The sequence below is a fragment of the Globicephala melas genome, chromosome 19 (genome assembly GCF_963455315.2).
Source record: "Globicephala melas chromosome 19, mGloMel1.2, whole genome shotgun sequence".
Lineage (NCBI taxonomy): Eukaryota > Metazoa > Chordata > Mammalia > Artiodactyla > Delphinidae > Globicephala > Globicephala melas.
In genome coordinates, this window is record NC_083332.1 from 46,052,427 (window position 1) to 46,124,515 (window position 72,089).

Genomic DNA, 72,089 nt, shown 5'->3' on the forward strand with positions numbered 1-72,089 from the left:
AAATAGTCTTTGCAGATGTAATTAGTTAGGGTGTGATCATATTGAATTAGGGAGACCCTAAATCCAATTACTGGTATCCTTATAAGAAGGCCATTTGTAGACACACGGGAGGAAGGGTCCATGACAATAGAGGCGGAAATTAGAGTGATGCAGCTACAAGCCAAGGAACCCCAAGTATTGCAGCAACCACCAGAAGCTAGGAGAGAGGCATAAAACATATTTTCCCTTAGAGCCTTCTGAAGGAATCAACCCTGTTGACAACTTGATTTTTGACTTCTGTCCTCTAGAATTGTGAGAATAGAGTTCTGTTATTTTGAGGCACCTAGTTTGTGGTAACTTGTTAGAGCAACTTATATGCAACTAATACATCCTCCCTTCCCGCATCTGCTTATTATACTCATTCATCATATTTCCTGAAGATGCATGGTGATTCTCAGGATTCTGGGACTTTTCCTCTGTCTGGAATGTGCCTTATCCTAACCTTTTCCTGCTTCTCTCACACCATCTGTTTGTAGGCCCTGCTCAAATTTACTGCCTCAGAATCCTTTCCTCCTTGCCCTTCCACTTCATCTATGCCCAGTCCACCCTTTGCATCCCGTTGTTGTATTTTCTCTTCCCCAGATGTTGTACATAGTTTGTTCTGTGTCTGCATCCCTATTAACTCATATACTTCTTGGGAGTTGGGGCTGTTTTATCTTTATATTTCTGCTACTTGGGATGTGATGGGCACTTAATTGCTAACATTAAATATTCAATTAATGAGAGTTTCTCTTTTTTTTTGATGTTGTTTGTTTCTATCTCTTAAAACCCAAGCCTATTTATTTCATTCTTTTTGGAAGATGTGTATAAAAATGAATGCTACTTTGGATATAAAAACAGGCAATTTTGAGATCAAAAGTTAAGTCTTCCTGGCCTTGCTGTTAGTAACTGCTACTTAAAATTCGTTTAATTTAGAACTTAATTTTATGAAGTTAAATGGTGGAGTAAAAGGAATAAACCAATAAATAACTGTCTTGAAATTCTGGAGATGACTTCATTGAAGGCTCTTTAGAGTAAGGTCACTGACAGCAAATCAGAGAAATATTGAGGTGAGTTCACCGTATTAAAGACCTGAAAAGTTTTTATGCCCAGAATCATTCTTCATGCCGTTTCCTGCCATAAGATGTGGGAAATGGGTTATGTGGAAAATTTGTGGGAAGAGGTAGAAAACTTTTTATAATCCATAATCAGTTGAGGGTGATAATAAGACAGCTGTCATTTAAAGACTGAGAAAGGGTTTTACTCTAAGGAAAGGAATAGAATTACAAAGGGGAAGACCAAGCATTTCAAGGACTCCATCTATTTTATTATCTTGTGTTTTTAGAACTATCTTCTGGCATCACAGCATTGACCACTAGTTATGGTAATCAATTTAATATTCACGAGAGGGAGGGAAAACCCTGACTTCAACAGGTTCTTAAACCATAAATCAAATCCCAGTGAGGTGATGCATGTGAAAAGACTGATTGTGGTTGTGTTCTTAAGTATCAGTCCTATGCAGGGAAAGAAAAAAATTACCAAAGTGGCTTTGGTAGTAAATTTAGGTTTCCTGAAAGTGAGATATAGTTGCAAGATGGCTTTCTATGGGCTCTGTCAGAAAAAGTTTTTTTTTTTTTTAACAAAGCATTCTTTTAGCTGTAGATAAGAAAGGATCCACCCCTCTGCCAGAGGTGTTCTGGCTGTTTTCACTGGCTCGGTTCTTATTTGCAGTGCCTACCCACTGAGTCTAGGCTTGTCCTGCAGAGAGAATGTTTCAGGAATTGCAGTTCTCCCTTTTACTTTTGAGGATGATGCTCACTTCCAGTGTTGTCCAAAACTCCTAGTGCACACACCCCAATAAAAATCTGTTAAGGGAGGAACGACAATTTGATGAGCTGCTTCTGACAGTCTGAGGCCCCAGAGAAATACAGTTGATGGTTGGTGGGTTTAGACTCTTTTATTTATCCATTGCCCAAAACTTAAAAAAAATTTTTTTATATGATTCTGTGGGTTGAGTGAGTGGGCTTAGCTGGGTGTTTTTTCTTCCTCAGATGATGTCAACTCTGTCAGTTCTTTGCATTCAGTTGGCATCTTGGCTGGGCTAGAAGTTCCAAGGAAACATCGCTCGAATGCCTTATGCTTTGCTGCTTCTCCACATGTCCTTTTCATGTGGCTAGCTAGGGTCTTCTTACAGCATGGTAGTCTCAGGTTAGTCAGACTTCTTATCAGCCATCACCCAGAGCTTAGAGTCTAGGACTGAATCTAGAACAGTGTCACTTCTACCCAAGTTATAAGGCCAACCCAAATTCAGAAGGGAAGTAGACTCCACTTCTCAATGGGAAGAGTGACTTGCTTTTATAGGAAGGGAAAGAAGTGATAGCAGCCATTTTCGAAGACTAACACAGCCTCATTACTTAAATGAGCACTATTTAATTTTGTAATTTAGTTTTTCTCATACAAATTCAGCTCCCTTTATGTCAGCAATCTTACATTCATTTGCCAATTCCGGTCAGCATTTTCTGGCCCTTTAGGAAAAATGGTTCTAATTATTTTATTATTAAAAAAAATTTTTTTATTGGAGTCTAGTTGATAGTTCTCTTAGTTTCAGGTGTACCAAAGTGAATCAGTTATACATATACATATATATCAACTCTTTTTTAGATTCTTTTCCCATATAGGTCATTATGAAGTACTGTGTAGAGTTCCCTGTGCTATACAGTAGGTCCGTATTAGTTATCTATTTTATGTATAGTAGTGTGTATATGTCAATTCCAATCTTCCAATTTATCCCTCTCCCCTTCCCTCCTGGTAACCATAGATTGTTTTCTACATCTGTGACTCTATTTCTGTTTTGTAGATAAGTTCATTTGTACCATTTTTTTTTGATTACACACATAAGTGATATCATATGGTATTCGTCTTTCTCTGTCTGACTTACTTCACTCACTATGACAATCTCTAGGTCCATCCATTGCTGCAAATGGAATTATTTTGTTCTTTTGTTCTTTTTTATGGCTGAGTAATATTCCATTGTATATATGTACCACATCTTTATCCATTCCTCTGTTGATGGACATTTAGGTTGCTTCCATGTCTTGACTATTGTAAGTAGTGCTTCTGTGAACATTGGGGTGCATGTATCTTTTTGAAATATGATTTTCTCCAGGTATATGCCCAGGAGTGGGGTTGCTGGATCATATGGTAGCTCTATGTTTAGTTTTTTAAGGAACCTCTATACTGTTCTGCATAGTGGCTCTACCAATTTACAAAATGGTACAAAAATGATCTTCTCATTTTTTTATTGGGTTGTTTTTTTTGATATTGAGCCACATGAGCTGTTTGTATATTTTGGAGATTAATCCCTTGTTGGTCGCATTGTTTGCAAATATTTTCTCCCATTCTGTGGGTTGTCTATTTGTTTTGTTTATGGTTTCCTTTGCTATGCAAAAGCTTTTAAGTTTAATTAGGTCCCGTTTGTTTATTTTTGTTCTTATTTTCATTACTTTAGGAGGTGGATCAAAAAAGATTGCTGTGATTCATGTCAGAGAGTGTTCTGCCTATGGTTTCCTCTAAGAGTTTTACAGTATCTGGCCTTAGATTTAGGTCTTTAATCCATTTTGAGTTTATTTTTGTGTGTCGTGTTAGGGAGTGTTCTAATTTCATTATTTTACATGAGCTGTCCAGTTTTCCCAACCCCACTTATTAAAGAGGCTGTCTTTTCTCCACTGTATATTCTTGCCTTCTTTGTCATAGATTAGTTGACTATAGGTGCATGGTATCTCTGGACTTTCTATTCTGTTCCATTGGTCTACATCTCTGTTTTTGTGCCAGTACCATACTGTTTTGATTACTGTAGCTTTGTAGTATAGTCTGAAATTGGGGAGCCTGATTGCTGCAGCTCCATTTTTCTTAAGATTGCTTTGGCTATTCAGGGTCTTTTGTGTTTCCATACAAATTGTAAAATTTTTTGTTCTAATTCTGTGAAAAATGTCATTGGTAATTTGATAGGGATTGCATTGAATCTGTAGATTGCTTTGGGTAGTATAGTCATTTTGATAATAATGATTCTTCCAATCCAAGAACATAGTGTATCTCTCCATCTCTTTGTCTCATCTTTGATTTCTTTCATTACTATCTGATAGTTTTCTGAGGACAGGTCTTTTGCCTCCTCAGCTAGGTTTATTCCTAGGTATTTTATTCATCTTGATGTAATAGTAAATGGGATTGTTTTCCTTAATTTCTCTAATTTTTCGTTGTTAGTGTATAGGAATGCAAGAGATTTCTGTGTATTTTGTATCTTGCAACTTTACCAAATTCATTGATTAGCTCTAGTAATTTCCTGGTAGCATCTTCAGAATTTTCTATGTATAGTATCATGTCATCTGCAAACAGTGACAGTTTCACTTCTTTTTCAATTTGGATTCCTTTTATTTCTTTTTCTTCTCTGATTGCCATGGCTAGGACTTGCAAAACTATGTTGAATAAAAGTGGTGAGATTGGACCTGATTTTTTTTAATAATTGGTATTGTTTAGTTAGGCCTTACTAAGTGCTCAGCCGTGACGTCTGTTCTTTATGTATATGAGCAAGTCCTTATTAACAACCCTGTGAGGAAGATATTATTCAATTTTATTGATTAAAAAAACTGAGATGTTGAGCAAGCAAGAGGCTTGACCAAATTCTCACAATTTATAAACTTGTAGAGCCAGGTTTGAAAACTGGAGGGTTCCAGCTTCAAAGCTGGTGCTTTTGCAATGAAACATGATAGTTTTTTTAGGTCCATTTTGAAACTTCTATTTGAAACTTCTGTCAAAGCCAGCTGCACCAAACTTGTTGATTTCCCTTAATTCTGCTCACAGAATTTCCCTGAAATAGATATTTCTGTTCTCTGCATGCAGAGCAGGGCAAAGGTCTATGAAGTGTTTCCGTTAATGGAAACTTCCCACCTTTCTGATTTATGCCTTCTTTAAAAGCAAAAACATTTTCTGGGGCTTCTGCAGTTCTTCAAACCACCCCTAGAATCCTTCCCATGTTCACGTACTACCCACCTGAGCAGTATGGAAGACATTTCCACATCCCCAGGTCTTAACTATTTTCTTGTCCAATATTAGCATATCTTAATTATATTTTCATTGCTGAAGTCTTAGACTGTGGCTGTCCAGAATACAGAGAATTTTTCAGTAGGTTAAACAAATGTAAGTTTGGCTTTTACTGTTTTGAGTGTTAGATTCTTGTCATGTTCTCTTGTGAGCTTTATAGTCTTTTAAATTCTCTACTACATTCCTTTAGGCCATTAGTACTTTCTCAGCCTTTCTGTATTTCACTTTGATGTTAATATTTTATGTTTCTGATCATGTATTTACTGTTCACCATCATTAAAAATAGTTAAATTGCTCAGTTGCAGGCTTTGGATTTTTATTATAATTCTTTAATTCCCTGAAACCTGTTTCTGTGATAAAAATGACAAATATATGCAGAAACTGGTCAGATTTGGATGTTTAAATATTGTAATTCTCTTACAATAATTTAGTTATTTTTCAGAGAGTACCATGATGTAGAAGTAGAAAAGATCATAAAAAGGCCATTAAAAGTTTGACTTCCAACTGTTATAGCATGAGTAAAAGAGTTGGGCAGTAATGATGACAGCATGTTCTTGTTTCACTGCCTGGGTGAAGATTTTAATTCAAGATTGAAATTGGTACTGTATCTTAGACCTAAAATACTGGATGATGAAATTATTTTGTCTGATATTAATATAGCCACTCCTACTTTAAATTTATGTTAGTACAGAATATCTTTTTCATTCTTTTTACTTTTTACTTGTTTTTCTTAATTTGCAGCAGTGTAGAGTTTGGTGCTATCCCTTTTTTCTCCTAATCTAATTATCTCTGCTTTTTAGTTGTGTTTTAAAGACCATTTACATTTAATATGGTTATTGGTATAATTGTATTGAACTGACCATCTTGCTTTTGTTTTCTGTATGTCCCTTCTGTTCTATGTTCCCTTTATACTCCTTTTCTTTCTCAGTCTTTCAGATTAATATTTTTATGATTCCATATTGTCTTCTTTGTCTTATTAATTATAACTTATTTTACTGGTTGCTTTGGTGTTTATATTATACATCTTTGACATATCATAGTCAATCTTTGCTATTGTACACTTACTGTATAAGAGACTGGCAATAGTATACTTTCATTTCTCTTTTCTCTCCTGGCCTTTAAACTATTGTCATACATTTCATTTTTATGTATGTTGAAATCCCTGCAATACCTTGTTATTATTTTTGCTTTAAACAGTTAGTTATCTTTTAAAGAGATAAATTAAAGTTTTTTAAAAAAAGTCTTTATATTTACATTTCTAGATTCTATTTCCAGTGCTCTTCCTTCTTTGTGTACCTCCAGCTTTTCATCTGGTATAATTTTCATTCTGTTTGAGGCACTTACTTTACTATTTCTTATAGTGCAGGTCTGTTGGTGATTATTTCTTTCAGTTTTTTATGTTTGGATAAGGTCTTTGTTTCACCTTCATTTTTCTATCTATTTTCACTGTCTCCCCCTTGCCTCCCCCTCCCTGTCCCCCACTACCCTAGTCAGCACTTCAAAGATGTTGCACTGTTTTCTAGCTTAGCTTGCTTCTGATGAGAAACCTGTTGTTTCTCATCCTTTGTACATAATGTGTCTCTTTTTCTGCCCCCCTGACTACTTTTCACATTTTCCTCTTTATCCCCAATTTTAAGCAATTTGCTTATGATGTGTTTTAGTTTTCTTCATTTTTCATAATTATGGTTGGGGTTCACGCAGCTTCTTGGGATTTTCCCCACAAGGAGTTTATTTTGGCCGACCTAGGGATGGGGAGGGCCCTGTATCTAAAAGAAGGTGTTGGGCCTCTTGATGGTGAAGCATGATTGAAGCTGGTGATGTAGGACTCAGTGGAGCGGCAGAAACTTGATCTTGGAGTTGTGGAACTGCTTGACTATTGGCAGGTGGCACCTGCTGGCTGTGATCTGCTTCACCATCATGATCTGGATTGAGTGGGCCCAGGTGCTGTGCTGGGCACCTGTGTCATGATAGCATTCAGTGGCAGTGCCTGTGATGGTCAGGTCCCGGTACACCTGGTACACGTGGGCGCTCTGTCAGAGTTGTGATGCAACCAGATGCTGAAGTTCTTCACCTGCAGGAGGATTTCTTGAACACCTGCCCACAGTAGATTATTTCCCCTGAAGACTTCATCTTCTTCAGCTGAGACACAAAGTATCAGCACAGCATGATAAGGTACAAAGATTTTTATGTGGTAGAGGGGTGGTGAGTGGCATTTGGGAGTGGGTGGGAGGCCCCCACCACCACCACACCACCTCATGCTCTTGTAGTGTGCATGAAGCCTTCGTGACACTCTCCAGGCTGGCCACCACCCACAAAAGGGCTTATAGTTTTTTCAAATTTGGAAAAATTTTAGGCATTATTTTTTCAAATATTTTTTGCTCCCCATCCTTTAAGGAATGACAGTTATATTTGATCATTTGAGGTTGTCTCATGGTTCACTGCTGCTTTGTTCATTTTTTCCTTGTGGGTTTTTTTTTTCTTGGTCCTCTCTGTTTCATTTTGGATGGTTTGTTGCTATGCCTTGTAGTTTATTAATCTTTGCTTCCACTTTGTCTAATCTCCTGTTAATACCATACACCATATTTGCATCTCATGCATTATAGTTTTCATCTCTAGAAGTTCAATACGTGTCTCTTTTAACACCTTCCAGGTCTCCATTTAACGTGTTCAATCTTTCCCCTGATTATTGTCAGTTTTTGACTTTTATAGTTTGAAGCTATTTTGTGTTAGGAGCATACAAGTTAATACTTTGTGCATGCATATGCACATATGTATGTCCAAGTATGTATGTTTGTGTGTATACATACACATGCATGTATATCTATATACACACATATGTGTGTGTATATATATATATATATATATAAAATCTGTGGAATTTTCCTTTTAAAGCTTTTTGCTTTAATTTGTACTTTGATACTAAAATTACAAAAAATCACTAAAATTACTGTTTTCTTCTGGTTAGTATTAGCTTGGCCAGTCTTTTCCTGTATTCTATTTTCAATCTTTCAAGGTCTGTTTTTTAGGTATATCTCTTGTAAGCACTATAGAAATGAAATTAATTTTGTTTATTCTTGTTATCAGTCTTTGAATTAGAAGTATTCATCTGTTTATGGAATTTTACTCTCAGTCATCACAAGGAATCAGACAGAGAGTTATAAAAATAGCTAAAGTGGGAGAAGCATAGATGTTGAGAACTCTTACAATAGTCTTGGTCATAGGTCCCAATTTTAATGGTTTCTGACTTTCTTTCTTGAATAGAGGCTGGAATTCAAGCAACTCCCATCAAATTATCTTTATTCTTGGCATATAGACCTGAAGATGCTAGTGGAGAAAAATTATCTTACTTTCCTAAGGTTTTCATGCTTTCTCAGCCTCCTGTCTCATATGAGAATGGATCTTTTAAAGCGTTATGAACAGTATTATTTTGTATTTGAAAGTTAATTTTAAACAATGTCAGTATGTAGAAAAACTATTTCTTAGTGTATAGATTTTCTAATTGTCTCCATTTTCTTTAGTTTATGAAGTTGCTTCTTTTGGTCATTCCTTTTTAGTTGGTCATACACTAAGTTTACTTGATCAGTGTTGGGGTGAATTTTTTATTCTAATAGACTATATACTGTTCAGGGTCATTTATAATGAATACAAGGTAACATGCCTATTATATAAAAATAAAATAATTGTTTTTGTGAAATGAATTGGAAGATGTGACATAATTAGACAGTGGGCATTTGTATTCTATTATCGCTTTAGAGCTGCAAAAAAATGGAGGTAGTTTATTTCATCTTGGTAATGCTCCTTCTTTCTGGTCCAACAATTTATCAGAAATGTTAATCCAGCAAGCCGTAAGTGGGGTGGGGGAGGGGAGGGGGAGAGAGGGGATTTAAAATTAGCCTGGAAATATTGCACAACTCATTAAAAATGTAATCATGCATAAAATGAGATCAATGAAAATTTATCTAAAAGTGCAAGGAAAAGGCATTTTCTAGTATGATACTGGATTTAATAGACTGGATTTTAATTTAGTCAGTTTGCTACAAAAAAATCCCTCCAGGCTAAATAAAACAGTTTTCCCTCCCAGTTATTGTACAGACAGCTAATTTTCAGACCCTTTCCTTCTGATATTCAGTCTTATCTCTTGCTGGGTACGGGTTTCACTATATTGCAGAATTTGTTTTCTTTACATTTTCCATTACTGCTTTCATTTGCATGATAAATGATTAGAAGTAGAAACAGGAAAAGAAGCTATGCAGACATTTCTTTATTAATTTTGTGTAAATTAGAATAACTTTTTTATTCATCCTCCTCCCTCCCCATTTAACAACCAGTGTATCTGAATTATTTTAATATTTTATTGTAGAGCTAGAGAAATGGGTTGCAGTTTTTTTCTTACACTTTCTTCATGTAACATTTTATTTCATTCTTATGTTTGTAGTTTACATTTTGGTTCCTGTCTTGTGCAGTTAATGATATTGATGAATTTTTCTCTTAAAAGATACCCTGTGTTTAAGGCTGAGTCTAAGGTACAGGTGTTTAAAATGCGTTGACATTGATGAAACTGAGTGCTTTGAAGATTTATTTTGCAGACAATATCATCACAATTCTTAAGCAATAAATAGGGTTTGTAAAATTGGGCTTTATTTATGTCTTCTGCCCCTTCTATCTTAGCTGCTTTTCTAGTCTGATAATTTAGAATGTGAAATGATGTAATTAACTAAACCCATTAATGAAAACTTTCTGATGTTTTCCTTTCCCCTGAAGTTGTAAATGAAAAGAAGCTAGCTTTATTAATAACTTCTCTGGGCAAAATTTGCCTGAGCAAAACTTAGTATGTAAGCTGAATGAATGGTTCCAGCAAAATTTGTCTGTAACAGAAGAATTTTATGATTATTTTATGATAATTCACATAGCTAACTTTTCTTTTTCTATTACACAGATTTTATGTAAATACTTTCCTGTTCAAAAAAATTCAAACATTACTGTTTGTTTATTCTTCCCATCCTTCTCTCTTACCTAAAACTAACGCACTAGTCCTCAGCTATTCTTCCTGACATTTTTCTCTGTAAAATAGACCTGTACCTGTAGAAATACATTAGTTTTAATTTTTGTTAAATTATTCTAACATGAATTGTGTCACAATATTTTAATTTTTCTGCTTTAAAAATTTTACTAAACATTATATCTTGGAAAATTTTCCATTTCAATACGTATAACTATATTCTGTTGAAGTATTGAATAATATTCTATAACGTGGAGCTAGGAAGATCTGGAAAGAACCTAAGTATCCATCTTTAAGGGAGTGTTAACTGCGACAAACAACGATGCAATAAAAACCTTTGTGCATACCTCTGTGCATGGTGGAAATGTTTTCTGGGGGAAGATGACAAGAAGTAGGAGAGCAGGGTCATGGAACGCCCCTAAATTTTCCTCTGAGTGCTGTTTACCTAAATCCTATGCGTTTAACAATTGTCTGATTGTCGTTCATTTCTAAGTAGTTTTTGAGTTATATATTGATTTTTCTCTTAAACATGAGTTACTGTCTAGGGGAAAGTTTCTGTGTCCATGTAGATTTTTTGGGCTATCTTCTTGATGATGATCTAAGTTTATTTCATTGTGATCATTCAGTATAGCTTTGTATGATTTCTGCTTTACAGGAGCCAATGAGATTTTTCTTCATGACCTAATATGTGGTCAGTTTTCTTTTGTGAGTGTCCCTGACTAAGGAGAATGTTCTTTGTTGTGTTCAACGTTCTACTTTATACCTATTAGGTCAAACTCATTAATTATATTATTCAAATACTCAATGTTCTTACTTTTTGTTCATCTATTTTATATGCTGGTTCCTGAAAGCTGTGTTGTTAGATATGCCCAAAAATTCATGTGTTACATTTTCTTGGCAAATACCTCTTTTTGTCCTTTTAGTGCATTTGTCTAAAATGGTTTCTTTTTTCCTAATACTGAGAATTGCTTAGTGTATCTTATACTTTTATCTTCACTCTTTCTGTATTGTCTTATTTTAGATACATCTTTTAAATATAGTCTGTGGGTTTTCTACTGGAGTATTTAAGTTTCTTTTCTTAATAGACAGCGATCCTTCACCCAGATTATAATTACCAGTGTTTTGGACTTATTTATGTTTTCTATTTGTTTTTCTACGATACAGTGCCTTATTTGTTTCTCCCTCTTTCTGCCTATCTTTGGTTGATCAGATTATTCTATTCCATTTTTTTCACTCCGCTTGTGGTTTGTAAGTTATATGTTCCACTTCTTTTTTTCTAGTCATTACACTTAAAATTTTAACATAGATAGTGATTGTATATCTTTCTGCCATTGTATGGGCTATCCCTACCCTGTCTCTAAATAATGTGAAAACCTTGATGTAGTTTTGCTTTTGTCACTTTCCACTTTCTCCAACGCTTCTCAAGTCTTGAGTTCCAAACTGTTAACATTTTTTGTTTGTTTGAAATCAACGTTTATTTAAATTTAATTAGTTTTGCTGGTTCTTTTGTTCACCCTTGCTTTTTATATCCAGTCTCTCTCTGATATTTTTTTTTTCTGGAGTACATTTTTGAGAAATTCTTGTTAGAGTGAGTTTGTGTATGGTAAATAGAATCCTTGCATGTTTGAAAGTATCGTTATTTTGAAAAATAATTATACCTTCAGTAGACTTTTAGGTTCAAGTCTCGGCCAGCGTCTGGCATATGGTAGGCACTCTGCATGTTTTTTATGTGGAGAGCCTGCATAGAACTAGATTAGAGGAAGATGGGGTTCTTAACCCAAATGGTCCTGGGTACCCAGCTATATTGATTCTTGATTAGTCTTCTCTGGAACAGTCTGTCTAAGGACAGATGAAGTGGAACCCCTAGAGCTGCTCTCAAATCAAGGGATCTTTTGTGGCACACATATAGGCAGTGCTCATAATGGAAGGAGAACTTTTCTGGAGTCTTTTAGGATTTCTTTCTTATCTTTGACATTCCGAAAATTTCCCACAATTATGTGTGTGTGTATTGATTATCACCCTCACCCATTCCTCTCTGTTCTTCTTTTACTCCTATTAGCAAATGTAGAATTTTTAAAATTTAGTTTAATTTTTTTAAATGTTATTGCAGTATAGTTGATTTATAATATCATGTTAGTTTCAGGTGTACAGCACAGTGATTTAGAATTTCTGAATCTATCCTTCAAATCTCTTTTTTTTTCCTTCCTGAACTTATATAGCTTTTGTGCTGTGTTTTGAGACAACTCTTTGGTTATATTTTCCCGTTGACTATTTTAGTTTACAGCTTTGTCTGCTTTTCTTTTTAGATCATGTATTGAGGTTTTAATTTCAATGATTTTTAAAAAGACTTTATTTTTTAAAAGAGCAGTTTTAGGTTCATAGCAAAATTGAGAGACGGGTATAGAGGTTCCTCATATATCCCCTACTGCCCCCCCACCCCCACCCTGCCACTGCCCCAGCCCTCTGCCCCCAGCCCCCTGCATAACCTCTCCATTATCAACATCACTCACCAGAATGGTACCTTTGTTACAACTGATGAACCTACATTGACATATCATAATCATTCAAAGTTAATAGTTTACCTTAGGGTTCATTCTTGGTGTTGTACATTCTGTGGGACTGGGCAAATGTAAAATGACATGTGTCCATCATTATAGTATCATACTATATTTTCACTGCCCTAAAAATCCTCTGTGTTCCACCTACCCACCCCCTCACTCTTTACCTCTGGCAACCACTAATCTTGTTATCACCATAGTTTTGTCTTTTCTAGAATGTCAGTCATATAATTGGAATCATAGAGTATATTTCCTTTTCATTTAGTACCTTTTATTTAGTACCATGAATTTAAGATTTCCCCCCGTCTTTTTGTGGCTTCATAGCTCATTTCTTTCTAGCACTGAATATTTCTTTGTCTGGATATACCACAGTTTATCTGTTAACCTACTGAAGGTCATCTTGCTTGCTTCCTAGTTTTGGCAGTTATGAATAAAGCTGCTCTGAACATCTGTGAGCAGGTTTTTCTGTGGACTTGTTTTCAGCTCCTTTGGGTAAATAACAAGGAGTACGATTGCTGGATTATATGGTGACAATATGCTTAGTTTTGTAAGAAACAGCCAAATTATCTTACAAAGTGGCTGTACCATTTTGCATTCCCATCAGCAATGAATGAGAATTCTTGTTACTCCACATCCTTGTTAACATTTGGTGTTGTCAGTGTTCTGGATTTTGGCCATACTAAGAGGCATGTAGTGGTATCTTGTTGTTTTAATTTGCATTTCCCTGATGATGTACAATGTGGAATATCTTTTCATATGCTTATTTTCCATCTGTATTTTTTCTTGGGTGAGGTGTCTGTTAAGGTTTTCTGTCTATTTTTAAACTGGGTTGTTTTCTTCTGTTAACTTTTAAGAGTTTTTATATTTTGAATAACAGGTCTTTTTTAGTGTCTCTTTTCCAAGTATTTTCTCCCAGTCTGTGGCTTGTTTTCTCATTTTATTGATATTGTCTTTGGCAGAGCAGAAGTTTTTAACTTTAATGAAGTCCAGCTTATTAATTAGTTTTTTCATGGATCTTATCTTTGTTCTATCTGAAAAGTCATTGCCATACTTAAAGTCATCTAGGTTTTCTCCTACTTTATCTTCTAGTAGTTTTATAATTTTGCATTTTACTTTTAGGTCTATGATCCATTTTGAGTTAGTTTCTGTGGCGGATATAAGGTCTGTGTCTAATTCATTTTTTTGCATGTGGATGTCCACTTGTTCCAGCACCATTCATTGAAGAGATTATCTTTGCTCCTCCATTGTATTGCCTTTGCTCTTTGGTCAAAGATCAGTTGACTATATTTGTGTGGATTTTGGGTGGCTCTATATTCTATTCTCTTGATCTATTTGTCTCAGTGACAATTGTTCTGTTTACTGTATCTCTAATTTGTTTTTTCTCGTAGATGCCTACTCTTTTTTTTATGGATGCAATGTTTTATCATTTATATATGTTATATATATTTACTGTTGACATATTTATTTATAACTACATATATATTTATAATAGCTTTATTGAGATATAATTCACATACCAAAAAATCCACCCTTTTAAAATGTACAATTTAGTAATTTTCAGTATATTTACCAAGCTGTGCAACCATTATCACTATCTAGTTGCAGGACCTTTTCATTACTTAAAAGGTAACCCTGTACCCATTGTCAGTGATTCCTCATTTTACCCTCCTCACAGCTTCTCACAATCTCTACTCTACTTTCTGTCTCTATAGATTTGACTACTGGGGACCATAAATGGGATCATAGAATATGTGGCCTTTGTGGCTGGCTTCTTTCACTTGGCATAATATTATCAAGGCTCATCCGTGTTGCAGCATGTATCAGAACTTTTTATTATCCCTTTTTATTGATGAATAGTATTCTATTGTACGGATATACCACATTTTGTTTATCCATTAATCAGTTGATGGACATGGGGTGATTATGGATAATGTTGCTATGAACATTTGTGTATAAGTGTTTGTGTGAACATATGTTTTCAGTTCTCTTGGGTATACCTCGGAGTGGAATTGCAGGATCACATGATACCTTTATGTTTAACGTCTTGAGAAACTGCCAAACTGTTTTACAGAGTACCCGCACAACTTTGCTATCCCACCAGCAATCAATTTAAGAGGGTTTCAGTTTCTCTATGTGTTAATTCTTCCTCTATTGGATACTTCTCTTCTGTGGTGTTGGTTTTCCTAAAATGTTTAGTGATTCTTGGTTGTATGTTCTTCTTTATATTGGAGATTCCCTGGTGGTTGTTTTATACAATTAAGTTTTGAGTGGTTTATTATTCAGCAATAGATGACCACAGCATTTACATGCTCTTAAATCACAATTAACCAGAATGCTCAGAAAATGGAAATGGATCTTCCTAATCAACAAAACAAAAACAACCACTGCAAAACCAAAACCCCCAAAAAACCTCCGAAATAACCACCACCACCACCAACCCCCAAGCCACCACCAAACCCACTTTGCTTAAATTCTTATGGTTAAGATTCTTTAAAAAAACTTTTACAAAAATACATGAACTTATGTTCTTGGTTTAGAAAGTGCATAACGTAATATAATACTGGATTCTTGGGGATTTCAAACATCAAAATATTACTTTTAGATCTATGTGTATAGGTGGTGCAGGCTTTTGCGATTTTTTATTTTTTTTAAAGTTGCCTTGCTGAATGGGCTGTGTGATCTCCCAGCAGTTCTTTGAGCATTTTGAGTCCCTCCTATGTCTGAGCATCCTTCATGCTGATCTCTTTGCCTACAATAGTCCTGGCCACTTTTCATGTCTTGATTCCAGGGGCCCTCCTTTGATATAGAACAAGAGTCAGTGCTAAGAGTTCAGGGGACAGGTCTAGGCTTCAGCGAAAGGGGCTATGGAGAACGATTCATGGAGTCTGGGACTGAAATAGGCATTCTGGAGACAAGGCATTGCTCAGTGTGGAACATGGCTGTGCAAAGGCAGAAGGCCAATTGAATCACCTGGACAAACATGGCTGAAGATTGTAGACTATGGATATACTTGGGACTGAGAATGACATACCAGCCCAGGGGGATCAAGATTAGGAAAACAAAGTGAATTACAAACATGAGGTACTGTAGAGCTGGACCTAAGAGATGAATCCTGAATGGGCTATAGCTGACTCACTGGATTTGTCTTCTATAAGCATAAGAAGGAAGTGATGCCCTACTAGGCCTGCTGGGATGACAATGCCCAATCAAAGCTACCAGAAAATTAAAAAAAAAAAAAAAAAAGCTACCAGAAAATAGAAAGGCATGGTAACTTTGTTATTCCTCCAACAGTATTCACACACTGCTTTTTAGTAATGATATTGAAATCCTCCAATAATTTGAGAATTCACTTTCCAGGATCAGTGGTACTTCAAGTTTTCATTGCCCTTAGAAATGTGTTCTTTAGCTAATTTATAGATAATAGCTTTCACTGTACTTTAAATGATAGATTATGTGCCTAGACTGTGAGAATGTAATAAATGTTTCCTAGGTGTTTCAAAGTTTCATCAAATAGTCACTAAATAATTATAATAGGTGGTAGTCAAAGAGTAATGTGGTTTCTAAATTACATGGGTCCCACTGGTTTTAATAAATGTAGAAGTACTAACTAAATTTTTACTAAGTGATGCATAAGGTTGTATTGTAAAATATTTCGTAAAACTAAGATGATTAGCAAACTGTTAAAAACTAGGCTTTGGTGAACCATCTGGGCCCATTGAATTCGACACACTATTTCAAACTTGAGCTGTTCCTACAAATCACCTTTAATGCCCCTCCTTGGTAATAGCCCTCCCTTCAAAATCTTATTGTGCATCTTAATGACATAATTTATACATTTTGAACCATCTTTTTCTGGTAAGCATTACTTCCAGTCTTCCCATATAGCAGAAATCTCAGGATTTCATCATTTCAATCTTGTCACACAGCTTTTCCATTTCACATTCTGTAAGGTGGTTCCAAGATGGGTCCTGGAAAATTGGTGTGCAAGTAAACAATTTCCTGCTCCGGAGACCTAAATTTCTATTCTGCTCTGAACCACAGGATAGACACAATAGCTCACATTCGTTTCATGGAAGCTTGATCGTATATCTTTTTTTTTTTTTTTTCTTTTTGCGGTACGCGGGCCTCTCACTGTTGTTGCGGAGCACAGGCTCCAGACGCGCAGGCTCAGCGGTCATGGCTCGCGGGCCCAGCCGCTCCGCGGCATGTGGAATCTTCCCGGACCGGGGCACGAACCCGTGTCCCCTGCATCGGCAGGCGGACTCTCAACCACTGTGCCACCAGGGAAGCCCCTGGTGGTTGTCTTTTAATGTCTCATTAGAAATATTCTACAACACATGCTTCCATATGGCTCAACTCTCAGAATCTGAGTGCCTCAGGTCTCGAATATAGGAAAAATAGGAATCACACCTTTCAATATTGCTTATGACCATCAGCATTTGACCTAAGAGTTGGCAAAGTGCTTTAGAATTTTTTGAGAACAGGCTTTTCATAATAAATGTGTGGTGTCATTATTGTCATCTCTTGATCTATTTAATGTTACTGTGAACATCAGTGCAGATTGTGTCCACTGCTTTCCCCATGTGTTCTTTACATTATCTCCTTGAACATTCCTCTGAATGGGCTACACAGGATTTGCCTTCATGGCACTGTGTACTGATTTACATTTCTCTATCAGTCCATCTTTCTCCAGATGGATTGTGATCTCACCGCTTGTTAAGATCTCCAGATACAGGTTGCTTTTACAGTTAGATTTACTACTAATTACTAAAGTGTAACGTTCTTGTTTCCTAGGAGAATGGAAAAACAAATTTTGCCAAATCATGCAATTATGTAAAGACAAAGCATACATGGTCTAGTGGGGGAAGGCTTTTTTTGTTCATACATGGGACAGTGTATTTATATGTATACATAATTTGGATACCTATTAGAAAATTGTATTTAATCTTAAGTATTTTTCTACATTATATCTATTTATCAGTGGAGTCCCATATATGATGTATCACAAAGATGACATGCTGGTGACCTACTAAAAATGAAAATGAAGGATGGGGAGAGGGACAGAAGAACCTGTTTTTTAAAAAACATATTGCTGAAGTTTTCTTCTGCTGCAGAGATAGGAATATAGACACTCCTATGTAGTTGCTTCTAGAGTAATTCTATAAACACATTTCCTTTTAGTTGAAAAGGATTCACACTGGCTCTCTAAGAGTTTAAGTGTGTGTCTGTTCTACAGACACACTCAGTAGATTTTCATGGAATTTTTGTGATTGAAGAATGTTATATTAACACTGTAGTATAAAATGGGATATTAGACTTTTTTTCCTTGCAAGCAACAGAAAACACAACTTAAACTCCCTTAAGCAAAACAAAGGAATATATTGGTTCAACTACCTGAAAAGTACAATAGGCTTCAGACACAGTTGGATCCAGGAGTTCAAATTGGGTCATCAAGACTTCAAAAACTCTCTCTGCCTCTTTACTCAGCTTTCCTGTGTTGGTCTATTCTTAGCACCTGTGTTGGCAGGATGGTGCCCAAAGGCTCCAGGCTGACCTGTCTTTCCCATTGAATCTTTTCTTTTTTGTTAGAAGTCTCTAAGGCAGAGAACTTTACTTCCCTGAAATAGTTTGTGCTTCTTAGAAACAAATTTTGTGTTTGTTGCTACTTGATTTTGAATAGAAGACGGTTAGCCGAATATGGAGAGAGAAAGTACAGACATTTACAAATTGAGTTACTGAGAGCTGTACTTAAAGTTCGTCTGTGAATGCAGTTTCCTCATAATGGTGTCTCAATACACAAACATTGTTGAGGTTGACTCTCTTGTGGATATGAAGGTAGATAATGATTTGGTGATAAGGAAATAAAAGAACACCATCAGTTAGTACTGACCCCTGTTATTGTCCTCTCCCCACCAGCGGGGGCAGATTGGTTTGTTTTCCTTGGTGTTCAGAGGGTGTGGGCAAGAATCTGACTTCTTGATGGAAGGAAGCATTTCTTTCTTTTTTTTTAATTAAAATTTAAAAAAACTATAGTGGATTTACAGTATTGTATTAGTTTCTATTTTTAGTTTTTTAAGGAACCTCCATACTGTTCTCCATAGTGGTTGCACCAATTTACATTTCCGCCAACAGTGTAGGAGAGTTCCCTTTTCTCCACACCCTCTCCAGCATTTGTTATTTGTAGACTTTTTGATGATGGCCATTCTGACCCTTGTGAGGTGATACCTCATTGTACTTTTGATTTGCATTTCTCTAATAATTAGAGATGTTGAGCATTTTTTTCATGTGCCTGTATGTCTTCTTTGGTGAAATGTCTATTTAGGTCTTCTGCCCATTTTTTAATTGGGTTGTTTGTTTTTTGATATTGAGCTGTATGAGCTGTTTGTATAGTTTGGAAATTAAGTCCTTGTTGGTTGCGTTGTTTGCAGTTCGTGCCAATATAATAGAATCATGGAATCACAGAATGTTAGAGGTGAGAGGGATTTTGAAATCATCTGGTCATATAAGAAAAGAATGGAGAAAATGTTGTTTAGAGGTGATGTGACTTGGGCAGGGGAGTTTTTGGTCAGTGTCAGTGGTAGATGGTAAAATGGGGAAAGTATGATGTTTGGAGGCAGACCAATGTATAGTTTCTATTCCTTCACTAAGTGTGCAGGTTTGAGCCAGCTACTTTAAGTGCTTCTGATATTAAATTGTTTAGTGATAATATAGGTAAAGAACTTACTAGAGTGCTTGGCACTTAATGGGTGCTCAGTAATCACTAATGGGCTTGCTCATGCAGGGAACATATGCCTTCCTTTAGCTTATCCCTATCTTTTTTTTTTTTTAATATTTATTTATTTGGCTGTGGTGTGCAGGCTTTTTAGTTGCGGTGTGCGGGCTCTTAGTTGCAGCATGTGGGATCTAGTTTCCTGACCAGGGATCGAACCCAGGCCCCCAGCACTGGGAGTGTGGAGTCTTAACTGCTGGACTACCAGAGAAGTCCTTATTTCATCCCTATCTTTTTTTTTTTTTTTTAGCTTGCATAGCATATTTATTTTTATTTTATTTTTTTTAACATCTTTATTGGGGTATAATTGCTTTACAATGGTGTGTTAGTTTCTGCTTTATGACAAAGTGAATCAGTTATACATATACATATGTTCCCATATCTCTCCCCTCTTGCGTCTCCCTCCCTATCCCACCCCTCCAGGTGGTCACAAAGCACTGAGCCGATATCCCTGTGCCATGCGGCTGCTTCCCACTAGCTATCTACCTTACGTTTGTTAGTGTATATATGTCCATGCCTCTCTCTCGCCCTGTTTCATCCCTATCTTACAGTGCCCTTGTGAGCCTTCACTTTATTAAACCTAGCACAATGTCATCATGAGTGCCAATAATCCACTCATTTTTTGTTGTTGTTGTTGTTACTGTTGATTTAATTTCTTTGAAACTAGTCCTTCTCCATGAAGAAGAAGGGCAGGCCTGAGTTCATATTTACTTGGTAAAATTAGGTGCTTTGGGTATTAAACAAACCTGTCTCCATGAACATTTCACATTACAACATGGAAGTCAATACAAATAAAAATACGGATGAATATTGCCACATGTAACATAGGGAGATTCTAGACCTTGATCAGGCCCTTGCCTACCTTTCTACCACCCGTCTACTACTTCTGTCACCCTTATTACCAGGTTCTTGTTAAGCTGGCCTTCAGGACATTCCTCCAAAAGGTCAGATTGCTCCCTGCTCTATAACCTTGGCAATGGCTCTTACCTCCACCTGGAATGTTCTTTCCCTATTGTGTTTGGCTCCTTCTTGTCATTCAGATTTTTTGCATCCTTTGCTGATCAGCCAATCTGAAATGTCCCTTGTCCTCTATCACATCAACTGGTTACATTTTCATTATAGCACTTGTTATTTATTTGTTTGTTCATTTATTGTGTATTGTCTGTTTTCTCCCATTGGACTAGTTAACATAGTTAATTCTGTTATGAAGATAACTACATATTTACTTTGCAGTTATCACATAGTTACTATGTAGCTATTTCTCATTCCCCATTACATAATGTCTAAAGCAGTGCCCAGTACACAGGCAGTCCCTCCTTAAATATTTGTTGGATGAAGGAGGAAGTGAATTTGAAGAACCCATATAGGTAGCGCTGTGCCTTGTGGAAAAAGGTCCAGGCCAGTATTCTAAGCTACTTTTACTCTGGACTATGTGATCTTGGGACAGAATTCCACCTTTTGGATCTTGATTGCTTTTCTAATAAAATAAGTTTAACTGGATCACATAAGGTTTCTTTATTCTCTTCCAAACTGTGATTCGATGTCTGTTTTCTTCCATGCTGGACAATTGTTAGGGTTCAGGACATGATACCCCCAAATATGGTACCGTGGCATATTGAATATTTTAAGTTGAAGAAATTTGAGAAACAGCAGGTACAGGAAAATCTTTCTGACCTTCCCCTTCTTTGCTGAAGCAAGTCATAAGACCCTCATGTGAGAGGTACCCATCCTGTACCCAGAGGGAATGAGCATCCTTATCTCTGAAGATGGAGGAATGCTGAGAGGAGTACAAATGAACAGGCCCTGTTAAATTTTCCCCAGTTATTACCTTTAGCCTGTACCTTTTTGACTTATCACATTCCCCCCCCCCGACTTTCCACTTTTCATCACACCTAGTATCAAAACACTCAGCCTTAAGCTCTTCTTCAGGTCTTCATTTCCTTATGAAGGCTCCAGTGTAACTCAAAACTTATATTAAATAAATTTTTATGTCTTTATCCTAATTTTTTTCATTAGTTTAGTTTTCAGGTCCAGCCAGGAATCTTAAGAGAGTCGAGGAAGAGTTTTTCTTTCCCTATACAATCTCATAAGAATTTACCTTATAGGTAGGTAAAGGTGCTCTTTTAGATGGTGTCTGTGTATCAAAGCACAAACTAAATACCAGGCAGTAGCTGATGGTTCTGGAGAATCAGACGATAGGTGAAAAATAGGCATTACCTAAGAAAAAAAGAATAGTTTTATATGGGGTTAAGTATTGTACTACTGGTGGAAGATAGACTCATAAATTCTAAGGAATCTTTCTGATAATTGGAAAAAAGTTTATAGCAATCAAAACATAAATACCCATCCAAATGATTCCTTTCTATGTAATTTTAGGAAGGGTTGTAGAAAATTAATGTTTAGGCCTTTTCTTCTGTGATTTCCTTTATGAACAAATGCTAACAATTGGCAGAATTCTTTTCCTTTCCCCACACTATTTGCCTTTCAGAATAGAGAGTGGTATTTCAGTACTCTGTATTAGTTTCCTGTTGATGCTTTACTAAATGACACCAAATTTGGGAGTTTAAAATAACACAAATTTAATATCTTACAGTTCTGGAAGTCAGAAGTCTGAAATGGGTCTCATTGGTCTGAGATCAAGGTGTCAATGGGCTGCATTTCTTCTGCAAACTCAGATGGAGAATTTGTTTTCTTGCCTTTTCCATCTTCTAAAGGCAGCCCACATTCCTTGGTTCATGGCCCCTTCCTCCATCTTCAAAGCTAGCAATGGCCAGTTAAGTCTTTTTCATATCGTATCACAATGGGACTCACTCTTCTGCCTCCATCTTCTACCTTTAAAAACCCTTGTGATTAAAAACGCTGGATTATAATCCAGGATAATTTCTCTGTTTTAAGGTCAGTTGATTAACAGCCTTAATTCCATCTGCAGCCTTAATTCCCCTTTGCCAGGTAATATATTCACAAGTTCTGAGAAATAGGACATGGACATCTTTGGCGGGGCAGGGGGGGACATTATTCTGCCTACCACATACTACTTAAGAGAAAAAGAACAATCCCCAAGAAAAACAAGTTCCAAGGCATCTGCTAAAATGAAAGCAATGTACGTATTAATATGTGAAGGTAACCCCATTCTTTTTTCAGTTGTTTAGGAAAAAAGGTGACAACATCTACCTTTTGGTTTATTGAAGAACAGTTACGATGTAGGGCCAGCAATGTCCCCAATAGTAGGCTAAAAATACCAACACCTAGGGGTTTGTAACCCAGATTTCAGAAAGCCATCTGGATCCTGGAACTCTTAATCCACTAGCACCATCTTTTATGCGTTGAGTTGGTAGAAAGTGTATGGTTCCATTTACATAGATACGTTGCCCGCAGAAAATGTTCACTGATATAGTTTGGTTGAAACCCCCTTGCCCTGCAACTCTGGCTTCAAATGATTTAGGAAATAATCTACAAATGTGACCAACCACACAATAGAAACCTATATTACTCCCCTGTGGAACAGCGAATGTAAATTTCTGCTTTGCTTACCTGGAAGCCAAATATACAGAGGAAAGGAAAGTTAACTTCTGGCCCTGATTCATCACTTTTATTGAAGTTAAATTCTTTTGTTTTAATGCATACTTGATTGAGCAAGTATTTATTGAGGCAGTTATGGTTTGTAGGAGAAAGAGACAGTTGAAGAAAGAACAAATGAATCTAATGTAAATCAAATACTTAGTCCTTTTATAGGAACTACAAAGACTTAAATGTGTGTTCTTAATGGTAATTTTTACAAAACTCCAATAGGAGAATTTGACAGTGATTGTTTCGGTGGGGAGATGGGTTTTTCCTTTCACATGCTAATCACCTACTCCTGGTGATATTTCTCTCCTTGACTGCAGTTGCAGAATTGAATAATTTATGGAATGAATTTTGTTGTAAATTTATTGTGTCACAAGCAGGTTGTAATTTCACTAACAGTTCACTTAAGTTATTAAGTTAAAAAAAATGTGTTTGATAGGATAGTGCATTTGGAGGCCTTTTTTTTTCCCTCTCAGCAAGTTCACATCTTATATATTTTCAAAACAGAGTACTTGCCTAATTTTTATTCAGAATCTGATATGCGAGAAGGAAGCACACATTAACATAAGTGGAATCGCATTTGCACCCTATTGTTGAATTTTGGAAGTCGTAAACAAATTATTGAAGATTTTATAGAGACAGAAATAGCATGAAACCCACAGTGCTGTGGCGCTGCTGCCATTGTTCCCTGCATAACTGTCCCCAGCTTCCTGATGACAAATGAGGAGATGGTGGTGCAAAGGTGAAGATGTTCCTGGGAGGGGGAAAAGCCAAATTAATCCCTTCGTATTTTGCTTCAACTCTGAGGTTAAAATAATGGTGCACTGTCACTCCCCCAGATCTTATCCAATCCTAATGGACTACAAAGAGAATAGGAAAAAAAAATCTTTAAAAATCTCTCACAGGGGTATCTGATTGGCCTCCATCTACATTTGCTACATTCTCAGGGCCTCTCTTTTAATGCCCTTTCCACTGTGATAAGAGGCAACATTTGGCCATTGCAGAAATCTCTGCTTATTTCTGCCTCCGGTGCTTCAGCATTCAGCAAACATATATTTAAGGTCGCCAGTTATTTACATTGAAATTTTTCTATTGACCCTGCCAGTGTGAATGAATTTCAAACAAGTCATTTCTTTCTTTGTATAGATGATTTCTCTAGGTTCCTTGTGGGGGTTACTTTTAATTCCTCTAGGAGTTCCCTCTATTCTTGTTAGCACCCAGAGGATTTGCTTTCTGTTTATCCCCGTCTCCCAATGTGTGGCCCCCTCTCCCCGCATCCTACCCTGGGTATTCTAACCCTTGCATGGAGGATGCTGGATAATAGCCACCATTCTTGAACAGGAATACTTTTTAGGCCTTTAGAATAGACATTTTCACCATCTGTTACATAGAATCTAGAAATGTGATGAGAAAACAGGTTGTAATTAGCTAAAAAATGGGTAAGATTCTCTGTGTCTTAATGCATTTAGAATTGATGAAATAGCCTTTTAAATTTCCATGAAAAGAAATGAAGCTTGTACTTTAAAAAAATTAATAGGGTTTATTTTTTGGAGCAGTTTGGGTTTATAAAAAATTGAGGGAAAAGTACAGAGTTCCCATATGCTCCTGCCTCCTTTCTCCTGTTAACATCTTGCATTAGTGTTGTTAAAAAACAAAATTTGACTAAGTAAATTATAAAGTCTTCCTGGCTTTAGTCAACAATTAGTGAATCAGGCAGCATCCCGTCTAGCACGCAGAAAGGAGCTCCAAGGAGCTGTACAAAATTAAAGACTTTTATAGACAGAAGGGAGTGGGACAGGAATTTGTACAAGTTTTGCTCTCAGTCCAAAAATAGAGCATTCTTATGAAACCTTTCATAAGCCGAAATGGTGTAAAGTAAAAAAAAAACAATTACCTTAAGACATATCTTACTAACAGATGCACAAAATAAATCTAGATAAAGCACAGACGCTTGCAGACACATTTCAAAGTTATGGCTTTTTTCTTTTTTCTTTTGCGGTACGCAGGCCTCTCACTGTTGTAGCCTCTCCCGTTGCGGAGCACAGGCTCCGGATGCATAGGCTCAGCGGCCATGACTCATGGGCCCAGCCGCTCCACGGCACGTGGGATCTTCCCATACTGGGGCACGAACCCATGTCCCCTGCATTGGCAGGCAGACGCTCAACCACTGCATCACCAGGGAAGCCCAAAGTTATGGCTTCTTGTTGCTGAGATGCTGAGTGTAGTTCCTGGGGAAAGAGCTTGGTGGTGCCACTTTTGCTGCTCTGTTTGCCTGCTGCCTCTATAAAGGCTTGCTGCAAAACAAATGCTGAACCCTGTTTTCATTTTTTGCCTTTTTTTTGTAAAAGTGAAAATCCTCTTCAGATTTCTTTTGGTTAACTAAAACAGGTACTAATGTAGATCTTTCGTAAAAGCAAAGTGGCATAAAGCAAACTTTCAAAAAGTGCGGGATACCAGTACTAGCAAAAAGTGGATTGGTTATGGCAAGGTCACTTTCCTTTAGGGGGTGGCAGGCGTCTACTAGGCAGTTTACCTAACTAGTGCTGACCAGGTGATTCCTGACTGACTGGTTTAAGATTCCATTTTTGGGAGAGGCCAAAACTGTAATTATGTCTTGGTTTGGTGCAGTGGGGCTTAGCATAAGTGATTTAATTTTGGGTCTGTTGCCTTGTTTTTAGCAGTGTGGTACTTTTATTACAGTTGATGAGCCAATGTTGATATATCATTATTAACTGAAGTCCATTGTTTACATTAGGGTTCACTCTTGGTGTTGTATCTTTTATGGATTTTGACAAACGTATAATACATTATCCACCATTACAGTATCGTATTGAACAGTTTCACTGTCCTGTGTTCCATCTGTCACTATCCTACCCATCCTTACCTGCTCCCTTCAACCGCTGGTGGCAATCTCTGTTCTTTTCACTGTTTCCATAGTTTTGCCTTTTCCAGAATGTCATATAGTTGGAATCATACAGTAAGTAGCCTTTTCAGATAGGCTTCTTTCACTTAGCAATATGCATTTAAGAGTCATCCATGTCTTTTCATGGCTTGATAGCTCATTTTTAAAAAATAAATTTATTTATTTAATTTTATTTATTTTTGGCTGCGTTGGGTCTTCGTTGCTGCGCGTAGGCTTTCTCTAGTTGCGGTGAGTGGGACCTACTCTTCGTTGCGGTGTGTGGGCCTCTCATTGTGGTAGCTTCTGTTGCGGCACACGGGCTTCAGCAGTTGTAGCTTGCGGCCTGTAGAGTGCAGGCTCAGTAGTTGGGGCACACGGGCTTAGTTGCTCTGCAGCATGTGGGATCTTCCCAGATCAGGGCTCAAACCCGTGTCCCCTGGCTTGGCAGGCAGATTCTCAACCACTGCACCACCAGGGAAGCCCAGTTCATTTCTTTTTAATCGCTGAATAATCAGCTTGTACTTTTTATTGGGTAACATTGAGTAGGAATTCAGATTTTTCTCATACGGAAGAAAAGATAAGGAGACTCACCTTTTGCTCTCCTGAGTCCATCCTGGCATCTTGTATTTTCTTTCTACCACTGATGACCTTATAGTTAAGTCATCATTGTAATATATGGCCACAAAATAATGAGACTGATTAAACAGTACGTGTAGGAAAACAGACTCATTCATTTGATCATATTTCATATATTCCTGTTAGCATTTTCCCTTGGTTTATTATAAATACAATGTCTAGTCTCTTGCTAAGAAAATGAGACTTGTTCTTAATGCTGCAGGTATATACTTGATCTGAAACCAGCTCAGGTAAATTATAATTCTGTGTGTCTATATCTGTCTAATATCGGGCACATATTCAATCCACATACTGGGGATTAGGTACCAATCTGTATATCAGGAAAAGATTGGTGAACAAGATGGAGCTTACAACATTCTACTGTAAACAACAGAGGCAGTAAACAAATAGTTAACGTAATTTAGGTCCTAAAAAGTGCTATGATGAAAAACAGGGTAATGTGGTAGAGTGAGAGCATGTGTGTGTGTGTGTGTGTGTGTGTGTGTGTGTGTGTGTGTGGTGCATTCGTGCAGTGTGTGCACGTACACATCTCTGCTTGTGGTGCATATGTGTAGTGTGTGCATGTGTGTATGTACACTGTGCACATGTGCATGTGTGTGTTAGGAGGCAGGCTGCAGCTGCTTTTGCTAGGGTGTTTAGGGAACACCTCTGAGGAGGTGGCATTTAATTTGATAAACAGCAGGCATCCACGTGAAGATCTGGGGAAGGGCATTTAGACAAGAGGAACAGCAAGAACAATAGCCCTGAGCTGGAGCTGGATGTGTCCCAGGAACTACAAGAAGGCTGATGTGACTGGAACACAGCACCCGATGGGGAAATGGAGATGTAGGAAAGGCACGTAGGGGCCAGATCTTATCTGGCTTTGTGATAAGTTTTTGTTTTAAATGTATTGGGAACAATTAAACTTACCTAAAGAGAGGTCTGGCCCTTGCCTTTGGCTTCTGGCAGCTCCTTGTGATTTTCTGCTTACTTAGAGTGTCTTTGTTTACCCGAGAATCTTGAGCCACACCACATAGTCTAACAGTGTGATTTATGATGGTGATCTGGGGCCATGCAAGAGCAGCTCAACCTCCAGATAAACTGAAGACTAAACATCAGCCATGTAGGCAATCAATTGTGTCTAGGTGACTGAACCCCAATAAAATCTGTGGATATCAAGTGTTGGGTGAGATTTTCTGGCTGGCAATACTCCAAGAGTACTGTCACACATCATTGCTGGGAGAAGTTAGTGCTTTACATGACTCCCCTGGAAAGGACAACTGGATGCTTTGTGCATGGAATCTTCCTCGAGTTCCCACATTCCACTTCACCTGGCTGATTTCAGTTTATATCCTTTCACTGTAATAAACCATAACCATGAGTATAACTGCTTTCAGTGAGTTCTATGAGTCCTTCTAGAGAATGATCAAACCTGAAGGTAGTCATGGTGACTCCCAAACTTGCAGTTGGTGTCATAATGTTGGTGATCTTGGAGACCCCTGAACTTTGTAGTTGGTGTCAGAAGTGAGAGTGATGTGGAGACTCCCTAAGTCCACAGAAGCCATTGGAGTGGGTTGGATTTCTGCTTTAGGAAGATGACATTGACTGCTGTGTTAGGAGGCTACTGCAATAGTCTAGATAAGAGATGATGGAGGCTTAACCTGGATGACAGCAGTGGAGGTGGTGAGAAGTTAGATAAGGCACACATTTTGTCAGTAAAAATGACAATACTTATTGATGAATGAACTATCATATTGTTTGTCACAGACAAGTGTCTATGACTAGCAGATAAATCCCACCATTAAATGACAACATTTTAGGCTGCATGATGGAAAGACTTTCTGAGAAATCTAGAAAACCCTTCTTGAATTTTTCAAGCCCTTTGAGCTCATTGTCTCCTTAGGACTATACCTTAAAACATGTTTAATACCATACTAATAGTGTTCAAAACCTTCCAGTATTAATTCTCTTTGTGTGTAATTCAAAGATGTGTAGTTTAGAAAAAATTGGCAACTACGTGTGTTTTATATACCGAGTGTGCATTTGGAAGTAGGTACTTTCTTTAAGATTGTTATGCTATTGTGTCATGCCTTGTGTCTCAGGGCATTCAAGAATTTCATGAAACTTTCTTTTATTCTTTTGTATTGAGCAAAAATGAGTGCTAACATTGAAGAAATGTGCTCATTGTCTAGCACTGGGTCTGGCACATGAAAGGTACTAGATAAGTATTGGCAGGAGGGAAGAATGAATATAAGTCATTTGAGTCTTGACATCACCCTAATGACAAGCACATGGAGAACTCAAAAGTCGTTCAGTGTTTAGGTTTTGGGGCAAACAGGTGTCCTGACTGCTACAATCTATCCCCTGGGTAAGACTCTAAAATTTGGCTCAATTGAGAAGGAATATGAATATGAATAACACCCACTCTACTATTAGTCCAAATCCATTGCCTTTTTTGGATGAAAACATTATTTTGCTTACTTACTATACTTTCATTGAATTCCTGCTGGATACCAAACACTAGGCTGGCCCTGGGGATTATAAAAGCAAAGAAGACATGATCCTTACCCTCAATAATATCATGTTCTCAGTGAGCAAACTTCCTTAGGGGGATAAGGAGAGGAGGAGAATGGGATTCATTTTCTGGAGGACAAGACGTTTCCTTGGGTGTTGAGGCCCAGGTGGCATGCCTAGAGGACAAAACTGAAAGCAGGAGGCAAATATCCTGGATTATCTTTTCTCTTTTCCATGACTCACTTCTATCAATACATTGGGTAAATAAGCAGGATCAAACATTCAAGGCAACAAGCTGTCATTTCTTTTGTAGTAGAAGACAAATTTCATACTACTACTTTTGAGCAGGTAAAAAATTTCCCTGACCATTCTCTATGAATCTTTGGTTTTTTTGCTCTATCTTGCTCTGGGCCCTGGGAAGTTAATGCTTCAGAACTCCATTGTCCAGGCCCCCTTGCTCAAATTCTGTAGGGGCTTTAACAAGGGAAAAAAAACCAAAAAACAAAAACACACACACACACAATGAAACAGCCCTCACATAGTTTTTAATCTATAGGGAGATAAAGCAAATTCTTGAAGAAACATATGAAGAGAATAATGCAAGTTAAATACGAAGTGCTCTAAGGGGAGAGGAAGTTCCAGGGAGGCTCAAATCATGTCTACTGTGTGCAGGGGTGGGTGCTGGGACATGAGGGGGAGGATTAGGAAGGATGACAGGCTGTAATCGGCTTATATTTCGTCTCTGCAGGCTATCGTTATGTTTTCAGGAATTTTGCCTGTGGGTTAATGTCACCTTATTAGGTTGAAATCACCCACTGTGAGAGTATTTACACCACAGAAATTGGCAAACTCTACAACTCAGGGCTCCCTCCACCCAGAGGTGATTATTAAACACTCATTAGCATTCCACTGTATGTGGAGAAACCGTGGCTCTGAGAGGGACCTGGGATGTGAAAGGGAAAACTCTCTAGGTAGGGAACCTAGCTCAAGTCTAGGCAGGGAAGTAAGAAAGGACACATTGTGTGTGCGTGTGTGTGTGTGTGTGTGTGTGTGTGTGTGTACAGCAATGTAAAGATCAGCATGACTGAGGGGTAGGAGAAACATTAGGGGAGTGTTAAAAATGAGGCTGAGAAGTAGATTAGGGTCTTGAATCTCACAATATTCAGCTAAAGGACTTTTTACTTCACTTGATAGATAGTAAAGAGCCTTGGAAGGTTTTGGAGCATGAGAGTAAGACAGAGATGATGCTGTACAGGTTGTTTGATTGTCATCCAAGATTAAGGTTACACAGTCCTTTGAAACTTAACCTCAGGTCCTTCATGTGCAATGTTTCCAAATCTTATAGCTGCCACTTTCACAATTTCTATTCCTTCCATCCCCTCATTTCCATTGTCAGTGGGAAGCTGGGAAGCAGACCTTGGGGTACAGAAATAAGCTTTCTGTTTTTAGAAGGCCTTTTCCACATCAAGATTACATTTTTGGCATTTGTAGGGGTGTACAATCTGAGGTAAGAGGTCTAATTTAATTCCCTGCCCATGGTTAGCTAGTGGTTTCAATTTATTGACTAGTTCATCCTTTCCTCACTGATTTTGAAGGTCAGGATACATATAGATGATAAAGGTTAAGATCAAAACTGATATCATCACGCTGCCTGATGCTTTTCCCAATGAGTTCTAATTATTCTAACATCTCTAACATGATCTAAAACTCTTTTCTTTAACTGCAGAGTTTTCTAACATGTCATTTCAATGGGCTTACTTTAATTTGGCTTCTCCCAGAAGCTGAATCTGAGGCACAGTAGGGCATTAGGGAAGTGAAAAAAGGAAGGGAAGGTAGCCAATAAACATTTCTTTGTGATGCAAGTTACCATTGTAGGTAATTAGTTTTGGTCTTAGTCTGTATAATAAAAATTGTAGTTACTAACACTTATGTAGTACTTATTATGTACTAGGTACTGTTCTAAATCTTTTACAAATCTTAACTCATTTATTCTTCATAACAACTTCCTAATTTCTCCATTTTGTGGATGAGGAAGCTGAGGCAGGGAGAGATGAAGTCTGTGATCAGGGCCACATAGCTGATAAGTGGCAGATCCTGGAATTTGCAGGACTTTAATAGACTACAGGACTGATTATCCAGGGAAAAGTATTCTTTACAGTGAAGTGGGTAAAAAGCTAGGGCTTCTGAAATGACATCAGTGGTGACAATTGGTGCAAAGTATTGCTTTTGTCCGTAAGTAGTTAAATATTTGTGAAAACCCAGGCCTGACCCTTAGATATGCCATTCTAATTTGAAACAGAGTAGTCAATAATTTCCCAAAGAAAGCTGTTTAAAAAAAATACTGATTAGAGAGTCCATTTGAATGATACTGAAATGCATTTGTTAAACTGCTGTGTGTAAAATAAGGAATGAAGGAAAACACAAAAATCTTTTGTTTTTGCTGGCATTGGTTTATATATCAAACCACTTCCCCCATCACTGTATCAAAAATCAAAATGGAGAAAACATTTTTATCTTTCTTTTTTTATTAAAAATACTGTTAGGACTCTAATGTTGTCAGAATATGTTTAATTTTTAATTTGCATTTCATTTATCTATCCCATTGATGTAATTGGTGCTCACTCACCCCAGGATACAGGTTAATAACCTCCTAACCTAAGAAAAAAAGAATGATAAAAAGAACACCCCATGGTTTAGGTTACCATTTAAGTCACTGTCTCTTTTTCAAAAATAACCTATTTCTTGCCCTTTCTGCCCATACCATTTTGCACTTTCCAAAGCTCTATTGGCCATTAAAAAATTAATTACTTCAAGGCATTATTTTCAAAAGAATTATAAATAAATTACTTTAAAACCTTGGTTTACACCATAATGGTAAGAAGATATATTTCATGTATCTGTATTAAAATTACTGCATTGTTGTTTGTGATTTGCAGTATACACTAAGGTATTTTTCTTATTCATATCTTAAGAGCAGTGTTAATGTGCTTCTGAAGCACATAAGCCAGTTAATCTTGTAGAAAGTTATATAAAGACAATAACAGAGTTTTAAGAAATGTGCAAATGTTGTAGGTCAAAAAGTATGCCAAACCAATGTAGCTCCCCTCATTAAGTGTTATAAATAAAAATTTTAGTGTAAAAGCTAACATTTGTGTGTCAGCAGCACTTAGCACAGTGCTTTGCACATTGTAGCATCAAATAAAAGCTTTTTGAATGAATGGATGGATATGTGGTAGTTAATTTTATGTGTCAATTTTGCTAGGCTGTGGTACAAAGATATTTGGTCAAACATTATTCTAGATGTTTATGTAAAGGTATTTTTAAGATGAGATTAACATTTAAATCACTAGACTTTGAGTAAAGCAGATTACCCTCCATAATATGGGTGGGCCTCATCCAATCAGTTGAAAGCTTTAGTAGAAAAGGACTGAGTTCCCTTGAGAAGAAGAAATTCTGCCTCTGGACTTGAGATGAAATAGGAACTTCTTGAGTCTCTTATCTGTTACCCTGCCTTGCAGATTGGGGATTTGTCAGCCTGTATAATCAAATGAACCAATTCCTTAAAATCTGTCTATCTATCTACAAACACACACACATACACATGTCCTGTTGGTTCCTTTTCTCCGGACAACCCTGAGTAATACTGGATGGAAACCATTAGATAAATACATTAAGATATGTGCAATCATATTAGAGTTGTGAAGGTAAAAAATGTATGCTCCCAAAGTCTTGTGTTGAGATGAACATCAACTTGGTTATTACCACTGACATTTTTTGAAATGAATGTGCCTGTGGTGAAATTTTTTTTCATTTCTTTATCAAAGCCTGCTGATACTCTTCTTCTTCCTTTTCCTCTCCAGAGACCCTTTGGGTTTACACTGACTTGTCTTTTTAAAGGTGTTGGTGTTCACCCTCCTATCAGAATTTGATTTGAGTCTAAGGACATAGGAATTTCTCTCAGCATTGGGTACATTCTTTCCCTGGGTTTTTCATTGAGTAGGATTGGATACTTTGGAGAAATCATTTAGCCTCAGTCCTGTTAAATGATGATCTCTAAAATGTGTTAAAGCTTTAGAAGTTGACAATACCACTAATTTATTCAATTATCTTTAAAGAGGAATTACTAGGTCTTTGTGGAACGCAGCTTACTTAACACTTAATTTATTTGTGAAAACTATCACGGCAACAGTAATTCTTTTGGCATTTGTTACTTTGTGTTCTAGCTGTCTGTGTGGGATTATAAATTAGACAAATAGAGAAAGTGAAATGAATCTTGTGTCCATTTAACAGGCATCCATGATTATACAATAAGGGAATGTAGATGGCACAATAACAGAATTGTGCCCACTAGAGGACAGAAACACAGAAAGCAGCCTTGTGGGAATTGTAGAACAACATTCAGGAGAGATACTTCACTGGTATTACTGCCCATGTGCCACTCACCCAAACCCACTGTAAGGCAAGGATGTAGGTACAGGTAAGGGTGTACATTTAGGGCCAGTCATTGTGTATACTTTACATGGTATGTTATGTAACTTTATTTTTAAAATTTAAAAAACTTTACGATATATTGGGCAAATCCAAAGGAATCTTTGTTCAGGGGATTTCCTTTTAGTCCAGTAAAGCTTGATCTATATAGATTAGTGTTCCATTGGATGAGTAATTAATAAGGATATTAATTAAAGCGTTGATGAAAAGGTCCTTTTCCATATACTACTGTGGTTTCCTGTGCCTAATTTGATTAAATGTTTCATGGAGGTGAAACCTTCCCATTGGGAGTTATACATGTTAACTTAATTCTTTGAGCTAGTTGTTTCTCCTGATGTGACATCTTTACAGTGTTCTCTCAGTTGAGGGATTATTGATCAGTTTGCCAGCATTATAGATTTTCATTCAGCAACAGTGCATCCAAAACAAATGCAGAGTGGTCTTTTACAGAAATGCCTGTCCCATAAAAATTTTAAGAACTGGAGCAATGACTATCTGTTTTGATTATTTTAAGTGCTGTCGTTTTTGGCAGTCTGGTACAGGAGATGACCTCTTTGAGCCCTTTTCAGTAGTGTGATTTTAAGATTTGTTGCTGGAAAAACTTACCAAATCTCTTGCAGAAATAGATCAACAAGGGACTCATAAGTATTCGTTGTTTTACGTTTGAGAGTCTTTCGCTGCTCTGAGGATAAAGACTGGCTCATTGCTGGGGATTAAAGGGTTTCAAGGCAGGCCAAATGATAACCAGCTGGCTTAAAGTAAAGTTTATATTCTAAGCCTTTGTTTTATACCCCCCAAAGATTTTATGTTTACAAAAGCATTCAGAATGAATTTGCCATTAGTGCATGTTGGTATCCTCTTAAGTCTTATCACATAGGAAACTGGAGAGGAAGTTTAGGAAGACAAAAGGAAGGAGGTATAACATAGGAAATGTGAATGAGAATCGAAGAAATTTTACAGGACTGAAAACAATTGTGGACCTAATGTGTTTGGAAACACTGGAGGCTAGTGAAAATTCCACTTTTTCAGTAACCTAAACAAAAATTAGAGATAGTTTGACTCTCCTATACTTTTTTTTTTTACATTAGTAACTTTTTAATAAAGAAAAATGTTGTGCTTCAGAGGGGGAAACATTACCTGAACAAGATGGTTTGTGCACAGTTCTTCAGACATGATGATCTGGGATATTTAGCTGAGGATCAACATTGCAACAGTTGAGAGAGCAGCTATAACTCTTGATTTCTAGGCAAGGACAAGGATTGCTGTTGTTTCTTTTTGGGAGGGATGTATCCACTGAGATATAAGTTCAGTCCCATTTTCATGAGGAAGTTTCACTTTGATATTTACTTTTTGCCCCATCAGGATTCTGAACAGAGTGCCAGGGCAAACCTTGCTTCATTGTGAATGTTCTGCTGCAACCTCTTGAGCATACGTGAAATAGACACTGTGGCTTTGAGGCAGGGGCAGAATCAGGATTAGTGGGGCTTATATGATTTTAGAGCCCTCTTTTAAGAAAACATAACATGGTGGATACAAAACTAAGTATGAAAATAAATATTTAGATTGAAAAAAGAAGACAAAATTACAAAGCTTAAAAAGTGGACAAATAGAACAAAACTCACATGATCCAGGAAAATAATATATCATTTTTATTAATTAACTGCCCAACACAGCTCTGTGATACTTTTTTCCTTATGGTTTTTGACTGCATAGTCTTGACAGTGATTATTTTTATTTTTCCCCCAACTTTACTAAGATATAATTGATACATAATATTGTAAAGTTTAGAGTGTTCAACATGATTTAATACATGTATTTGATAGTGATTTTTAAATAATTTTGCTTTCTATTGAGAGGACAGAAAGATAGCTCAGTCTTTTTTTTTTTTAGCATGGTTGATTGACAATTTTTTAAAAAAATTGTTGATCTTAGAAAAGTTTATTTTAGTGTCCTTACTCTTTACTGGTAATGCCATGTAATATTTTAAGAATGTTTATAATTCAAATTTAGGAAAATTGTCCCCAGTTTTCTTTTCCGTATGGGATATGAGATTTGAAGGCATTTCTTGGACAGTGAACAGTCTTGGTCTTTGAATTGACAACACTCATTGTGGATATCCTTGTGCATTGCAAGGTCTGTTATTTCATCAATATCAGAGCTTCCTATGGAATCAGGAAGACATTTAATCTTTCCCCAAAGTGTTCATTTGAGTTCCTCCTCTTTATTAATTTAGTGATCAAACAATCCAAGAATGTATTCATTTTGAGTAGGCAACATTTATTTCTTCCTGTAATGAATTACTGCTTTTGGTATGATTAAACATTTTTGATACAGTTCTTTTCTTGATGTCAGAGTAATTTCTATTGATTTCAACACTCATTTTACCTCTTTTGTTAAATATTCCATTATATTTATCTGAATTTTCAGCTCTTTAATAAATAAATTTAAAGAAGCCCAAAGAAGATATCCTTAACATACATATAAATCAGGGGTCTGTAATTTCTTCCCATTTATTAAAATCTTATAAGACATCTTTCTAAATTATGGTTAAAATGGTATTTTCAAGCTTTCCTATTAAAGAGAAGAAAGATGTGTATGATGTGTTTCAAGTTGTACACACTGTATCATTTCTGACAGGAGAGAGCTTCTATTTTGACTGTGCATTGATGAGAATTGAATCCTCTGTTTGCAATTTTATACATCTAATGATTGGAAGAATTTTTTACAGACTAGCTTCTGGCTTCATACCTTTCAAACCTTGTCATGTCATGATACAACTCCTGACCCTGCTCCTTTATGTAGCTGGGTGAGTGGGCACAGTGGGAAGTAAGGAGTATTCCTGGAAGCCATTCCTCCGGGAAGATGAGCGAGTATACATGGAAGGGACAGCAAAACACATCCTATAGCCCATAAACCCCAAATCAGTGTGTTCCTAACTCCTTTACTAAACATCAAAAATGCCTACAGTCACTCTAATGCCATCTGACGCAAGGGGAGTGTGACAGGGAAGTCGGAGTGGAAAGAGACAGTGTCTTAACTAATTATGGTTAAAAAATATCTTAACTTTGAAAATTTTATAAAAACATATTTCTAAGGCCTGTCCAGAGCTTTGAAAGGGGCCTGTACAAGTGAGAGGCCCTAAAGCTGAAACTTTATTAGCTTCACGGTAAAGATGCCTTAGCTGTAAAGATAAAACACAATTTTATACGTTCTATTGAGGTATTCTCTTGGTCATTGATATGTCTTTCTGGGTCATACATTTTTCATATGTTACCTATGTTAATTTTTGCATTTAAATATTTTCTAGAATACTTACCTCTTTCTGTTTTTTGGGGTTTTTTTCCTTTTTCGGTTCCCTTTATCCATTTGTTTATCTTGAAGGAGACATCTCTCTGAGCCTCATGTACTTAATGTGATTTTAACTTGAGTGTGAAGCCAAGTATTTTCTGTGTCCTTCATAGTTAAACTTGAAAATGGTTCATTTGGTTGAGATTCAGAGGCTCCCTTGAAGCTACCTTAAGCATCATAGACATTGTTTTTTGCTGATTTTCATGTGAAGTTTAAAGATACTTCTTCAAGTTTAATTCTGTGTTGAATTTTTGATTACAGCTATTAACAAGTTAGATGTACAAATGGCTAGCCCGCATTGTGTATGAGGATATGACAACTGGGATGATGGTCCTTCATCAAAGATTCACCACATAATTATAAACAAATGGTCTGCCTCTGTGAACTATGTGATTGTGACTATAAAGGCATGTTGTAAAGAATCTTCTAGGGGTGATATGAGGGTATCAGGAGAGGTTATAAAAGTACCAGTGATGGAGATTTATGACACTACTAGCGAGCGAAAGCCACAAACTTCAGAGAGCCCTTGGCTGCCTATTCCTTGGCCTTTTGGTCTATACTTTTGTGATATGACTCCACAAGTTTTCACACTAAGCTAGATGGCAGCTGGGTGTTACTTTCTTCACTAAAGAAAATGATATTTTTCTTAATGCAGTGAAGTTTCTCTTTATAGAGAAGTTTTTCATGGCTACTTGTCCAGGGAAATAATAGCCAAAGAGTTTTAAACAGATAATCCATGGGACTTCCCTGGTGGTCCAGTGGCTAGGGCTCCACGCTCCCAGTGCAGGGAGCCTGGGTTCGATCCCTGTTCAGGGAGCTAGATCCCACATGCTGCAACTAAAAGATTCCGCGTGCTGCAACTAAAAGATTGCTCATGCTGCAACTAAAGATCTCGCATGCTCAACTAAGACCTGGTGCAGCCAAATAAATAAATAAATATTTTTAAAAACCCAGATAGGGCTTCCCTGGTGGTGCAGTGATTGAGAGTCCGCCTGCCGATGCAGGGACACGGGTTCGTGCCCCGGTCCAGGAAGATCCCACATGCTTGCGTACCGCAAAAAAAAAAAAAAAAAAACCCAGATAATCCATAACTAAGGAAAGCAATATCTGATTATTACAATTTTTTTGTGGTTACCTTCGTAATTAAAAAACAAATTCTCTTATTTTCTAGGAAATTCATTGTAGTTCAGACGTGAGAAGCCAAGTGAACAGTGTCTATTTTCTCACTGTATTACTCTAATCTCTTTCTTTAGGTCAAGGTTAAGCAGGTCTAGAGAAACAGACATCTGTGTTTGTAATGCAGTAAAGTGTAATGAGTGTGGGGACTTTTTCTAATTTACCTCAGCTGGATATGCAAATGAAACGATTAAACTTATAACCCATAACTCTATGGGGGAACTGATGGGTAACGAAAGTGCAGAGTATTTACTGTAGCTAATGGGAGAGTTGTTAGATGATAGGAATGTAATATGTTCTATTTGCAAATGTACTAAAGAGTTAGTTAACAGTATAAATGAGGATTTGGTTATTTAGGAATAAATATTATCGTGCTAAATCGTGGTTATTTAGCACGATTTAAATTTTAAAAAATCAATCATTTTATGGTGTTTCAATTTACTAACTACAGCTTGTTGTGTGTATTTAGAGATCTACTTTTATAAATGGGAAATGAGTAGTCTTGACATAACACATCTATGCAGTGTATCGTTCTTTATTTTTATGTAATAGTTTTCTGCAAGAAACTCAAATTCTTCACAATGATCAACTGGTTAGCACCATAACATATTTGTTAGGAAGGCAAGGTTTGGGGTTATAATAATAACTTTATAGATGTAAAAATTATACATGCAGTCATTTGTTCAAATTTTATCATTAAAAACACTGAGTGAAACTTAGGTATTTGGTCTGAGTCAATATGTAGACAAAACAGTGATTTTCTTCCTACAGCCAGTTATAAAGTTTTCTATTTTATAACCTTATATCATTTTTATAACAAATCTCCAGCCTTCAGGGGTTACCGTCTCCCTTTATACCCAAATAACCTGCCCTCATATATTCTATAGTTAGAGGTATAAATGAGTAAACACTTGCAAAACAGTGTGAAAAAGGTAACTCTATCATGTTAAGGAAGCAGAGAGAAGTCCCTCTTTGGACTCAGCTTGAAAGAGGATTGCATAAGCCATTCACAAATTATGAAGAGGTTAGAAGAGGCATTAGGGTTGATTTTTGTCCACCTTCCTCATAATGATGCATAGATTGCTTTACTTTGTAACATCCTCCTTGGCCAGGGATCATCTGACTTAAGCACTTGGAATGTCAGGAAGCTAGCAGGTGTATGAAACTGCTGATATGCAAGCATTTTTAACAAATACAATGGCAGCATCGTATGGTTTATTGTTACATAGGAATATTATAAAAACGGTTCAGGAGAAGAGTTTTAAACTCTGGTACACTATTCTGTTTCACATTTCCTCTGTGTTTTTTTTTTTTTTTTTTTTTTACTCTTGGTGAGTATTAAAAAAAGCAATTAAACACATTACTTCAAAATTATACCTTTTAAAAATCATCTCTATTTCCAAAATAGGATTGTTTTTTGTCCCAATTTCCTTCAGTTTTGTTTATACTCTATTGATCTATATACTCTAGTGAAGATAAAATGAGGTAGTGGGATAGGATTCCACCACCAAAGTCTTCTCTGAATTTCCCTGAATAAGAACCATGTTCTCTCAATAAAGCTGCGGGGGGGGGGGGGGAAAGAGTTGTGTTCCTCCCTATGTCTCTTTATTTCTCAAAGCAACTTTCCAAACACTGTAAGACAGCACCATAGTATAAAGAAAGCTTCATGGATATGGAAAATAAGTCATCATTAAAATAAAGTAGGATTTGCTTAAATCTTTTTTGAAAATGTTTTACACTCATCTGAGTAATAATTCAGTCAAGAATTGTCAATGTATGCTAAAACTATTGGGACAAAGTTTAATGAGGAACAGGATATTGACATGGTCTCAAACTCTCTTCCTACAAATTATAAAGGGAGAAAGAATAACTTTAGAGTGAAGAAACCTGACAGACACCACTTTAACCAAGTCATCAAAGTTAATATTACCAACAATGGGGCAAAGTGATAGTGTGTGCTTCCTGATATGTGATACCCTTAGGACACCATATCAGTTCAATGGTATTCCTGCCAAAAATGTATTCCATATAACCTAAATCTAATCTTGAGGAGGAAGCATCATCAAACTCAGACTAATTTCTCTATTATCTTAAAAAAAAGTCTGTATCAAGACAAAGATGAATCTCCACATTAAAAGAGACTAGAGACGCACGGCAACCAAATATAACATGTGAGGCCAGATTGCGTCTCATATTGAATGCTGTACAGGATAGTAGTGAGACAATATGAGAAATATGAATATGGACTACTTAATAGATAATGATATTAATATTAAATTTCTGACTTTGTATTTCCTAAGAACAAAGATGTTATCACTCTAAAATATTTAAGTGCTGAAGGGGCATGATGTCTACAACTTATTCTTAAATGGTTAAGAAAAAAAATTTTATGGAAGTTCTTTATACTATTCTTACAAACAAAATTTTTTTAATTAAAATTAATTAAATTAAAATTAATTTTAATTAAAATTTTAATTAAAAATTAAAAAATTTAAATTTTAAACTCAAAAAATTTTCAGAATAAAACGTTTTAAGGTGTTCTCCATAAAAAAAATCTACAGATTTGCTGGAGTTTCCCACTTTGATTTCATATAGGCTCATATAAGCATATTAACTGTTTTAAACAATTAGTATATTAGCTGCTCTAAGAAAGCATGGTAACACATAAAAAAATGGTACCATATATTACCAAGGCCAGGGCACTTTTTTGTACTGTTTTATTGATTCTAAGATCATATTTTAACCTTTCAGAAATCAAGATCAATCTTATAATTGATGGTGTGTACCATAGTTTGTAGCTTTCTTTTTTTCTTTCCTGGTGTTACATAGAATAATGATTTGAGGAATGTCAGATCTGATAAAATATGGTAGTTGGTGGTCCAGTAGATCCTGGGTTAATTTAAAAGAAGACAGTAAGTTGGCAGGTTTTATTTTGTTTGGGAAATCCTTGAGAGATCCTATCCCCTGTGTAGTACCTCAGGCTTCTCAAAGAATTATATATGTATTATACATATCATTCTAGGACCAAGAGTGATACATATATAACAAAGTCCTTAACTAAGCACAACATCTCAGTTTTCTGATTTCAGCCCCTCCAACACAGCATCCTACTTATCCTCCATAACATGAGGGGGACATGGAGGTGAGGGTGGGGAAAGAACATTATCAGAAGAGACAAGATCATTTTGAAATTGCAAAGGTTTGTACATTTTCCCAGTGAACTCCTGGCTTCTTGTGACTTACTAAACATAACCCCTAAAGAGTCTAGCTTACTAAAAAAAAATTTTTTTTTTTTTCGGTACGCGGGCCTCTCACTGTTGTGGCCTCTCCCGCTGAGGAGCACAGGCTCCGGACGCGCAGGCTCAGTGGCCATGGCTCACGGGCCCAGCCGCCCCGTGGCATGTGGGATCTTCCCGGACCAGGGCACGAACCCGTGTTGGCAGGCGGACTCTCAACCACTGCGCCACCAGGGAAGCCCTACTAAAAATTTTGGTGCTTGTGTCCTTCCTGCAAGTCCAGGTTCAATAGATCAGAGACTGTACACATTATCTAGGGGCAGTGGTTCTCAACATGTGGTCCCCAGACCGGCAACATCACCATCATTTGGGAACTTGTTAGATAAGCAAGTTCTTAGGACCTTCCTGTCCCTCCCCCGAGACCTACCGAATCAGGAACTCTGGGACTGGAACCCAGTCATCGGTGTTTTCACAGGTCCTCCTGGGGATTCTGATGCATGCTAGACAAAGTTTGAGAACCAGTGATCTGGGAAAATGAGAAACACGAAGGGAAACAGGTTGTCACAGGTGATTGTTCTTAATAGAGAAGGAAATATGAATATGAGAAAGATCATAAGACTGCTTATCTCTAAGCAGCAATGACCCTAGGCCCCCTTTATGCTTAATATGTGGCCCAGGACATATACTTACTCTAGGAGGAGGAATAATCTGCACTTGTTTGCTTGAGTTCATAGCACATCACAGGTGCTTCACTGAGGTGAGAACAGTGGCAGGTGTCTCAGGAAACACTCGCCATTGTGTGTGATCCCAGTGTGTGCTGGTCATCAGTATTTTCGCGGGCCTCTCACTGCTGTGGCCTCTCCCGTTGCGGAGCACAGGCTCCGGACGCGCAGGCTCAGCGGCCATGGCTCACGGGCCCAGCAGCTCCGTGGCATGTGGGATCTTCCCGGACCGGGGCACGAACCCGCATCCCCTGCATTGCAGGCAGACGCCCAACCACTGCGCCACCAGGGAAGCCCGGTCATCAGTATTTTGAAGTAGCTCTTTTAAGTTTTTTACCGTTTTCATTGTAACTATCACTTTTTTTGGGTGGTTTGTTTGTTCTTTTATTTATTTTCTTTTTAAAAATCTTTTATTAGCATATAGTTGATTTACAATGTTGTGTTTCTGCAGTACAGCAAAGTGTATCAATTATATATATACATATATCCACTCTTTTATAGATTCTTTTCCCATGTAGGTCATTACAGAGTATTGAGAAGAGTTCCCTGTACTATACAGCAGGTCCTTCTTAGTTATCTATTTTATATATAGTAGTGTGTATTTGTCGATCCCAGTCTCCCAATTTATCCTCCCCGCCATGATTTATTTATTTTCTATGGTGTAGAGATGTTGTGCATTATATAAGCTTAGTAGGTTTGATCTATTAGTGGTTTGGGGTTTTGTTTTTTCAAAAAGGAGAAAATTTTATGCTATGCAAATGAGTTGGTTATAAGAACTCTCATGAGAATTTAGTCCCTCAGTTGTTTCTGTTGCTACGGATTTTAGTTCTGGGTTGCAATGGATTAGTTTTCTCTTTATTATGGATCCTGTTTCCCTGCTTCTTTGCATGCCTGGTAATTTTTTACGTGCAGACATTGGGAATTTTACTTTGTTGAGTACCGGATATTTTTGTATTTATATATTATTGAGGTTTTGGGCAGTTTGTTAATTGTGTTTTGGGACATAGTTTCTTGGAAATTGTTCAGTCCTTTTGGCTCTTTTAAGATTTGTTAGGAAGGACCAGTGTTGTATATAATCCAGGTCTAACTATCCTCCACTACCAAGGCAAGACCCTCTGAGTTCTCTGTCCAAAGCCCTTTGAATTATGAAGCTTCCCAGTTTGGCTGATGGGAACAGGCATTATTCTTGACCCTGTGTGAGCTCCAAGTTTTGTTCCCTCTAATCCTTCAGGTGGTTTTCTCCCCAGCCATGTTTTTTTTGGTAGCTTCTTTACACTGTGTGCTGGTCAGTTCTCCTGAAAACCTTGATGAGGAGCCTGGAGATCTCTGAAATTCTCTCACTAGGCAGCTTTCTCCTCTCTAGCACCCTGTTCTGAGAACTCTAGCTGCCTGGCCTCTCCAGATTCTCAGTTGCATCTCTTTAACTTAGCAGATCACTGGGCTGTTCCTGGGTTCTGTGCTTCATGCTGTGTGACCTGGAATCTCTCTCCAGGCCCCATAGGGCTCACCGTGTTTGTTTCCCATTTCTCAGGGATCACTGACTTTTGTCCTCTCATGTCCAGTGTGTTGAACACCGTTGTTTCACACATTGCATCTCATTTATAATTATTTCAGGTGGGAGGGTAAATCCCGTCCTTGTTACTCTATCTTGGTTAAACTCTTAATGATTTTATATATGGTCATAACAGTTAAAACAGTTCATAGTTTTAAAAAGATGTTGTCTCCATTTAAAAAGTATCCAAAAATACTTGTTCAAGCTTAGGGGATATAAGACAGTTAAAACACTATAAATTACTGAGCAGTCAAACAAGCGTGAGTGTGTGTGTGTGTACACATATGTAAAATGCACTGCTTTGGTTAAGTGTTACAAGTGCTAGTACTCTGAATTGTATATTCATTGTAGCAGAATCTTCTGTGGAGACACATCTCCCCTCATGTTTACCTCTTTAGCTTCTCATTTACTGATGCTTTCTTTAGGTTATATTTGGACGTACAGTTGTGTCATGTTCCTAAAACCGAAGTCAAAGCAGAATGAGAACCACAAACCTTTCATTATTCTCTTTACTTTTGGTTGTCGTGTCATTTTTTAAATCAATCTCAAATAGCAGAATTTTCCAAGTTTGTATAAAGAGACCACACGTCAAACTATTAGTAAGACAATCTGTGAATCTAAGTGGAGGTCAGGAAATGGGCTGGAAAAGTCAGATTAGGGCTTTGGAAAACACCTGAGACAAGTAAAAAGTGAGAAAAAGAAAAGGGTGCAAACACATTTTAAGTTTAGATGGGCTGAACTCTTAAATAGGAAGAATATACAGGTAATTCTACTTACAAGTGGATTTTGCTCTTCATCTTTGTTTTAATCAGGAATTACGTTACTTATAAGTAAAAACAGACATGTCTCAAAACATACTATTAAGTTAGTAAAATGGTTTGTTTTTTAGTGAAAACTGCCATGTGAATTGATGGGGTGTTTCATGTATTTCTGCTATTTAGTTATTCACATCTGAAGTACAACCAACCACTGAATTTATATTGTGGTAAATAGTCACTAAAATTTGCCTGGAGGCAGTTTCTTAAATACATAGTGGTTGGAGAGAGTTAATTTACTTCTTTAAAGACTTGATTTGAATACTAATTCAGGATGTAAATGTCACAGTTTGCCAGCTTCAAGAGTTACAGTGATTATTCCACAAGAACAATATTTGAATAATCATAATATTTTTTTTCATTTTAGAACAGATGATCATTAAGCCAGCCATAAGTACCAGCAGCTATACTCCTAGTCTCAAATATAATCTGAATTCATCGTTTTGATTATAATAAATAGGCATTTTATAATTATGTTAATTACTAAATATGGTTTTCCAGTTTTGATCTCTGACTACAATGAATTTGTAGAGTTATATGCTAACTAAATGATGACTCAGTTTCTTAAAATAATTCACAAAAATGGCACTTGAAAATAGGAATTTTAAATTATATCCAACTTAAGATAAATATTGACTATTTTGTAGGTGTTCTCTATGCTAATGAAAGTTTGATTATCTGAATTGTCTTATAAAAGATATTAAAGTAAATCACTCCTATGACTGACTTTGAAAGCTCATTTTACTAGATTAAAATTGTTTACACAAGATAGTTATATATCTAAAATGTTTCTCAGTGTTGTTCTTCAGATCAGCTATATCAGTGTCACCTGGGATCCCTGTTAGAAATGCAAATTCTCCAGCCCCACCTTAGACCTACCAAATCAGAAACTCTGGGGATGGGGCCTAATCACATGGATCTTAACAAGCCCAAGGTGATTCTGATACTTGCTAAAGTTGGAGCACCTGTGATCTGAAAGAACACTTCTGGGCTGCAAACACATGCCAGAAAAGCTGCTTTTCACAAGAATTTCCCCCAACGTTTTTTCTCATCTCTGGAAACTCCTGTCATAAATCTGGTTTTGAACTGTTAGTTGAGGCTAATTAGGAGTTTAGAGTGAATAAGTGCAGCCTCCTCAAACCATTTTTTCAATTTAATGCCCAAATGATTATTTCATTGCCTAAGATGAAAGTAACTAATTTGTCTTATGATTTCCAAACTGTAACTAACTCAAGCTAACCAGGAGAGTTTCATCTAATTGGATCAATTCTTGATGGATAAACTCACCAGAACTAATCTGAATGTGGAGATGTTCTTTTTCATTTGTCTTTCTCCACCCACAAAAGGGGGAAAAGGACTAACTGCTGATAGTTACTGCTTTCATCTGTACCATTTCCAGCTTGCATTTACTTTCATGAAATGCATTTACATTTGCTTCGAAGTAGATTTGCTTCACCATCTTTGAATAATTGTTGCAACCTAGAAGACTGGGGGTGAGCTCTTACCTCTAGGAGAACCCAAGTTGATGGGCTATTTTAAAGCCAGGAGGAGGAAAAAAACTGTTACCCTCTGCCAGGGGAAAAGAAAGAGCTTTGAAAGGTGAGTTTGAGAATTTTTCCACCTTGTAGGACAGAAGTTTCTTAAATTAAATGCCATATAATCTTAAAGGGCTGATAATATTATGAAAATATATGGATGTGTGCATTAAAACATTGCTTGTGATGAGAAATTTCTCCTGTAAGTTGCAATGAAGGATATTTACGCTCTTTGAAACTTGCAGTGAGTATTGGGTTATTAATACTATGAAATTTAATCTGAGATTTAGGCAGTTGTCAATTTCTATAATTTATTCTTATTCGGATGGCCTCATGAGATTCGTGCTCTGATAAGCACTGAAAGTTAGTGGTGGCTAAAGCTTAGCCTGAATTTCAGACATATCTACGATTCCTTCTTGTACTCAGAGGTAGCTGGTATGTGCAGGTGGCTTCTGAAAAATGGCTTAATTTTGGTAGTCCTCTGCCTTTTAGATGAAACATTTCAAAGTAGCCATTAAAAAGCAACGAGGTTGAAAAAGCAACTTTCTGGGAGATACAAAGGGAAAATGTGTAGGTAATTTTTTTCCTGATACTTCATGTGTGATTATCCCGGGATATATTGCTATTAGGTTTTTATTTTTGCGATAAAATGCTAATATAGTTATCGGTTAAGGCTTCCAGTAGGTTTCCCAACATATAGTGAATGCAATTTTTAAGTGTCTGGATAGATTTAGGATTATAAATTTGTAAGTATATTGCTGTCCATTCCCCAGTTCCACCTCTGAAAAGCAGCTGCTTCCAACTCCCTTAGCTATTTTGCTCGGGATTTTTCTTCTAAACTGTATACATTGCTACTATTTTCCCTTCTCCCCTTTAGACATTATCCTTGACTTTCTGTAGGAAGATAAGGAATTTTTAGCCTTTTTACACTGCTCACCTCCCCATCCCATACCCATACACTACCAAATATAGTTATGCCATCATTGTTGGTTAAATTTTAATGTTTCTATTATTTTGACTGTGTAAATAATATTCCTAATTGAGACGTATAGTATTACACAATTTGATTTCCTTTCTGGGGTCACATTTTTGTTTTCCTTGAAATAATCATTGTCCTTTTTTGTTTGCTTAGTTTTCTGAGTATGTGTAACTAAAACTTTCCTCAAAGTTTCTATTTCAGTCACCTGTTTTGTTCACCCCGTTTTCTTTCTTTGTTTTAAAAAATAGCTTTGTTGAGATATAATTCACAAACCATATACCTCACCCATTTAAAGTGTATAATTCAATGATTTTTAATATTGATATATTTACAAATATATGACCATAGTCAATTTGAGAACACTTTTATCACCTCAAAAAGAAACACTGTACTCTTTAGCTAATCAACCCTCGTCTTCCCACTCCCTGTTTCCTGCCACCCCCAGCCATAAGCGTCTGCAATGTTCTGTCTCTTTAATTTGCCTCTTCTGGACATTGCATATGGAATCATACAATATGTGGGCTTTTATGACTGTCTTCTTTCACTTACCATGTTTTCAAGGCTTATCCATGTTGTAGCTTGTATCTATATTTCATTCTTTTTTATGGCTGAGTAATATTCCATTGTAGAAATATCTCATATTTCATTTATCCATTAATCAGTTGATGGACATTTGGGTTGTTTCCACATTTTGGCTATTATGAATAATGTTGCTGTGAATATTTTTGTACATGTTTTTGTGTGGACATATGTTTTCAGTTCTCTTGGGTGTATTTCAGTTCTCTTTTTTTAAACTTTTGAGGAATTGTCAGACTCTTTTCTACAGTGGATGGATCATTTTATATTTCCACCAGCAGTGTAAGAAAATTCTGATTTCTCCACATCTTCATCAACACTTGTTATTATCTGCTTTTTGATCTTAGCATCCTATTGAATATGAAGTGGTACCTCATTGTGTCACCCTGTTTTTCAGATCCTGAATCTCCCTTCATCTTGGTTTACTTTCTTGTTTTGTTGGAGCATAACCTCCAGTAGCTTTCTGAGCAACAGTGAACAGGAGGTGAATTATTTTAGGTCTTGCATATCTTAAAATGTTTTATTCAAGTGGTATGGAGTGGCCTGGGGCATTTTTTATTCATAATTTTGTATTCTTTTTCTAAAAGAGAGCCTTATAAATTCTGTAAGGTTCAAGTTACAGAAAACCTGGACCTACAGTTGGGAAAAAGATACCATATAAATCCTTCATCTGTCCTATGATCACATGTGTACCTCTAAGTCTAAGAAGAATGGAAGACTTCCCAAGCTAGGTTCCAAGTCCCCTCCACTGCTGATCGTAGGTACCCAAATATAATTGGGGTGAATGTAATTGGAAACCCACACAATCCATCATCTAAGCAAAACTGAATTCAGATGAACATTATGCAGCCTTGTAATCAAATAAATAATTATGTAAAAATAAGTTAAAATATTTACAGCTATCTTTTGAAACCAACATTCCTAGAAAGACTTTCTCTTTGCACAACTTTCCTTATCAGGTTCCACGTTTGCAGTAGCTTTATTTATGGTACGTAGGTTTCCTGGGAAGGTAAGAACAGAGGACTTTGCATTAGAAGTCCCCTGAGCAAAGCTTTCTAAGACTTATCTTTTGCTATATCTCTCCTTTCCCGCCGAGCAGATGTTAAAAGATGTCTTTTTTCTATGAGTCTCTTTGCCATCCTGTCTCCAATGCCTGCATCCCTCTAGGATGTCGAGGAGTGAATCCTCTCAATTCTCTCCCTACCTGCTTCTGCAGACACGTGTTTCAGCTTCTCCATCTACTTTTCATCTTCCAAACTCTTAGGACATCTTTCACTTGTGTTTTCTTCACCCATTTTCCTTGCCCTGATCACTGTATACATATCTTAAAATACTCTGTTAGTGTCACTTTAATGGACTTTTGGGAACAGAGATGATAAGGCATCTTAATCAGAGACCCTCCATACAGACTCCCATCTGGCCTATCTGTCTCTATACATTTGGTTCTCTACCTTGAGCACATCAGAATCACCTAGAGCGCTTTTTAAACAGCAGTATTGGTTTCACCCTCAGAGTTTCCCAACTCAGCAAGTCTGGGGGGAAGGCTCAGAACTGCTTTTCTAACAAGCTCCCAGGTGATGCTGAGGCTAAAACAAATCTGCTTGTTTCATGCCCTGCATAAGTATTTCAGTGATCCCTGGTCACACATGGGATGATGTCCAAATTCCTTGGCATGTCCTGGGTGGTAATATAATTTGAGAAATCAGTTTGGCTTTGGTTGGCTCAGAACTTGTCCCTGCACCCTGTGGGGATGGTAGCCAGACCTCTGTTTTCCTTTGCCTCAGGGGAAGTTGGAGCTGTGGCCAGAAAGTAGAAGATACACACACAATTTTTTTTCTGACCTTTGTTTTCCTGAAATGGATATACTAGAAGAGTATGTGAGGGGAAGAGAAGGGAGGAGTAGAGGGGAGGGAGGTTCTTATAGCCTGGGAAGGTATTGGATGGAGGCTCACCCTTTGGTCTGGTGACCATCAAGTTTCTTTTGATACTGAATGAAAGATGGATTTTAATTAGAAGAACATTCAATATGAAACAATATGCAATTTAGAGTCAAATACAGTGGTTATTAGAATTTGTTGGCTAAGAGGGTAATATGGGTCTTGGGACTGCATCCTTGATGCCGTGGGGGCAGGGACAGGGGGTAGCATGGGCACACAGTTCCTGAGGACTAGTGGAGGGAGGTTCAGAAATACTGAGCCGTGCTGAGTAGGTTACGTAGGCTTTTCACGAAGTGGTAGTTGCTGCTGCTGCTGTACTTCCTCTCTTTCTGTTCTTTTCCCTCCTTTCCTTCTCTCTTCATTTCTATTGTGACTCCTCATCATATTCTTAGCCCAGTTACTCAGTTATTCTGTGGGGCCTGGGAAGAAAGAATTTATTTTGAGTTATAAAATAAGGAAGGGGTTGAACATTTGGATAACACACTTACACAGAATATAGTTTCTCTTAGTTTATGCATCTGCAGCAAAGCAGAATGAATTTACATGTATAGAACTTCCATAGGAATTGTGGCATTTATTCTTTCCTCACTGGGTCTACTACTTTATGGGCCTTAGCTTTGGCCATGGGACTTGACAGTGGGATAATAGCAAATATGATGTAGAGGCTGGAAAAGTACTTGTGATTAGGACTTACAAGTAAGTCTAGTTGCTGAGAGCCCTTCTGCCATTGTGTGAATAAGCCCCACTAACCTCTTGGAGGATTAAAGACTATGTGTACTGACACCCAACCATCCAAGCCATCCAGTGGAGGCCACAGACATGAATGAAGCCATCCTACATCACTTAGCGCTGGCTGAGCCACCCCACATCAGAGTCATGAGAAACAATTAATGTTTATTTTATGTCATTAAGTATTGAGGTGTTTGTTCTACACCAGAAATTAATGGTATAGTAACCCCTATTGCATATCTTTGCTGTATGAAATATTGCTCATATTCTCTTAATTTCATATGCTACCTTTGTCGTGTTTTAACCAAGTTGTGTAGATTGGTCATTAAGAATGTGGGCTCTGTAGCTGGACTACCTGAATTTAAACTTTGATCCATCTGTTAGCTGCATGACTTTTGCACAAGTCATCAAAACTCTTTGGGCTCAGTTTCCTTATCAGTATTGTTGGGTGGATTAACTGAGAATGCATGAAAGGCACTTCATATTGTTCCTGACATATAGTAAGTGCTCATTAAACATGAACAATTAGAAGTAGTATGCAGTATTGCTAAAGGTGCTCGTGGGTAGCTCAGTACTCTGACCCTAATTCCTCATAAACTTCTAAAAGGTTTCTTAAATGTCAATTCTGTTGTGAAATGGATTTTCATGAATAAACGTCGGGGTTGGTGAAGGACTCCAACTTTGTTAGCATTCATTACATTTTTTCTTTGAACATCTCTTTCTGTAAGTTCTGGTTTCCTCAGGGCAGGGACCAGCAAAAGCTGTATTATTAGCATCTAGCATGCTTTCTGCCATGCCGTGGAGTAGATAATAAGTGGCAGTTGAATGACTCCACGTGTGTTTGGCAATGCCCATCCCCTCTCAACACTCACCACCTTGGCAGCTGGGGCCCTCTACCTTGGACCCTCAGGATCACTTTCATCAAGCCTTTATCCCTGTTTATGATGGTCATAAACCCAAAGCTGTAGAAGGCATTTGAGTTTGTGACCCCTGACCCAAACCCCATCAAACATGAACACTCAGTCATATCTCTAAACTTCCTTGTACCTTATGGTAAAAGCCATCATCATATCCCATTTAGAGAAAGGTATCTAAGGTCGAGGGCTATAAAGTGACATGAGTCTGCTATCAATCAGGAGGACCTGACAGGACCATGAAGAGAAACTAGGTTTCTGGAGCTGTTGGCCTGACTATGGTAGTGAAGATAGATGAACCAATGCAAGTGGCAGATGTAGCAGACACCCTGTCCTGTGTCCCCATGGCTTACAATTGAACCCATTTTCGGCTACTGTGGGTGGTTCCTGTGTATTGTGACAGCTTCCATCTCCGGTCCTGTGTCTCTGCTTCTCCACCTAGGAGATTTCTCTTGCACTGTGCCAGGCTGTCCCAAAGCTGGAGATTTTCCTAGGAGCAACTCTCAGCTCCTGAGGGATGGGAGGCAGTGAATACATTCTCCTGCTTTCCCATCACTGGGAGGGACATTTCTGATCTACGTGACAGCTCAGAGAGTCCCTAGTGGGACTGAGTTCCAGTTGCCTATTGCAATAGCCCCTCATAAACACACCTTTTTTTGGCTTTTCCTTCTCTGTCTCATTTCCCCCTTTTCCTCAGTTGTGCTTCCTGAGATTACCTCCAAAATCAACTACATATGCTCAACTGCTTGCCTGCTCAGGACCTGTTTCCCACACCAGGACTGTCTGCCTTGCTTTTCCCAAGGAGCATTTAAGTCAGAAGTAAGAGTACTTATTCTTCCATATTAAAGCGTGCAAAAGATAGGTTTTGTTCACAACAGAAAAATAAGGAGAACAGCTGGCAGTATCATGGGCCAGTGATTTCTACAAATCTGGAGATTTCAAAAATCTCCAGAGCAAATCCCAGGGTGGCAGACATGTTCATTTATTTTCTGGATCTCCTCCAAGCCTGCGCATATATTACACCAGATACCCCTGCCCAAATGAAAAAATAAGTGAAAAAATACTGCAGTGGAGCAAAGTTAAGAAATCTTTCGTATTCAAAGTGACTGCTATTAAGTGTCAAGTAATGTGCCCACCACCTAGGGAGAAATCTCTGTCCTTACAATATTCCTTGAACCCAGTGGGTACTTAATATATTTTTGTTGAATTATGCTTGAGGATCTTACATTCTAATTAAGAAGGCAAGACATTCCCTCAGTGGTTAAACACTTCTTAAAGGTGTTATTTAATTAAGGACAATAATTAACAGAATAGGTTATAAATGCTTAGAGTAATTCCTCTAAGGTCTGGAGGCTGGAGTGAGTAGAAGAAAATTATAAAACTGGTTTAAAATGATCTAGTCCCTTCTCTTGGTTTTATAGATGCTGAAACTAAGAACATTCTTTGCAGAGTCCCTTCTCTCAGTTAAACATACATCTGTGATTAAATCTGGTTAGCAGTATTTAGTGCTGTACTTAGAGCATAAACCTCAGTCAAAGGGGGGGATGTTTCTAGGATTAGTAGCCTAACCTTCTCTCTATAAGTCTATACTGCTTATTATTGTAGTTGATGTAGGATCTTCTAATGAGTCAGGGAAGTGTCAGAACTGGCTATTAGTGTCTTGACTTTTCTTTTCCTACTATTGACTCATCACAAAAAAAAAAAAAAAAAAGTATCCTTTCCTATGCTCTTATTCCAACAGGATGGTAAGCCTGAGTGTTCTGAAAAGCCCCAGCATTTTAGGGGCAAAGAAGGAGAGGAATTAGGGAAAAAACACTGGAATTTGGGAGTGTTTGACTTGTTTACTGGGCAGTATAATACGATGGCTTGTTCCATGTCCATATTGAAATCTCTCTGCTGTCCAAGGTTGGTGAGAGGTTCAGTATCATTTTTGCCTTGGACTGAGCCCAGGGCTTCTGCCATTCAGAGCAAAGAGGGTAGAGATCTCTGGCCAGGTCCACCTTATGCACTGCTGAGACCATGCCCTGGGGCAATTCATAGATACGCTGTCCTGGTGGTGTCCACACCAAGCTTATTGGTTTCCTATTGGCTCCCAAGACTGTGGCACTGAATATGCATCGTAGATTTCCACACAGCCACTGCCATTTGAAGTTTACCTCTAAAGTGCTACCACCCATGGAACTGCTAGTTGTTTGTCTGGGAACCAGTTCTCACTTGGGGGGAAATAAGCCTGGACATCAAAGACATTTGGGCTGGTTATCCTCCTGGAATAAGGGCATGAGAAGTGAAAAATGCCTTTTAAGTTTTTGCTGATGATCTGAGAGTAGGAGAAGAAAAGTTAAGACATCTGTTAATTTCTCCATATCTCCAGAATGGGAGACTCTTTTTACAGAGTAAATGAGGGAAGTTGTGAGGGGGCCAGATTAGAGAAAAACCTTGATGACCAGAATACAGAAAACTTTGATTTCCTCAATAAGGATATCTGGACTCTTTCCTAAAAAGAATGATGCATTTTGAATGGGGGGATTGATATAACGAAATCAGTGTTTCAGATGCTTTAACCTGGTGTTGTTTAGGATGAATTAGAGAAGAGAGAGTGTGGAGTTGTTCATTGTATAGGAGGGGTTATAGTAAGTCCTGGAGTGAGATGCCTGGCTGGTGGCAGTATGGTTAGAAAGAAATTCGGCGACGGATAGACAGAATACTATTGACTTATTACCTACTCTGTCAAAAGCATAGGTTGAATAAGGCCTACAAGGTCCCTACTGTCATGGAACTTACCTTCTAGAAAGGAAGACAAATAAATGATAAATGAACCAACAAGCAAAAGTAAATGAATAAGAATTTCAGATGGTAATACATGTTCCAAATAAAATATAACAAGATGATGTAATAGAAGGTGACAGGGGAGTGGGTGAGGATTTCTACTTTATATTGATTGGTCGCCAAAGGTCTTTCCGAGGAGACAACTTTTGAGCTGTAATCTACCTTTCTCCCCTTCCATATGTGTGAACTCCTGTGCACAAATGCATGCCCATTAGTATCCTCCATCAGAGCACTTAGCACACTAAGTTGTGAAGATGCATTGGCTTGTATATATACCCCACCATGCTATTATGAGGGCAAGGATTTGTCTTACTTATCGTTATAAACCTAACACCTACCACAGTACTTGGCAGGTCATAGACATTTAGTAAAAGTTTGTTGAATGAATAAATGAGTGAATCAACTCATCAAGAGAAAGAGTCTAAAGAGAGGATGGTGGGTAAAGGATGGAGCTTTGGGAAACTCCCATAGTTGGGGATGGGGGCAGAAAGAAGGGGGGCCAAGAAGGGGAGTTTGATTCTTGTCTTCTGTCATTCCTGCCCAGTTAGCACATTATCCTGTGCCTACCTCAGTTGCTTCTCCTTGCAGTTTCTTTATCTGTCTGGAGCTGAGCTCTTCAGTATGGTAGCCACTAGTTAGGTGTTGGTTACTGAACATTTGAAATATGATTAGTGCTAGTTGAGATATGCTGTAAGCATGAAACACTCACCAGACCTCAAAGACTTGGCTTACTTTTTTTTTTCCCACTGTTTAGTGAATACTTTTATGTTGATTGTGTTAAAAAGATATTTTAGGTAAATTGGAGTAAATAAATATATTAAAGTTAATGTTACTGTTTATTTTTACTTTTTTAATGTGGTTACTAGAAAATTTAAAAATAAGAACTTGGCTCACATATTCCTATTGCATATCATTGGTCTATATACTATAATAAATAGATTAGTTTGATATTAGCTGGTCATTTCTGAAATGGGTGGTGCAAATAGGAGTAATGCCTGGCACTTTACTTCATTCTCAGCAATATAAAAATCCCAACAGTTTAGAAAATGGGGGCCAGACATAGGAGGAGTCGCATACATTTTGTAGCCGAGGAGACATGACCCAGTGCAAAACGTTTGGGAAACACAGGTTAAACTTGTAAATTCAGAAGTAAATTCAGCTTCCTTTATTGGAAAACAGCTTTTAAGTTTTTGGGGAAAAACCCTTATAATATTTACACTGAAAAGTCCCTTTTCTAATTTTATTTCTGATTTATTCCTACTCTTTGATATTTCAGCCAGATGATAACTGTATGACTTAAATGTGTTTTTTTTTTTTATGATGAACTACAATCCCCAAAGATGAAGTCATTGATGCCCCAGTAGCCCATCTTGTCCTGGCCTCACATAAGTGATAGCAATATGAAGACACTTAAAAAAGAAAAGCAAAAAAAAAAAAAAAAAAAAAAAAGGCAGATGTTAGTTAGATGCTCTACTTTTATCCTACTGATAACATTTTTAAGATTGAGCTCATAGTGCCTGGATGTTAAAATTCTTTCACAGATCCCAAATTAGGAATGCTCCATGTTGCTTTAATCCATTCCATTGCAATGGCTTTATTAGATGAAACACCCTGCTGAGCATCTGAAGAACAGTGGGATTATCACATTTCCCTTTGAAAATCCAGTAAAGACAAAATAAATGGTTAACAAAACAGAGCAAATTCAGTTTGCAGGTGTTCATAGGCGATGCAACCCCTGACTGAATGAGCATCTCTATTCCTCCTTGCTTGCAAAATGCCTTTTAAGCAGGCCAGAGAAATTCTGGAGGAAAAGGGAAATCATGGAGCAAAACTTGCTTTCCTCTCCTTTTGATGTACTGCTAATTGTATTGTGTCAACTGCAGAGATGGTGCCTCGGAAATCTGAAAACTTGATTTTGTTAAGCTTTACTTTTGACTACACCCTGGGTGTGCCAATAACAGTTCTTTATCATGTGTATCTCCTAGAGTGTTGACTCTTAATGATTGATTTTTTTTTTCTTGGAAAATCTAATTAACTATGTGAAGAATTTCATCAAGTGGCACCCAGTTACTACACACACTTGGTGGGTGGCTCTTTGAGATTCTCTTAAAAACTCAGTTATGTCCCAGCACTCTAAAAATTCTCATCTGCCAGAGCAATTTGAATTTTGTTATTAGTGTCTGCTGGAAATCATAATTCAATAAAGACTAACTCATTTAGAAATGTTTCATACTGGGCATGCATTAGGTAACTTGGGTAACTTAGGAGACACAGAAAAACATACAAATGTTCAGGTCTACACAGGAAATTGGAGTGGTAGTGAACAATTTGAAGAAGGCTTTTTGTATTTTTTTAAGAAGCTGTAGCTAGGTTAGGAGTGTGTGTGTATGTGTGTGTGTCTGTGTATGTGTGTGCACACATTTAAATCAGCGGACACAGCAGTCTTTTCTTTTGCTCCCCTAATAGGCTAGCATGTTCCACCAATCCCCAAATGCAAGCTGGTGGGTATAAAAAGAGCCTCTATCAACATTTAAAATAACGATAAACAAGGACCCCTGCATATTTCTTTGTGTAATTCTTGTGTGACCCTGGCTTCTCCCCTTGAATGAGATTGTATTCATCTCCTATGCTCTTTCTTTCTCTTGTTCCTTTTATGGACATAGGATTATTGCTATAGAAAATATGGTCGTGCCATAGGGGAATGTACCTCCTGCTCAGGGTGTTTTTTTCAACTACATCTGCAGACTGCAGCTGCCACAGCCTTTGAAAAAAAAAATCTGGGTCCTTATGAAACTGTAATTCTTGAACAATGAATTCTTCCTCACAGGACACTGTACTTTTTCACTGCTGTTTAGCACGGTCTGCTATTAGTCTTCTCTGCAGTTTATTTGCTGCCCAAGTTCACCATTTGACATATGTAGGAATATTTAAACAAATTTTTTTTCCCCAGAGAAGTTTGTTTCATCTTTGGAACCATGGGGCTTCCTGCTGACTTCACAGGACCCCTTATACTCTTCCATCCTTTTTTTCTGTGCGCTGCTTATCTGTGCCCACCCCCCACACGTCCCTTTTCTTTACGACAAGGTCTCTCACACTGTTTTTCATTTGCCTCCCAAACTGGATTCAGAAAATATCACCCCTTGACCATTTCCCCCACTTGCTATCTGTGTTCCAAACCTCTTCGTCTTTTGCAAAATATCAGCAGAGTTGAACTTCCAATTTCTCCTTCCTTTTTTACTGTTTCAGTATATTTTGTCCTTTTACGAGTTGTAATTTCCCTTGCTCTTAAACCCAATGCCTAGAGAGATTATGAAGGTTTTTTCTAAAATTGGGGAAAAATAAAAATATATGTATTTTATTTTGGTTCATTTCCTTTTTTTGTCCTCTAAACATTACTAGATACTTGAAATATAAGGGGGACCCACCTTCATTTGATAAATGGAAGTCTGCAGCCTGCAGATTAATAAAAAGACAACTAGATTATGGTTGATAATTCATCATATAGAGAGATACATTTTTGTTTCTTGAACTTTTTTTTATATGTATCAGATGAAATCATATATATATAAAACAAAGTTTAATTTAACAAATTCAATTTAACAAAGTTTAAAAAAAATGCGTGTTTTCAGAGACTAGTTAGTTCTACTTTCTCCTTTCAGTTCAAAAGCAAGTAAAACCAAACTGTTGATTGTCCTCTAATGATTGCAACTTATCTCTTGTAAGTCCTTTAAAAATAAGAATTAAACTGAGAAAGAAATCTAAAGTCGTTATTTTCTGGTTAGTACAGATGTCCATGCTAACATTCAAGCTTCTTGTCAGTTAATATTTTTATGGGGAACTTTTGGTGCCTTTTCTTTTTAAGAATAATATAGAGAAAGCAGTTGGCATGTTGACATTAAGCTGTATTGGGGAAAGTGGGTCCCTACTCTCCACATCTGTTCAGTGTTTCTGTTGCCTTTCATTTTCTAAAGTGTTACATATGGAATACATATGTCTTTCTGTTCTAGTACCACAAGAAAAAAAAAAAAGAAAAGAAATAAAAAAGAAAAATCACAAAGAAATCAATAAACACCTGTTATTCCCAGATCTGTAGTTATTTGGGCTCAGAAGCGCCTGCAGGCAAAGTTAGAACAAAAATCCTAGGATGTCTATATGCCTTCATAGATTTCTCTTAGCCTGTATGAGAGTTTTTAAAATTTTATTTTATATTTATTTCATTTCATTTCATCTTATTTTATCACAGAGTGGACCCTTCACCTTCTGTTATTTTACTGCCCTGGGTTTGTTCTCTCCAATGTATATTTCCTCTTCCCTATACACCATATTTTGTATTCAGCAGAGTGGAGATTTTTTTTCAAACGGCTCTAGAATGCAGCCTTGCTTTAGCTTTCACCACTTCCACAGCAGGTTTCCTACGTTAGATTGCCCCCTGCTGCTTCTGGAACATTAAAAATAAAGCTCAAAATAAAATATGTTTGGGGACATACCATTATAAAAGTATACAGTGAAATATACTGGAACCTCATCATTTGAAAACAGGTTCAAACGTAAGTAATAATTGGTAGATGCTTTGACATGTCACATGGAGATTTTGAACTTGAGAGAGCGTGCACACACGCTTGCATGTATATTTGTAGCCAGTTCACACATTGCCCCTTTCCACTAAGTTAGTTATGAATTAGGAGGTATCGTTTTCAATAATTATGAATTGTGGTATGCTTTTTTCCTTTGTCTGTTGCAGGCAATGTAGTTCCCATAAGTAGGTTCTTACCCAATTGTACGATTTTTTTCCTTAAGGTGTTTCTTAAGGGCAGGGACCATATCTTGTTTGTTTTTGCATCTTTGGTCCAGTGCCTGTCACATAACAAATTAACTATTTGTTAATTTCACTGGATTCATTCATTCAACAAAGAGAGAATAGGATCAGTCAGGGGCTTCCCTGCTGATGCAGTGGTTGAGAGGCCTCCTGCCGATGCAGGGGACACGGGTTCGTGCCCCGGTCCGGGAAGATCCCACATGCCGCGGAGCGGCTGGGCCCATGAGCCATGGCCACTGAGCCTGCGCGTCCAGAGCCTGTGCTCCGCAACGGGAGAGGCTACAACAGTGAGAGGCCCGCGTACCGCCAAAAAAAAAAGATCAGTGAGGATTAACTCCCAGCAAAAGTATAAGAAACTTTTAGTAATCCCTACTATCAGAACAGATTCTACATTAGTGGCTTATATTATTGACTTTCAGAATTTGCTTTCTCTTTATTGCTGTTTCCTTCTTTCCCAGCTCACATTTTATATATAGACTTTACCTTCTCTCCTGGGTACTTCTTCCTGACCCCACATATATTTCTAGGATACCCCATTTAATACTTTGGTTATTAGAACTTGTCTGCATTCTCTGATAAATCTGTGAGTGACTTGAGGGCAGGAACTATGTCTAATTCATTTCTTCATCCCCAGCGTCTATGCCAGGAATGTCCATTTGCTATTGAATAGTTGACACTGAAATGGGATTTATATAGTCTCAAAGAAAACAAACATTTAAAATATGAATAAAATATTAAAAATGGAACTAAAACGATATTAGATATGGTGTCTAGTTTTAGGGGTAATCCAACGAAAAACAAAGGATTGCAATGAGGTATAAAATGACTGTGGTGCCAAAGGCAAGGATAGGATAGTGGAATAAAAACATGAAATTAATTGTGATTGGTTGCCCTAATCTCTATCCTCCTTCCCCACATGTAATCATTACAGCATCTCTAGGTACATGTTCTGTTATTTCTTCTTTCCTTCCTCTTAACAGTTGAGCCCTCTGGGTCTGGCATTTTGATTGACCAGCACTATGACTGATGGCTTGATTTTAATAACCATAAGAACTATGAGACTCTAGGGTAGGACTGAGGGATGTTGGCTCTCTCACTTACCTAGATACCATTAGAAATTGTAACCATACTCTAGACCTTTTGCTTCTCGTTGATCCCTGGCCAGGAAAGGGTGAGTTCCTGGGGTATAAGTATTTATTCAGGTAGTGTGAGGAGAGGCCAGCCCCCTTGTGCTGGTGTATGCCCAGCCAAGAAAGGTTCATCCTATAAGACACTAGGGGTGTTCTCTATTACCTTTGGTTTCAAGTATGTGCAAATTAAGTTTATAAAAAATTCAATTTTTAACCTTTTGCTATCTAAATAAAGAAGAGCTTATTTAAGAAAATTCCTTCAGGACTCATTCTTCTTTCTTCCCAGCTAGAAGTAACTAGCATCCTGAAAAATTTTTTTCTCATTATGTTGCCCCTTAAAAAAAATAAGTTTACCACTATGTGATATGGAGGGATGTTATGTATGTGCACCTGAAAATATTCTTTAATTTTGTTTATTTTGAAACTTAATAAGAATTGTGTCATTTTTTAGGTACTTTCCTGCAACTTGCATTTTTCAGTAAAATTTGTATTTCTAAGATTCATCCATGTGATTGCACAGAGCTATAATTCATTCTTTTTCACTCTTACAAAATATTTCATTGTATCACTATAGCACAGTTTATTTATCGAAACCTCTACTGATGGACTGTTGGGTTCCTTCCACTTTTTGCTATTTCTAACATTGCTGCAAGGAACATTTTTGCACACGTGTAAGCGTTTCTTTAAGGTAAGTATCTAACATGAGAATTTCTGGATTGTAGGGTACGCATGTTTTCAACTTGATAATGCAATATTATATACCTAGCTGGTAGCACTAATTTATATCACCATTAGTAGGATATAATAGTTCTTATTCTTCCATATTCTTGCCAGCTCCTGGCACCATCAGAGTCCCCAATTTTTGCCCATCTAGTTATCTAAAACTGTTATCTCCCTGTGTTTTTAATTTGTGTTTCCTTAATTATTAGTGAGGTTGAGAATCTTCTATGAATAGTGGCCATTTGTGTTTCCTCTTTTGAAAAATGCCTGTTCATGTCATTTGCCTACTTTTTTCCTAATACGTTCTTTGTCTTTTTCTCACAAATTTATAGAATTTTCTTAGATATTCTGAATGCTAACCCTTTGTTAGTTACGAATGTGCAAATAAATGTCTTTTTCTGTTCTGTGGCTTGTCTTTTTATTCCCTTTACGTTTTTATTTTTTTCCTTTATGGTATCTCTTAATGAAGAGTAGTTCTTTATTTTAATATATTCCTATGTATCAATCTATTGTTTTCTGGTTTGGGTTTTTAGTGTCTTGTTAAAAATATCCTTCCCCGTACTGAAGCCATAAAAATATTCTCCTATATTTATGGGATTTTAAGAATTCTGAAAATTTTAGAGTTGTGCTTTTCATGCTAAAATCCTTAATCAACCTGAGATTGGTTTTTGTGTGTGATGTAAAGTAGGGATCCGAATTCATTTTTTTCCTTATATGGACAATCAGTTACTTCATCACCATTTATTAAATGCTCCATTCTCTCTCCACTGATCTGCAGAGCCAACTCTGTTACCCATCAAGTTTTCATAAATATGGGGTCTGTTCTAGGCACTCTATTTGGTTCCACTGGTCTATTCATCCATCCTCTGCCTTTCTGGATTCCCTTTCTCTTCTGTTTTCTAAGACTAAAAAATAATTGACCTTAAAAAATAAAGCCATTGTTTGCATCACCTTTTGTAAAACTGCCTTAATGCTTAATATGGAAAGAAGCAGTTGAAAACTTTGTATTACTGTATTTTTGTGGCAACTATTTTAGGCATATTTTTGTGTGTCTAGTGCCAATATAAGTTTTTTTGTTTACCAAATCCTTATGTCAACTATCCAGTCTCTTAATATTTCAGACTCAGTCTTGAGTTTTTGTCATTGTGATTGAGTTTCCTAAGTGAAACTTATGGAACTGTTGGATTTTGCTCTTTTATATCCCTCTGCAGAAAAACACATAGAAATAATGTTGCTTCCACTAATTAAAAGTCAGTAGAATCTTATTATGATACAGATATTGGAAAATGAGTGTAACACCTGTTCTGTTGTAGACTTACTGGGTCATAGTGTGAGAAGCTCTGTGTATGTGGGAAACTTGGTGGCACTTGATTCATTTGAATCCTTGCAACAGCAAGGTGCATTATGATTGTTTTTGTTTTTACCATATATGTAACATTTTAGGAAATAAACCAGATTTAATTTTGGGGGGAAAGGATTTCCTAAAAAGGGAATCTTCCATTAAAAGATTCATGTGGCTTCTTTGAGAAGTGTTTCTCACTTGAATTTTAATGAAAGGCATACATTTTTATTTCCGTTCTCCAGTAACTTGTATGTATGTACTTGTTTTCATTTTGATAAATCATAGGAAAATTGTGACTAAGGGATCCACACATCTCAAAGGTCTAATGTAATCATAAACTACTCAATCTTGACTCTCTATGATAATAACTGAAAATTCATTGATGTATATAGTACTTTTGCCTTAAGTCATAGCTGTGTGTGTACAGGTGCAAACATACAGATTTCAACAGATTATGGTCTCCATGCACTCTATATATTCAATAATAATCTATGCAACAAGTTTTGTGACTTCATGTACCACTCGACCTTATGAATTGAATTTAATTATTTTTGCTTGCTCAAGAGTAGTTTTTCTTTCAAGGATAGTTTTGTTCCTGATTTTTAAATATAGTATTTGTTTTTCTGTTGAATTGATATCATCACCATTCTGATTTTAGGTATGATGGTCATTTTAAGAAAGGCATTATTAAATGTATGATGTCTGACTTAGAAGCCGTAAAAGTAGAAAAATAACCAATCGCTGGGAATCAAGAAATCTGGATTTATATCCTTGCTAGAGGTACTGGTGTTCTGCTCTAAAATCCTTTCTCTCTTAAATTCATCCATTGCAATAAGGAAATATAGCTGAAACACTCTTGAGTTCCTTTTAAAATTGAAGGACAGGGAATTCCCTGGTGGCCCAGTGGTTAGGACTCTGCGCTTTCACTGCCAAGGGCCTGGGTTCAATCCCTGGGCAGACAACTAAGATCCCACAAGCTGTGTGGCATGGCCAAAAAAAAAAAAAAAAAAAGTGAATGGCAGTGCCAGACTCTACTAAAACCATAAACTGTCCAACATATTATGTTTCTTTCTCAATTCCCAACTTTTCTGAAAGAAAGAATGTAGGTGAAGTGAAGACCCTAGTGGTAGGCAAAGGGTCTTCCTTTGGCTTTGAATAAAGGTCAAGGAGTGGGAGTCCAGTCTGGGACCAACATTTCCTGTTTCATGTTCTGATGTCCTTTGTGTAATCAAGAAAATGCAAATCCAAACCAATGTTCTCAAGGTGTGGTCCCTGAACAAGTGGTACTAGTATCCCTTGGGAACTTATTAGAAATTCACATTCTCAGGCCTCACCTCAGACCTGCTGAATCAAAATCTCTTGAGTGCTAGACTTAGCAAATTGCTTTAACAACCTTCTTGGTGATTCTGATGCACACCAAATTTGAGACCCACTGATCTAAACTATATCATTAAGTATTTAACCAAATTTTCCCTTGGAAACAGAAATTAAGCACCTCCATATACATGAAAGTTTACCAAGTATGTCTTGTTATTTTATCATTGGTAAATAATGGAAGAAAAAATGGTCCTCATTTTAATATCTTTTTTATTTTTACATTATTCTTGCAGTACTCTTTCTTTTTTGGCTAATTTTGTTGTTGTTCAGTCTATTTCTTTTAGGTATTATAAAATTTTATATCAGTTTGACTGGTCACTTGATCAATTCAATTTTCTATCTGAAGAGTGCCCTATTGAGTACTTTAGAAATAACAAAGGAGAGAAAACAATCTTTTTCCTTAGGAAGAAGGAAAGCTTGTTAGTTTCAAGTCAAGGAGCACCAATTCCTTGACTTGAAACTTCTCTACAATTATAATAGAACAGCATAGACAGGGAAGAGCTATCTGAATTAGGGTAGACAAGCTTTTTACATGAAATAAGTTAGTTCTTTGCATTAAAAAGTTTTTAAATGGTGGTAAAATAAACATAAAGCATACCATCTTAACCATTTTTACGTGTATAGTTCAGTAGGGTTAAGTACACTCACATTGTTGTACAATCAGTTTCCAGAAATTTTTCATCTTGTAAAACAAACTCTATACCCAATAAGTAACAACTCTCCATCCTCCTCTTCCCCCAGCCCCTGGCAACCGCTGTTCTACTTTCTGTCTATATGAATTTTACTTGTCTGGGTACCTCATATAAGTAGAATCATACAGTATTTGTCTTTTTGTGCTGTCTTATTTCACGTAGCATAATGTCCTCAAGATTCCTCCATGTTATACCATGTGTCTGAATTTTCTTCCTTTTTAAAGCTGAAAATATTCCCTTTTATGTATATACTACATTTTGCTTATCCATTCATCTGTTGATGGACTCTTTGGTTGCTTTCACCTTTTGGCTAATGTGAATGATGCTGCTGTGAACATGGGTGTGCAAATTCATCTTCAAGGCCCTGCTTTCGATTCTTTTGGATATATACCTAGAAGTGGAATTGCTGAATCATATGGTAGTTTTATTTTTAATTTTTTGAGGAACCTCCACACTGTTTTCCACAGCAGCTGCACCACTTTACTTTCTCACCAACAGTGTACAATTGTTCTAATTTCTCCACAGCCTCACCAACACTTGTTATTTTCTGTTTTTTGTTTTTTGTCTTGGTAGCAGTCATCCTGATGGGGGTGAAGTGATACTTCATTGTGCGTTTGATTTGCATTTCCCTAATGAGTGATGTTGACCATCTTTTCATATGCTTGTTGCATGAAATAAGTTTTAATCTAAGCTCATAGAAAATGATGGACTTGGGTTGTTGAAAGGGGAAGTAAGTTTCCCAAGTGAACAGAGAGCCATGAGAAAAACAGAAGATTAAGTTTATATTAGTTGGGAAAAACATGAGACTGTTTTGAAGGACAGGTGATAATGAGATAGGAAGGGTGGGGAGTCAGTGGTGCTGGGTGATGGAGGACACTGCTGATCACATGTGCTGCACTATGGGAAGCTCTTAAAAGAGTTTTGAGCCCTGAGATTACGTGATAATAGTAATGTGTTACTAGGTGTGTTATTCCATCAGTTGTTGATTGAATCTCAGTGGCCAGGGATAGACCCAAGAGACTGTTCTTTACAACCGTCACCCTCATACAAGTTTGAGGTTTTGAATGACAAATCAGTGACCTAAAGAAGAGTGTTAAATTATAGTAAGTAGTCTTTAGCGTGTTTGTGTAATTTTAAAAACTAAATGATCTCCAATTTAGATCTTCCAATCTGCTACATTGGAAACTTTCAATTAATATATGTGCAATAACCATATGCAAGTTTTTAAAAAAGCTCATCCGAACCATTGAAAACTACAACAGCAGAGTAGAGTGGGTGTGGTAGACTGAAAAATCCTCTCCCCCCACCCCAAATTTATGAGGTCCTAACACCTGGAACTTGTAAATATTATCTGATTTGTAAATGTTACCTGATTTGGAGAGTTTTTGCAGTATGATTATGGTAAAGATTTTGAGATGAGGAGATTATCCTGGATTCTGGGTGGACCCTAAGTGCAACCATACGTATCCTTATAAAAGAGGGAGACAGAGGGAGATTTCTCTCTCTCTCTCTCTCTCTCTCACACACACACACATACACACACACACACACACACACACACAGGAGAAGGCATGTGAAGATGGAGTGGAGAGGAATTTGAAGATGTTGGCCTTGAAGATTGGAGTGATGTGGCTACAAGCCAAGGAATGCTGGCAGCCAACAGCGGCTGGAAGAAGCAAGGAATGGATTCTCCCCTAGAGACTCTGAAGAGAGCACTGCTGACACCTTGATTTTAGCCCAGTGATACTGATTTCAGACTTCTGGCTTCTAGAACTATGAGAGATAAATTTCTGTTGCTTTAATTCATGAAGTTTGTGGTAATTTGTTGCAGTGACTACAGGAAACTAATATAGTGGATGAGAATTTTGCAACCAGACTTCCTGGATGAATAGGTTGGCAATGCCACTTGCTGGCTATGTGAACTTGTATATATGATTTACTTCTCTGTTCGTCATCTGTAAAATGGGAATAACAAAAATGGGATCTACTTGATAGCATAGTTGTGAGGACCAAATGAGCTTACCTGGCCTTGGTAAGCTCTGTCATAACTATCATAATCACCACTATAGACATCTCCATCACTGTCATCATCTCCTTTTTCCCAGTCAATCCTCTGTTCTTCAGGATTGGATATTTGTTGATCTTCTAATCACCACAGTTCATATTTTTTACTTTGAAGCCTTCTACCCTTTTGTAACTCTGTATCAGAGCTCATGGTTTGGCCTCTCATTGAAATTTTACCATTTCAGCAAAGTAAGGCCAACTTCACCTTCAGCAATAGATTAGAGAACACTGCAAAAACCTAACTATGGCCAAGGTTACCCAAACCAGCTGTGGAGCTTTACCCCCTCCTCTTTCTTATTCTTCCTGTTCTCCCTTCCTCTTCCACCTCCCTCTCCTCCTGCCTCCCTTCTACTATTTCTTCTTACCCTTTCTCTTTCTTCGTTCTCCTGCTCCAATCTAAAATGGTTCTAAGTCTTTCCCTAGCTAAGCATAAGGTATAGAGTCATTTCTTGATTACGAATTCTTAAGGAAGAAAACACTGTGATGTTAAACCCAAATGTTAGATGAAAGCATGCCTCATTCAGTGGCAGCCCAACAGGCTATGTGGGTTTATAGAAATATAAAATTTAACCAGGCAACACATTTGGTTTCTAAATTATTTAAGAATTCACATTTTGAGTAATTGATCTCTTCCTTGCTTACTTATCTCTATATCTAGGCCTTGTTTTAGCTATAGACTAACTTCTTTGACCTGTTAAGAGGACCATGACTGCCAATAGGGGTAAGCTTGCCAAGACTTACTGCCAGATTCCCACTCCCTCACCCCAAATGTCCATTGCACCTGCTCACAGTTGCATGAAAAGGATTTGGCCTCTTGAGAAAAGAACCCCAAGGTCCAGAGAGCTTGGATTCTGTAATTCCTTTATAGTGTAGCTGGTTTTAATTTACTCCATCACCCCTCTGAGTGGTGTTCATCCATAGAACAAATGTTAATGTTGTGTGCCTACTATATGCTGGTACATTGTTCCCACAAGTGACCAAGACACAATCCATGCCCTCAAGTCTATGTCTTCCACTCTAGAAGGGGATACAGGTAATTGAGGGGACAATTAAAATACAGACTGTTGGTTATTACCACTGGGATAGTTCACAGCGAACATATAGGAGTCTCTTTTTAATGGCCGTGCATTCACTGAAATTGAAAGTAGGCCTTGTAAATAAGTTCATTTGTACCTTTTTTTAGGTTCCACATCTAAGTGATATCATATGATATTTGTCTTTATCTGTCTGACTTACTTCACTTAGTGTGATAATCCCTATGAACATCCATGTTGCTGCAAATGGCATTATTTCATTCTTCTTTATGGATGAGTAATATTCCATTGTATATATGTACCACATCTTCTTTATCCATTCCTCTGTTGATGGACATTTAGGTTGCTTCCATGTCTTGGCTATTGTAAGCAGTGCTGCAGTGAATATTGGGGGTCATGTATCCTTTCGGATTATGTTTTTTTCCAGATACATGCCCAGGATTGGGATTGGAATAGAGTCACAGATGTAGAAAACAAATTTATGGTTACCGGGGGGAAAGGGGGGGTGGGATAAATTGGGAGATTGAGACTGACATATACACACTACTACTATATATAAAATAGGTAACTAACAAGGACCTACTGTGTAGCACAGGGAATTCTACCCAATACTCTGTAATGACCTATATGGGAAAAGAATCTGGAAAAGAGTGGATATATATATAACTGATACATTTTACTGTACAGCAGAAACTAACCACATTGTAAATCAACTATACTCCAGTAAAAATTAAAAAAAAAAAAAAAAGTAGGCCTCTGCTCTTTTCGAAAATAGCTTGTCTACTTCGTTCAATGCTGGATGTTTACAGGATGTCTTTGAAAAGGCCATAATGATATGCTTTCTTAGCTACACAGTGAGTTTCCAAGTATTTACTTGGCTAAAAGTAGCTTGGGAACAGATTTTTCTCCTGTCACTTTGACACACATGAGGGAGTACTCAGAAATCCTGAAGAGGCATGGAAATGGCAAATAATGAGGTCTGGATGATATGTTTCATTGTGGTTGAATTTTAAAAGCACTTTTGTTTAATTTATTAACAAAGCATGAGTTTGTTCTGATCAGCATACATTTGTAAGTAGGAGGCAAACTGTCTTCGTGAAACAGAGCATTTTTCTGGAACTTATTTTTAAGAGAAAAGGGCTGAATCCCAAAAAAGCTAGTGTTGTTAGCTCATCCAGTGGTTATCCCTTGCTCAGTGTACAACTTTGCCCTAACTTGGTTTAATTGGAGGAAAAATAAAATTCTGGACATATTAGTGATGCTGTTAGTTGGCAAGGTGGTGAACAGACATGGAAATCAGTGAAGACGATCTAAGGACCTTTCTTTTTGGAGCTGACCCATCTCACGCTTGTTATATGGCTAACACTTATTACCCATCCTATGATTTCATGAAGCCTAAGCAACCTGAAAATTTAATACCATTGTCAACACGGCAAGATTTCAAAGAGTCACTTGTTCGTTTTTCACCAGAAGGAAGAGGGCCCATGCTCTGAATAGAGCAAGCTTTCAGTTTATGGCATTAAATAAATTCTCTTACTGGCTTTAAAATCTTGGGATTAAAAGACCCTGATGTTACATTGAAATGGATTTATGGGATGTTCCAAAGACAGGATGTTAGGGCTAAGAAGTATCAGATGCATATTTGGATAATTTTCAAATAAGTGGAAATAGAAATATCATTCAGGACTTGTTTTGTTTCTGGTTATTATGGTCTGGATTTTCCATCCTGTTATTCATTAGGGATTTCACTCTTTATCCCCACCCTTTGGAACATTTGTTTTGCTGAACATTGTGGGCTACAGCTTCTTCGCAAAGGTGATGCCATCCAAGGCTAATTTATGCATAGCCAGAGGCAAAAATTCCTAAGCAGAGTCTTTGCAGGACTCAGAAAACTCCTCTTCCCTGAATAACCCTACTTTCCTTTAGCATCTGTTATTGCCTAAATTTTTCGATTGGTGAGTCATTCCTCTGGGTTAGCAAATACCATTAGAAAAAAATGCAGGCAGCTATCAGTCAAACCCGCCCTAATGCAAATCATCTCTTTGGCTCTTCCCAGCCAATAACTGAGCTTGGAGGGAATGGAATTTAAATCTGGGATAAAGGAGAAGGATAATTTGGAGTAGAAACTCCTTTAGAGATCAGGCTTAAGTGAGAATGATAGGAGGCTGTACTTAGGGCAGCATCTGGGAGGGTGGCAAGGGAAGGTAGGAAGACACATTTTAGTGAATTTATAGTTTCCTAGTTAACTTCATGTTGGTGACCCACCATGCCGCCATGTTGAGATTCTCATTGTGTGATAGTATAACCTCTCACTGGAGCATAGCTCTGCAGAGACAAGGCCTATTCATTCCGTGGTGTTTGTCAAACAACTACTGCCAAGCCAACACATGGTATGTGCTCCATAAATATATGTGAAGCAATGAATAGTCTGGTACACAAAGGCTACTTTTAAAATGTTTTGCTTTACACTACTAAAACTATTTTTTCAGTTATTTCTAAAATGCTTGTATTTTTAAGCCCAACCCTCAAATGACTTTTAGTAAGGTTAACTATATCAGATTTAAGTAGTTTCTTACATAAGATTCATCTTACAATACTAAGTATTAGATATTTTAGCAACTAAACAAGCTTATTACAGGAGTCAATCAGTCAAGTATTTGACCACATATTCTGTACCCAGGAATTACTATTTTTCTTCTGGAAGCGGGAAAAGACAAACTTGTTAATCCATATTTTACTTTTATACTTAAAAGAACCCAAGGCAAACAATTAGGAGTTTTACTATCTGAGGATACAAATATGCATGAGAAATAATAGCCATAATTTTAATCTTTCAGATTTCACTTTATGGTTGCTTTATGATGACCATTTGTCTGATGTATTTAATTTTCTAAATTTCTGTTGCATGAAAAATGGAAACTGTATTGATTTAACATCAGAAAAATGTACAGTAGTTAATATAAAAAAGGCTGCATCAAAAAAAGCTGCATCTAATTTTGTTAATAAACTATAAATGGTAAAATGACGTACAGTTTAGATATCAAAGCATTGGGAACCCACATTTTTCTGTACCATTAATAATGTACTTTTAGTTTTGGCAGCAGCATAATTCTATAGTGTGATATTTCTACTTTATTGTTTCTCAGAGTAGGCCTGTGGACTTCCCTGGCTGTCCAGTGGTTAAGACTCCAGGCTTCCACTGCAGGGTGCACGGGTTCAATCCCTGGTTGGGAAACTAAGATCCTGCATGCCATGCAGTGCAGCCAAAAAAAAAAAAAAAAAAAAAATGTTAACGTAATATGGGAAAATTTCCCCTGGTAAAGTGTGCACTGAGCTAGTGGGATGTGATGTTTGCATCACAAAGGTAAGTCTTACAGAAATTTGCAGCCTAGTCATCATAACTACCCTCAACCCTGAAGTTGAAAGATTTATTAATGTCAGATGACATACATTTGCCATCATTTATTGGAATTGAAACGTAGTTTGCTCTTCTTGACTGTCTCTGGAGTAACAGTGAAGTTTAGTAGCTAACTCGAATGTTATGACCATGGTTTGAATCTTGATCCTCCACTTATTAGCTGTATCATCTTTTCTTAATCATTCTGTGTCTCAGTTTCCTCATCTATAAAATGGGGATAATAACTGGATCAACTCATAGGGTTGCTCTGGGGATTACATAAGTTAATAAAAATAAATGTGTATAACAGTGACAAGAATATAGTAGGTGCTTGATAAATATTAGGATTCCTATGAATAGATTATGAATATTCTTGTCTTTAGAAATATTAGCTCAAGAGAAATAGTAATAAAAGACTATTACAAACAAGGTTAGTTCATGAACAAAGTATAATGAGCTGTATCTGTTTGACATATCATGTCTTGGAGGAGATTTAGTTTAGTCACACAAGGGGAGGTTAGACTAAGTACAGAAGACTTATAGGTGAGAAAGAACATGGGTCTCTGCATTTGGAAGTGCTGCAGAAGTTGTTGAGCTTGTGAGAGATGAGGTTGGATAAGTGAGGACTGAATCCTGAATGGATGATACAGAACTTGGCAGTTATGTTGAGGGCAATGGGGAGCCCTGAAATATTTTAACTTGTAGAGTGACATGCTGGGATGAGTTGTGAGTAACACCACTGTGCTGCAGTACAGAGAATGGATTGGAGGATTAGAGGGGTTCGACTGGCGCAGGAAGTGAGTTAAGAGGCTGTTAAGAGGCAAGAGCAGTGATGGCCTAGATGAACCAGGCAGGTGTGCCAATGGGGATAGAGAAATGGACAGATTTGAAATCTATTGGAAAGATAGAATCAGTAGCATCTAGTGATTATTTCAATGTGGTGAGTGAAAAAGAGGTAAGAGCTGAGAAGGATGGCCAGTTTTCAGGCAGTGGCTGACGAAGACATTGCCCACCTACCTGGCCAGATGCCCAGGTTTGTAATGGGCCATGGGGCTTACAGGAGTAACGCGGTCAGATGCAGCTGCTGTCTGAGGTGAGACAGCATCACAGGTAAAACTGAAGTATTTAGTCACAGGCTGGCGGTCAGGAAGATGTGTAGAAGCATAGAGGTGTATGATGTTAACAATGGAAAATGAGGGCAAATCTGGGGCCAATGTCCAGGTTAGCCTGAGACATTGCCCCTATACTCTCAGGGTTCCACATGGCAGTAGACAGCCTTTATATATATAGTCTAATGTGACTCTTTTCTAGTGAACACTGTCCCCCCAGAACAGCCCCTCTAGGCTTTAAATGCCATGGGCAATTCCAAACCTCTGTTGACTCTCCCCTTATCTGCCCTGGAGCCTTGGTACTAGCAGTTAAGGGTTGCGTCTCTATCCCTGAGGCAAATTGGAGGTCACCTTGAACCTGAGATTTTCTTGGGCTCATATTTCCAGGTTCAGAAGATGCTCTTTTCCCTCTGGGACAATGGACCCTGAGGAGCTAAAGCAGAGTGCTCCTAATTCTTCTTCATCCATGTCCTGTTTGTGACATATTCATTCCTCAATCCTTAAGGTTTCTTTTACACCGTTCTGCTGAAACCTGAAAC

General features: G+C 37.3%; 1 pseudogene; it reads right to left on the reverse strand.

The window, feature by feature from the left end:
• Nucleotides 1-6,881: 6,881 nt before the first annotated feature.
• On the reverse strand, nt 6,882-26,519 carry LOC115857036 (large ribosomal subunit protein eL20-like; annotated as a pseudogene).
• Nucleotides 26,520-72,089: the final 45,570 nt, after the last annotated feature.